A 71,880-nucleotide genomic window follows, 5' to 3' on the forward strand; every position below is an offset into this window, starting at 1 on the left:
ACAGCTCAATTTCACAGGCTCAGCCAGAGAAAGAGAAAAGAACAAAGTCTGCTACACTGGGTCAGGCACACACATATCCACAAGAGAGTGAGAAAAAATAAAGCTGTTCCACTATACACACACACACACACACACACACACATACAAATAAAGAGGATAAGAGTGATAGAGACAGACGACTGGACGGGAAGACACAGGGAGAGAGAGGAAGACAGGCAGCCATGCCACTGGCCGGTAATTAGATGGAGCAGCAGAGACGGATGCAGGGACAGACGGAGAGATGCAAGGTTCTGATGTGGTCTGGCTGCCCACAGCCCTAATGAAGTAATGATGTGCTGGAATGATGGTGGCTGCTGCTCAAGCCACTACATGTTGCAGGGTCTACGCAATCCAACCACATCCCTGTCCAGAACTTGGGGATCTTTCCAATTCATCCACTTCCCTGTTCGATCGTAGGGATCTTTTCCAGTGCAACTGCATCCATGTCCAGACCCTTAGGATTTGTCCAAACCAACCACTTTCCTGTTCAGATTGTGGGGATCTTTCAATTAAACCCAATCCTGTGTATCTTTCTAGTTTGACTGCATCCCAGTCCAGATCCTTGAGATCTTTCTAGTCCGTCTGCATCGCAGTTCAAATGCTGGTGGATCTTTCCATTCCATCTGCATCCATGTCTAGATGCTGGTGGATCTTTCCAGTCCATCTGTATCCCTGTCCAGATGCTGGTGGATCTTTCCAAACCTGCCACATCCCTGTCCAGATCCTCTGGATGTTTCCTAGCCAATTGCATTCCAGTCCAGATGCAGGTGGATCTTTCCCGTCCATCTGCATCCAGGTCCAGATGCTGGTGGATCTTTCCAAACCTGCCACATCCCTGTCCAGATCCGCTGGATGTTTCCTACCCAATTGCATTCCAGTGCAGATAATTGTGGATCTTTACAGTCCAACCTTCCATGTCCAGATGCTGGTGGTTCTGTCCAGTCCAACCGCATTCCTTTCTAAATGCTGGTGGATCTTTCCCTGTTCATATTGTGGGGATTTTTCCAATCAAACTACATCCCTATCCCATTGCATCCCTGTCCAGATCTTCAGGATGTTTCAGAGCCTGTCGCATTCCAGTTCAGATGCTTGTGGACCTTTTCCTGTCCACATCCTCTGGATCTTTCCAGTTGAGATACTGGCCAGATACTTTCCAGTCCAACCACATCCCTGTCAAGACCACACTGATGTCCATTTTTAACTTAAAATATTTGTGTGAATGTAATAAGATCCAACAATTTATGTATAGATTTGATCGGGTCTGTGGCTTGTTTTTCCCCCAACTTTATTCATGTACTTTTGTTACCTTTAACAGTTTTTAATCTGTCATGCTGGAGTCGCCTGTATAATTGGGGTGAAGGGGTGAAGTAAAACAGTACGGTTTGGTTCGAATTAGGAAAACACCTAACCAACTGGTAACTGAGTGCTAAATTGAATCGTGTGTTTGAGCAAAAAAAAATGACAAAAATGTACTGGACTCTCGCCAGCCAGGACTGGAATTGGACACCCCGGAACTAACAGCACTTTTAGACTTTTTACAGGTACGTTTCTTCCCAAAGAAACTCAAGACACATTGCTGCTGTTACAACATCAAAGGGTGTAATCAACACACACCTGCAGTCCTTCATTTGTCAAGACCCGACGTTTCTGTAGGGGCCGACTGGAGTAATGCTTCTCAGCAAAGTTCTGGCCCTCTGCAGCTGTAAAACTCATTGCTTCTTGTCAAGTGACAGCCAAACTCTGATGAACACAACAACAGGGTGCGTCATGACCCAGCTCTTTTCCACTATATTGATAGGGTATTATAAAGAGATGTAATTACAACGCGCCTCTCTCTCCTCTCCACTTCCTCTCTCTTGCTCTCTCTGCAGTGCAGCACTCACTGACAGCCTTGCCTATCAGTGCACTCAGATCTATGAGGCATGGAAAGTGCTAGCGTGATGCTAGCCCTGCCATACTCACTTAAAACATTATGAGTGTCCCACACTCCCTGCCCCTCCTTAACCCCATCCCTTTCCTTCCTGCAGAGTAGCTTCTTACTTAGCCCACTGTCACCAGCCATACCACACCTCAATCTGACAGATAAATGGCTCACAGTGATCCAACAGGTACACTATGCTGCCAGAAAAAAAAAATTATATGGCGCCACCAATTGCACTGTTCAGGCCAAATGGAATGGAAAGTTCTTACAACAAGCAATCTTCCATAGGTAAGCTTGCCCAAGGCTTACCTGAAGTATTCCATTGGATGAGCCCCCAGGAGGCTTCTCGAGTCCGTCTCTGACCCCGCGACCTCGACGGATTCGACTGGATGCAGAACTAATTGAAGTCATTTTCTCATATCAGCCTTGTTCAGTCGGTCCACGACTCTGCCTATTTACGGCCTGACCGTTCTGGATTCAGCACATTCTAAATATAATGCTGCAATTCGCAGGGAGGGCCGTGAAGGTTGCGTCTCGGGGAAAACGGAACAAAATTGCATATTCAAAGAAAATAATGAGATCTTGGGCTATATTTGTTATAAGCGCCAGTGGGCATTTTTAAGAATAGGACGAGTTAATTATGACACGGATAGGTGATGAGTATCGGGCTTTGAGAAAATTGTTGATTCGGTCCCACGCTGGGCTGGATTAAACCCTTTAGACTGAGAAAAAAATAAATAATGAAAAAGCATCGGTGAGTTTAGCAACACAAGCAGTCGTCGATAGATTTGTTTGTCACGCAGCCACTGTTGGGTGTTACTGGTTTGTCCATGTGTATATGATTTGAGAAAGTATGGTATGGCTCCAAAATGAACAGTTGGCGACAAGCAAAGTTAAGTTTGTATTGATGAAGTAATTTGATTAGTCTGCAGTATTGACTTCTTTGACATCAGCGGCATAAATGTTTAATATGGATACAAACATTGCCTGTTCTTAAATGCTTAAACGAGCCTTACTATACCTCCCCCATTAACAGATTAAAAGCTTTACAACGTCTCTCCTACTCTCCCTCTTTGGCCCCATCTCTCTCTCTCTCTCTCTCTCTCTCTCTCTCTCTTTCTGCCTTGCTAAGTGAGCAAGAACAGAGAGTAGTTCCTTCGGGGGAACACACAGGAAGTAGCATCTTAAAAACTAAACCTCTCCGGAGAGACGATGGAAACGAGAGAGAGAGAAAGGGAGAAAGAGGGGAAGAGACAGGATGAGGATGGGGGACGTACTTCTGTTTTATATGGCCTCTTTATTAAACGATAAAGCCAGCGAGCCTGCCTGCTGGTAAAAGGAAGACAGCTCACAATTATAGAGAGATTGAAGAACATGGGAGAGGGGGGAAGAAATGGAATTAAGAAAGCAAAAGGAGAGGGAAGGGGAAGGACAAGGAGAAGGAGAAGGAAACACAGAGAGAGAGAGAGAGAGAGAGAGAGAGAGAGAGATAAATAGGGAGGGAGAGAAGAGGTGAAAAAGTGGGGGGTGATGGACTCACAATGGCAAATGCAGGTTAACATGAGACTAGCGCATTTTGCAAGTGTGTAAAAGTCCCTCCCGAATGCATTACCATCCTAAGAGGTTGGTGGCTCTCTGGAAGGGAAAAGCAAAAGGCAGCGGCGCCATCAGTTCGACTCCACTGACTCTGCATGGTCCTGTGCTGGGGGAGGTGGAAGGGAACTTGCTCAGCAAGAGAGGATAGGGCCTGTAATCTCATCAGCAGTGTTGTGATTGAACACGGTGGGACAGAGAGCAATCTGATTAATAAATAAATGGGCTCTGTGTGGCTCCCATATGTCAGAGAAAGAGACTCCACTGGCATGACTGCTGCCCTTATCAGAGCTGATGCTTTGATTGGGTGCGATGCAATTAGAACGCTGACAAACCCTGGGGAATGCACAAAGAGTGCACTCATGCCACACAAGCACTCTCTCATACATACACACACACACTATGTGTAACAGATACTCTACAGTCGCAGCCTTGGCGTTAAACGTGTTCAGGGTGTACATGCTTACACATCAGAAACTAGAGGATATAAAAGCCACATAGACAAACTTTGCTTTAAAAAAATTACATAATAATAAGACACTCAGAGACCCACCATGTCAGACTGATTGTTTCTTCTTTTATTTCAGATGGAACATTATTATGGTACACAGCAACAGTGATATCACCCTTTATTTATTTATTTTTTTAATACACCTGATAGGAAACAGAACACGGACCAGAACCTGAATACCAAGAGAAGTGTGAGGAGAGTGGAGGCTGAGAGGAGTGAAGGAGCTCCAGAGTTCATAAAGGGTCCTCAAGGACAGTGTTCTGGACAGACGTAACTCTTTCACATAGATCTTTGACCAGCACTCTCTACTCAGCCTGTCCAAAAATGTTAATGATTAATTGTGCATTAGCATCTATTTCCAGCCAGCAGCACTGCCAAGATGAAGAGTCACGTATATGAATCAGCTCTCCCATTTGAGAATGAGGAACCTTTTTAATTGCACTCGTGACAATCAAGTCGTGCCAAACCTAACGATGAATAGAAGCCAGTGTTGCCAGTGTCGCCACACTGACGATGTGAGTTTGTATTTTGGTCAGAATTAGGAAGTTGGTCTCCTGTTGAACTTTATGAAAAGACCATGAAAACCATCTCACCTGATCTTAGAGCAACATGAAAGAGCAACTTCATCCAAGAACAGTAAAGGTGTGTGGAGGATGGAAAGTGGGTACAGGAGGGATGTGGACCAAGCTGAGAGTAGATACAGTAGGAGTGTAGTTGGTAATATGTGGCTACAACAGGGTTATGGGATAGGTCAAAATGAGTAAAGTAAAGATGTGGGTTGGTAAAGTGGAGACAGTGTTGGTATGGGTTTAGAGTAGATACAGAAGGGTTGAAGATTAACTAGAAAGAGGGTGGGTGTGGATGTTTTGGGTGGGGTTTAGAAGTGGTACAGATACGGGGAAAATTTGGGGTAGCAAAATAGCAGCACTATTTTGACTTGAGTACTGCAGGGCTTGGCTAGGATTGGGAACCAGGAGGGGGTTGCACTTCATAGAAGTAGTACCAACAAGGGTTTGGGCTTGAAACTGTGGTACAGAACCGGGTTGGGACTTGATTGAAAATTGAAACAGGAAAGGTTCAGGTGTGAGACAGTGGGTACAGGAGGGATTTGGGCTTGACAGAGTGGGTTCAATAGGGGTTTGGCCTTGACTAGGAGTGGGTACAGGAGGGAATTGAGCTTGACTAAGATTGACTACTGGAGGTCTTGACTAGGATTGGGTACTGGAGGTCTTGGCTGAGATTGGGTACTGGATGTCTTGGCTGAGATTAGATATGGGAGGTCTTGACTGAGATTGGGTACTGGAGGTCTTGGCTAAGATTGCGTATTGGAGGTCTTGGCTGAGATTAGGTACTGGAGGTCTTGGCTGAGATTGGGACCAGGAGGGGTTTGGGCTTGACAGAAGCAGTACTAACAAGGTTTTGGGCTTAAAACACAGTTCTAGAGTAAGGGGGTGGGGTGGGTACTGGAGGGGGTAAGGCTTGGCTGAGAGTGGGACCAGGAGGAGTTTAGACTTAAAAATGGCAATGCATACAGTAGGATTGCCTGAGAATGGCTACAGCAGGGGTGGGAGATGAGATTGGTACAATATGGGTTTGGGTGGAGAGTGGGTTGATCAGGTGTATGGGTAGTATGTTGGTTCGGTGGAGTATATGAGGTATGTGGTTAGTGAAGGGTGGTTTAGAGGCACATCTAACACAGTGTGGAGAGACATGCGTGGGTCAAGGTAGCCTGACCTTTCCCACTCCCTCACTCATAGACACAGGAGCCATCTCTTGGAAAATGAGCATCTTTTGTGTGCTATTGTTCTGCATTTGATTCTGTTTCTTTTTTTTTTTTTTTTTGGTCCATCCTATTGATAGAAACATCCTCAGAGTCACATCACAAAATGACCACGGCAACTGACGACGCATTGTGAAATGACCGTGCGTTGCACTTGTACAGCTGTCCTTCGTCTGCAGATGTGTGCACAGTCAACATTGGAGCATGAGCAGAGTGGTCCAGTGTCAACACACACGCACACACAGAAATGCAAACAAGAAAAGAGACATAAAATAAACTGAGAGAAATGAAAGTAGTAGAGGTTACTGATAACAAAGCAATGCGAAAGTTCACGTAGACTCCAGCTAACGAAAAAAAAGAAAAGAAGAAGACGACAGTCCAATGCCGTGAGGCCTCAAGTAGTAAAAAATAAAGCTTTTTATCATTAATAAATAAAGAACGTAGTCTAAGTGCACTCAACTAAACGGGGCTTAAACATGGCCTTTGAGTTTTGGCTTCTTTTGGAGAGTTCTTCATTAGAAAAACATTAGCGGGTGTTAATTATGATAATGTAATTTGGGTGAGGGGGGGTGGAGTGTGGGGTGGAACAGAGAGCCACACAGTCCACTGAGCACACGGCACAGGACTAACTACCGCTGGAGGACATAGAGAAAGCGAGAGAGGGAGAAAGAGAGAGAGAGAAAGAGAGGGAGAGGGTTTTTGGAGACAAAGGAAGCAGAAAGGGAAAACTTCAGTCTAAGGGTGATACAGAAGAGTTGGTCTAAGAGAGACAAAACAAAAGAGATGAGAGTGAGCCAACCTCTAAAATCCATAGACAGCACCTCAAAGAGGTGTATGTGTGTGCAGGAGTTTGTCAGTGTGTCAGAGAGAAGGGCAAACCTCTGGGCTCATAGTAGTATTAGTGATGTAGTCAGCCGGTCCTGATTTATTTTGCAGGCTGAAGGCTCCACTCGTGAAGCTCATTTCAGTGCTGCTGATGCACAGTCTATCTCTCTCTCCCTCACTGACTTTTTCTTCCCGAATCTTTCGCATGCAATCTCTTTCTCTCTCTCAGAACTCCTAATCCTCTCCCAAGCCTTCTGCCTCCTCTCTCCCTCTCTCTCTCTCTCTCTCTCTCTCTCCCCCTCTCTGATGCAAACTCAAGCTCCTTGTGCTCCTGTCTCCGAGTCCCCCCCTTTGCCTCGTTGTTTTTTTATCTCTCCTCTGTTCTCTTGCTCCAGTCTGCATCTGTCTGTCTGTCTGTCTCTCTCTTTCTCCGTTGGCACTGAACCCGCAGAGGCCCTGTGCATACACACACCCGCAGATGGATGCCCAAGCTTAGGGACATGGAGCTAATATTAAATAAAGCTCAGGGTGGGTCCAGACACTGTTGTAATGCCATCCACGCAAATAAACACACACGCACAGGCGGTGCAATACACTGGGAGAAGGCAGAGAAGACATATAGTTGCTTCTCTTAGTCTCTCACTCCCCACACGTTTCTCGCTTTTTCTCTTTCCTGCTTTTTTCGTAGATGTCCTTATTCAATGCACAGCTTATTTGTTTATTCATCCAAAACACATTCTTGTCCCATGATACCACTCTCCTTTCACCGCCCCCTTGCTTGTTCGGATGACAAAGCAAGGCCCGAGAAACAATTAAAAAATAACAACAGTCATCATAGTGGCTGACCAGCACTTTCCGATAGGTGTGTCAATCTGTGCTGCCCTGAACACGCCTTTTCTTAAATTTGTGCTTAACAGAGTGGGTGCAGGAGTAGTTTTGGCTTAATGGAGTGGGTGCAGGACAGGTTTGGGCTTAACAGAGTGGGTAAAGGAGTAGTTTGGGCTTAACAGAGTGGGTAAAGGAGTAGTTTGGGCTTAACCGAGTGGGTACAGGACAGGTTTGGGCTTAACAGAGTGGGTAAAGGAGTAGTTTGGGCTTAACAGAGTGGGTGCAGGACATGTTTGGGCTTAACAGAGTGGGTAAAGGAGTAGTTTGGGCTTAACCGAGTGGGTACAGGACAGGTTTGGGCTTAACAGAGTGGGTAAAGGAGTAGTTTGGGCTTAACAGAGTGGGTACAGGACAGGTTTGGGCTTAACAGAGTGGATAAAGGAGTAGTTTGGGCTTAACAGAGTGGGTGCAGGACAGGTTTGGGCTTAACAGAGTGGGTAAAGGAGTAGTTTGGGCTTAACAGAGTGGGTACAGGACAGGTTTGGGCTTAACAGAGTGGGTAAAGGAGTAGTTTGGGCTTAACAGAGTGGGTGCAGGACAGGTTTGGGCTTAACAGAGTGGGTGCAGGAGTAGTTTGGGCTTAACAGAGTGGGTACAGGACAGGTTTGGGCTTAACAGAGTGGGTACAGGAGTAGTTTGGGCTTAACAGAGTGGGTACAGGACAGGTTTGGGCTTAACAGAGTGGATAAAGGAGTAGTTTGGGCTTAACAGAGTGGGTGCAGGACAGGTTTGGGCTTAACAGAGTGGGTGCAGGAGTAGTTTGGGCTTAACAGAGTGGGTGCAGGACAGGTTTGGGCTTAACAGAGTGGGTGCAGGAGTAGTTTGGGCTTAACAGAGTGGGTGCAGGACAGGTTTGGGCTTAACAGAGTGGGTGCAGGAGTAGTTTGGGCTTAACAGAGTGGGTACAGGACAGGTTTGGGCTTAACAGAGTGGGTGCAGGAGTAGTTTGGGCTTAACAGAGTGGGTGCAGGAGTAGTTTGGGTTTGACAAAGAGTGGGTACAGAACAGGACAGGAGCTCGACTGAGATTGGGTACAAGAGAAGTTTAGGCTTGACAAGAGTGGGACCATGAGGGTTTTGGCCTTCCCTCTAAGTGGGATCAGAAGGGGGTACAGGACTGGGTACATATCTGTTGGATGCTGGATAAAAGTAGAAAAAGCAAAGTCGCCTTTCCCAGACTCTCACTCCCAACACTTCTCTATCTTATTCCCTTTCCAGCTTTCTTCCGAGATGTCCGGCATTAGGTTTATTAAATGCACAGCTTGTTTATTTATTATTATCTTTGTGTAAGCCACAGATCCTCTTGTCCCACAGTGCTGCTGTCCTTCCTCTTCCACCCCCTCGCTGGTTCGGATGACAAAGCGGGGCCCGAGAAACAATTAAAAAATAACAACAGTCATCATAGTGGCTGACCGGCGCTTTCCGATGGACGCGTCAATCTCCGCTGCCCTGAACGCGCCTCTTCTTAATTAAGGGCCGTCGACGGGACGGGGCAACAAGCGGAACGGCCGGCTCAATCAGAGTCCCGCCCGTGCCGCTCCCCAGCCACATAATAGATCCATTCGGGCGGCTCATTGTTGAGGCGTGTACGCAGTGTAATGCTAGGCGCGTCTTCTCAATGGAAGATGGGCAGGAGCACAGAAAGAGAGAGAGAGAGCGAGAGAGCAGTGTATGACCTCTTTACCTTGCATTAGATTTTTCTGAGCCTGTAGAGTAGAGGATGGTAGAAGAGGGAGCGAGGAGGGTTGGCGGGGGGGTTAATAACCCTCCTACGTTAAACCCCCTCTGGAAGGAAGCAAAGATGCTTTTGCTTCCTCAGACATACAAGAGAAGGAATGAAGAAGAGGAGGAGGAGGAGGAGGAGGGTGGAGGGGAGTTAGAGAGAGAAGGCAAAAAACATTAGTGTCAGCAATAGATTTATAAGACATAGGAAAACTGAAAGAGCATGAGATGTTCAACTGTATGTTTGCGCTGGAGGGGCTCTCCTCTCTCTCTTTCTACACCTCCCTTGTTCCATTTCTTCACCCCATCAGAAGCAATTCACCCCCCCCCCCAAACCCTTCGCCAGAACGCGCAACAAGATAAACAGTTTGCGTTGTAAGCCATTATCTCGGCGAAAGCGAAAAAAGCGAAGGCATGAAGCACGGAGCGACAGGCAGCTGGCAAATAACTTCCCTCTCTCTCTATCTCTCCCTCTCTTTCTCTCCTTCTGCAGCTCGCTCTCCCTTTCCCACCCGCAGGTTCCAAAAAACCCAGACTGGACCCCCCTCCCCAAACACCTGCTGTGCGCTCACTTCTTCATTGACTTATTTATTTATTTATTTATTTACGGCGAACGTGTTTATTTATTTATTTCGACTTTATTACTCATATTGTTCGGGGGTGGTGATGGTGGTGATGGTGGTGCGGTGTTTTCTTTTTTTTCTTTTTTTTTTTTTGTTGTTATTTATGCCCCTGGTTAGAGTCCACAGCCTGTGCTGACTCTAAAAATTAAAGCACATCGCAGATAGAGCAATAAAGGAAAAGCGCTTGCATCTGCACCGAGGGAGGGTCATGGTGTATGTGTGTGTGTGTGTGTGTGTGTGTGTGTGTGTGTATGTGCACACTAAAAACCTGACTTGAGACAAAGGGGTGTGAGAGAGAGATGAAAGACGCAGAAATCTATACTCTACTAGTTTCCCTCTGATGTTGACAAAGCGCAAACATCCTGCATACACACACACACACACATACGCACGCTTACACACACTCATAAAAGCTTCAGCAACAAGAAAATGCAAAATAAGTCCAAAGAAGGAAAGAAAAGAACAAGCTGTGCACTCATAGATATGTCATTTGAGGAAAGCAATGTTGCAAATCCTGCTGAACTGACTGACGGCTGGCCGGCATCAGCAGCGCGTTTGAAGCGGAGATGAATGACACAATAGATACATTATACTACTGATTCACTGATTCACTCATTTACAGTCCGACTCTATTCAGTCTATTGATTCAAATGAATCAGATTCACAGAGAAATTCCAGAGCGGCGACTGTACATGGCACCTCTTAGCGAGGAGAAGAAGGAACCGAGTGGAAGAAAAAGGACAGGCGGAGGGAGGGGGGGCTTCTTGTCCCCCTCTTTTCTTCTCTTTTTCTTCTCTTTCTTGTCTCTTCTTCTCGTCTCGTCTCGCTCTTCTCTCCTTCCTTGCGTTCTCTCCATCCCTCGGTATATAGTCTTTATATATAGAGTCTGGGTGTGAGTGAGTATTTGAGGAGAGGAGACATGTGTGTGTAGATATATGTAAGTGTAGGTTGTTTATGTGTGTGTTTATATGAGTGTGTGTGTTTGGAGGTGAGAGAGTGTATTTGTGTCTTTGTGTGTGTTTGTGTGTGTGTGTGTGTGTGTGAGAGAGAGAGAGTGTGTCTACCCCCGGCTGAGGGTAGTTAGTAGCAGCAGTAACAGCATTAGCATTAGTATTGGTGCTGGGGCTGGGGTGCTGGAGGCCCGGCTGTGAACTCTGCCCGTCTCTGAGCCGCCCAGGTTAGTGACCGTGGCCTTGTCTGAAAACGGAGGGATGACGTTGAACTCCTCAGCTGCTTCCATCTCTTCTTCTTCCTCCTCCTCCTCGTCCTGCTTTTCCTCCTCACTCTCCTCCACCTGGCGGACAGAGAGAAAGATGGTGAGAGAGAGAATGAATTAATGAAATGACTAAATATCCTCATAGAAAACTAGAGAGCGCGAGAGCTAGACAGTGTGCATGTGCGAGAGAGAGCACTGAGGTGAGCAAACAGTACGGGGGTGGCATGAAGGATGACATGAAGTGAGCAGAACCTGCGCAAAAAGACAGAGAAAGAGCGCCAAGGGAGGCAGAGTGACATAGAGAGAGAGGGAGAGAGCAAGAGAGAGAGAGAGAGTGAACTTGCTTTCGTGGAAGATATGGAGAGAGGGCCAGACAGAGTGAGCAAGACGGTGAGTGTGTGACAGAGACAAGGATTAGGAAATAGCGATAACAGGAGAGAGAGAGAGAGAGAGAGAGAGAGAGAGAGAGAGAGCAAGAGGGAGAGAGAGAGAGAGAGAGAGAGAGACAGATGGGCATGAATAAATTAATACTAATGAAGTCTGATTGATGCACTGCCTCCTGCAAACACCTTTGGCTAATCCTTTCACAGGGAGAGAGAGAAAGAGATGGGGAGAGAGGGAGCGAGAGAGAGAGAGTGAGAGAGAGAGAGCGAGCAACAGAAAGAGGTAGAGGCTGGAAAGAATAGGAGAGAAAGATAGATTGAGCGAGAGAGATCAAGAAAGACAGAGGGGCGTTTGGTGAGGAGAGAGAGATTTGGCTGGAAAAGAGCGCGAGAGTGAGGTAGAAGTGACAGCAGAAACAGAATTGAATCCTTTTTGTCTGGAGGCCCAGATTATCTCTAAGCTTCTGTGCTCTGTGTACACACACACACACACACTCTTACTCACAACCACACACGGTCCAGAGTGCAAATGCACTCTCGTACACATCTACACACAAACACACTCTCACACACACACTGATCAAAGAAGTAGAAACTGAACAGTGATAAACAGTGTGTCAGGACGCCTATGGATATATAGGGATCATTTGATGTCCTTCTGTGTGTGCAGTGCAGGGCCATGCGTCATACTGAAATCCGAACAAAGTCACCAGTTAGTTCAACAGAGATTCTCCAATAGGAATGAAAGTACCTATCTTGAAAACAGAGTTGGCCTCATAAGTGTTGCACTTCCCTCAAACTTGAGTTTTGCTACAGAAAAACTGTATCAGTTCCCAAACCGAAGGTACTGAAGACTGTATGAAATTGTCTTCAGTACCTTTGTTGAGATGTACAAGGTAGGTGTTTCTAATAAAGTGGCCAGTTAGTGGACATCTAAGGTATCTGTTTCTAATAAGGTGCAGAATGGATATAAAGACAAGATAGGTGTTTCTAATAAAATGGCCAGTTAGAATGGACAAGAAAGGTGTTTCTATTAAAGTGGCCAGTTAAGGGTCCATTGAGTAGAAAGACAAGGTAGGTATTTCTAATAAAGTGGACATTAAGTGGAAAGTGGCCAGTTATCAGAAATTCAAAGTAGGTCTTTAAAAAAAAATGGCTAGTTAGCAGAAAATATGGGTTTCTAATAAAGTGTCCAATAAGTGGAAAGAAAAGGTGGGTATTCCTAATAAAGTGGCCAATTAGCAGATGTACAAGGTAGGTGTTTCTAATAAAGTGGCCAGTAAGTGGAAAGACAAGGTAAGGATTTCTAATAAAGTGTCCAGTGAGTGGAAGTACAAGGCAGGTGTTTATAATAAAGTGGCCAGTTAGCAGATGTACAAGGTAGGGGTTTCCAATAAAGTGGGCAGTTAGTGGATGTACAAGGTAAGTGTTTCTAATAAAGTGGCCACTGGGTGAAAGTACGATGTAGAATGTTTTTTATTAGTAAACACTGGGCTTACACGTAGTTCAACTCCTGTAAACCAGTTCTCTTTGAAAATGAGGATAGAATGATGATACAGTACAGTAATTCTGCCCTGTATTAATTATGATTGCAAATGTGTTTGTATAACATAAAAATGAATAAATTCAGTGAAAACTGCTCACTTTTCATCCACCTTGCATAATGGTCTAGCTGTGGATAGTATTAAAATGCAGGTCCAGGAGTTGTGACATGCTCATGACTAGATGTTCCAGCCACTGCTGGCATATGAGTCAGTCTGTGGATTCATATATGCGGACAGCCACTAGTAAAAAACACATAAGCAAAGAATCCTATAGTGAAACAGACACAGATTAAGAGTCTAATCCAATAACATCACCACTGAGTTTCATCACGTCGATGAAACTTTGGCAATGGGCCATTATTTAAAAACAAACTAATCCCTTATTCCGAGCCACAATATAATCTGGGAACACAGCAAAGAGCGCACCGGATCAATACTGATTTAATTTTGTACAAGAGTCATTAGCTTGAGGGATGGAGGGTTTTGTAATTGTTTTTAACTGAACTCGAGGTGGCAGAACAGATCTTCTGAATGTGGATGTGTCCCTGCAATACATTCTGACTGCAAATTCAGATTGTTGGTGTCTAATGTTAGGACTCTTCATCATTTTGCAGTAAAAAACATTTGTGGTCAGAAATGTACATACTCTATGACAGAATTAGACCTTGACTGTTCTTCGTATGTGGCAGAATGAGTTACAACACAGTTTTAATAGAAAAAAAAATTATTTGGTGCCAATATTTTCATGAGGGGGGGAGGTCTAAACACAAGAGTCAAAATCATGCATACAAGGTCAAACCTATACACCCACTTAGATTATTAATTCTGTGGTGCTGAAAGTTCCAGATGTCTTTTAACTTGCCAAGATCAAGGCCTTTTAACCTTCTGCCAGTGATCATGATTGACTACAGCTGGTAGCTTCTCTGTGCTTACATAAAAGTGTTTGTTTGACAGCACTCATTGAACTGACCAGTGAGACATTGAACTGACAGTACAATGAGAAAGATCTGAGAAGGATTATCACAGATTTACACAAGTCAGGAATGTCTATTTTTTAAATATGTATTTTTAAACAACTGCATTCAAGATTGTTGGTTTAAATATCTACAGTAGGCTACAACTTATTAGGAGGTGTAGCGTCTTTGCCATAGACTGGAAAAAGGCCAAATTGGTTTAGATGGTCAGAAAGAATTAAAGGTAAGGCATTTAACCTCAACAACACTGTACCGACTGGTAAGCATGGTGGTAGCATCATGCTCTGGGGCTGTTTTGCTGCCAGTGGAACTAGTACACCACACTACAAGTGGATGGAATAATGAAGAAGGAGGACTACCTCAGAATTCTTCAGTATAACCTTAAACCATCAGCCAGACTGTGGAAACTTGGGCGCCACTGAGAGTTCCAACAAGACTAAAGCAAATCCAAGGTGTCATATCAAATGTGTTTGTGGAATGGGGAAAGCAGGCTAACATTAAGCCTTTGGAATAGCTGTCATAAAAGTCCTGACCTCAAACCTTTAAAAAATATGTGGACAGGGCTTCAAAATTCAGGTTTATTCTGTATATATATATAAGGTGTAATGTATGTATAAGTTTGCCCCTGTGTTGACTGAATGGTTTGTTTTTTATTTTTAGACATTTTTATTCAGATTTACTGATTCAGATTTCTTTGCAACGGTGGTGATAGGAACCAGGGGTCACAACAACATAAATATAGCCATTTCATTTCATTTACAATCCAAAACTGACCCTACACTGAACCTATGAACTTATGAATTTCATAAGCAACTTTGATGAAGGTAAATAGTTTTAAATGAGATATTTTATTTAGGGCCTATTTATTCTATAATGCCCTGCATGTTTCAGTGTATTAATGTTTTTATTGTATTTAAAACTACACTAAAACATTTTTAGAGGCAGCAAATTCTTCTGAGGTCTGATTCCGTTCACCACCTCTGTGACTTTTCAGAGTTTCTCTAAAACTGAGCATTTTGAACCAAACCACTCTGACTGACTTTATTTACATCTTAACCTTATAATTATACATAAATGGGAACAGGAATGGTGTTGGGAATCGCTGTAATGCTCCCTCAATGAAGACAACGCACCCGAGATAATGTTAACTAGTCCCTCACTAGGTTTCATTATAAGCTGTGTTAGCATTTAGTGAAGTATTCATTTAAATCAATCCAGTAAACTAATGAAGCTACTCCCGGGGCACCCTCCGCTACACGGTACACTCAGTTAAACCCAGTTCAGTATGCAAATATCGCTCATCACCCTGCAGGCTGCGAGAGCAATGAGCTGTGACTTCATCTCGGCCACGGTCCTGATCAGCAGTGTGTTCAGCATTGTGCCCCATTCTAAAGCTAACTTGCTACTTTCACAACAGCTGGCCTGGAGTGTGGTGTGTTAGGTAAAGCTATGGTGCAGGGGTACTCTCTATCTGCTGAATCTGTGACATATGACTGTTTAACAGAAATATACTTAATGAAAGTACAGAAAAAAAACACACAGTAGAAACAACTAAGCATGAGATTCACCACCTTCTGTTATAAGTGGTTCAGGTGTTTTTATGTTCTATTACTAATTACAGGAAAATTATTGCCCATGGAAATCGATCATGTGCTACAAATGCAGCATCTATAGCATCTATAGCAAGTTTGACTGGCATCGTGTTAAGTTGTGTTTTCAGAAGTTTAGATCAATAGTGTGTTTGTAGTTTGAGTAGTGTGTTCAGTAGTTAGGTTGGGTAGTGTTTGTTTAGTTTAATAGTATGTTAGTATGTTGGAGAGTGTGTTCAGTAGTTTTTTTTTAAAACCATTAGTATGTTGAGTAGTGTGTTCAGTATTTTAGTTTGCAGTATGTTGAATTGTATGTTCAGTAGTTTGGTTGGCAGTGTGTTGAGTAATGTGTTCAGTAGTTTGGTTGGCAGCATGTTGGAGAGTGTGTTCCGTAGTTTATTTTGAAGCCATTAATATGTTGAGTAGTATGTTGAATAATGTGTTCAGTAGTTTGGTTGGAAGTTAGGTTGAGTGGTGTTTGCAGTCATTCAGTTTAATAGTATGTTAGAGAATGTGTTCAGTAGTTTATTTTAAAAACACTAGTATTCAATGGTTCAGTAGTGTGTTCAGTATTTTAGTTTGCAGTATGTTAAGTAGTATGTTCAGTTGTTTGGTTGGCAGTATGTTGAGTAGTATGTTCAGACATTTTGTTTAATTGTGTGTTTGTAATTTAAGAAGTGTGTTCAGTACTTTGGTTGGCAGCATGTTGGAGAGTTTCTGTAGTAGTTTATTTTAAAATCGTTAGTATGTTGAGTAGTATCTTGAGTAGTGTGTTCAGTAGTTTCGTTTGCAGTATGTTAAGCAGTATGCTTACTAGTTTGGTTGGCAGTATGTTAAGTAGTATGTTCAGTAGTGTGTTCACTAGTTTGGTTGGAAGTATGTTGAGTAGTGTTTGCAGACATTTAGTTTGATAGTATGTTAGTATGTTGGAGAGTTTGTTCAGTAGTTTATTTTAAAACCATTAGTTTGTTGAGTTGTGTGTTCAGAAATTTAATGGTTCAATGGTGTGTTTGTTTAAAAAGTGTGTTAAGTAGTTTGGTAGGCAGTATGTTGAGTAATGAGTTCAGTAGTCCAATTTGCAATATGTTAAGCAATATGTTCAGTAGTTTAGTACAATAGTGTGTTAGTATGTTGGGGTGTGTTCAGTAATTTGTAATTAATAGTGTGTTCAGCGTTTTGGTTTGCAGTATATGTTGGGTATTTTTTGAAAACTCACCGAGTTGAGGTCTGATAGCAGGTTAACGTGGAGTTCGTCATGTTGAAGGTGAGGGGAGGGGCGAGGCGGGGGGAGGGGCGTGCCCTCCACAGGCCGGGGGTTAGAGCTGCCCATGTTATCAATGGCATTACCTGTGATGAAGAGAGGAACACACACTGTGATAGTGAAACAGCTGTGACATTTTGTTAATACCAGCTTTACTTAACATGCTGAAATTCTTTGATCCACGCATGTGGCTCACATTTACATGCACAGGAATGTTAGGATTAAAATACAAAAATATTTAAGCACCTGGCTGTGTTTATCATATTCTGAGTAAGCTCTTATTCCCCTATTTAAATTGCGTTTAAGTGCAAGAACTATTGCTGATAATAATCTGCAAGCATGTAAACATCTTGTTCAACACAAACGTGGAATGCTTTGTGCATTTGCATGATTCGGCTTATTGCTAGATTTCCCTTCAGTCAGCATCTGTAAATTCCTTCACTGCCACCATTTCTCACAGATCCTGCCTGCATATTCTCTTTTTGTCTGCTGATGTTCAGTGGGGAAAAGAAAAGTAAAGAAAAGCTGAATGAACACACCAGTACAACAGAATTTACCCTCTTCATTTAAGTGAACTTTCACTCATGCTAGTAATGAGGGTAGTGAGAACACATCCCTGGAGCGGTGGGCAGCCACCTCAGCACCCAGGGAGAAATTGGGGGTTGGGTGTCTTGTTCGAGAGCACCTCAGCTGTGAATACTAAGGAAGGAGAAAGCTCTGTTTCTTCACTCCCCCTTCACCCACATTCTGCCAGTCTGTGGGATTAAACCGACGACCTTCCAGTCTCAACCTAATTTTATTATTGTCTATTTCTGTTCCCAAAGTTGACTGGCTTGATTTTACTGTCACAAATAGATTCACTTATAGAATCACCACAATCAAGAAAATCTCATATATATATATTTCTTCAAACTAACACAAACCAACTACTTTCTTAAAAATATGAAATTCTTGATACTGTTAGTGTATATATGTCATAGGATCTTTTAGTGTATATCTTGTGTAAACACTATATGGACAAATGTTCTTAATCACTGAATTCAGGTGTTTCATTCAGTCAGGTGTATAAAAATAAGCACCTATGATGAAGTCTACCTGTGGTTCTGCAACAAGCCAGTTCATGACATTTACCATCAACTGTGAGTGGTATTATTGAAAAAGAAGCATTTAGGAACCACAGCAACTCAGCCACAAAGTGGCAGACCCTGTAAAGTTACAGAGTGGGGTCACTAAGTGCTGAGGAGCATAGTGCAGAAAAAGTTGCAAGAGCTCTGCTGCCTCAATAATTGCAGAGTTAGAGCTGGAAACCTGCTCTTAGAGATACAAAAGTGGGACCAACTCCATATTAATTCCAATGGATTTACAATGGGATGTCATAACAGCTCCTGTAGGTATAGTATGTAGGTGTCCCAATACTTTTGCCCATATACTGTATGTATAGTATCATGCAATTATTAAAAAATGTTAAATATTAAATATTGTTGCAGCCATGTTAAAATTGTGTACCTTAAAAATTTTAACTTGCAGGAGAAGGAAAAAGCTACTTAACTTTCAATGTTTTATATTCTAAGTCATATAAGTCATTTTAGAGCATTTCTATTGGTGTACTTATGATGACATGGTAACACAATATTAAAAAACAACTTCAAAATTCATATGTCAAAAAATAAAAAAGCAAAAATGGACTTCCAAGGTTTTTGTGCAATAGCTCAATACAGAAGTATATGGGCCGTCTGTTGAATGTGTAATGTGTGTTCTGAAAGTTTCCATTAAGATTTAACATTTCATTCCATACATGAAAATAAATTGCTGCGATGCTTCGACTTTCACAACCTACACTAAAGTACGTTAATGGAATACTCTGGCATTTTTCAGCCTAATCTCTATCTGCCACATCTGCCTTGTAGCGTCGATTACCCTAATGGACCTTATGCCACAGATGTGGCAGATAGTGATTAAACTGAAACGGGCTGGGGCATTAATTTAAATGAAAATATTAGTTGATAAATTACTGACAAATGCATATATCTTTGCACATCCCCAAATAGGCAGTGTGTGGGTGCACTCACGCAGGCAGGCGTTGCTGTTGAACATGTGGAGAATACGCAGACACTCCTGCCACTGGTTGCCACTGCCTTCACAGTTGCACCACTGAGACACCTCCGTACTGCTGTTACTCACATAGTTTGGCGTCATGATCGTACCTGTGGAAAGAGAGTGGGAGAGAAGTGGAAATGAGACAGAGAGAAATTATTGAATAAATATAAAGACATATAAAGAAATTACAAACAGGATTTTTTTTTAAAGAAGCAAAAAAAAGGCTAGATAGAGAAATTTCATGCTAATCAGACTCGCCACCATCTGGGAGAGTCTCCAGCTAGCTCTATGCACTCCGCCCTCAGCTCTAATTATGTTAACACATGCAATCGCATCATCTCTGGTTTACATGACACATCTCTGGCACCGTTTTGTCTGGCTAATTTCATTTAAGTGCCTGCTTGTCCTGCTAGTTCAGGTCGATGTCACACTGGGGACTTAACCTATACCCGTTTGGGGCATTTTCCTAACTGTTACACCTAAAGTGTCCCATGTAGCCCCAAATGGAAACATTATCAGATATGACTCAACCTTTCTGAGATAAACAAAACACGTCCATTTCAATGCAAGGACGTGTTTTTTTTTACATAGACAATTTTTTTTTTATTGTTCAATTACAATTGAACAACTTCAATTGTTCTTTGCACTGTAGACCAATAGAAATGATCCAAAGTCACTTGGAAAAAAACCTTTTTAAAAGACTTTAAATGAAAGTCCTGTAAAGTTGTGGTTTTGGAGAGTCTATCTGCAATGTCAGACTCAAATGAAAAGTATATATATATTTGCTAAAGAAAGGAAAAAGCTTATTAGGAGACAACTTAATGCAAGTCAGTGCTGCAATTACGTCAAAGAATGAAATGATTTGTAAACATCTCAAATATGACATAAAACAAAAAACTTTGTCACACTCTTATTGTGGTCATCTGAGCGTTTTAAAGTTCTTACTGTTTAAAAACAGCTAAAAGTAACTTTTACCAATAAAATTGAATTAATTTAGGCAATAAGCTAAATGCGACAACCAATCAGCAAGTTTCATTCTGAGGTAAAATAACAGGGTGTTAAATAAGAATAGATTTTACTTGTCTGCATGAAAAGCCAGACGTAAACACCCGCAAGACACAGTTATGGGATTATAATCGGACCACTCAAACCACATTCAGAGGTGGTCAGAGGCGGATCTTGTACACATTTAATTCCAGTGTAAAAGGAATGCGTTTTCTGTGATTGGATTCTGTCAGGCAAGCGGAAATACATCTGTCTAAAAAAATGTTAATACAAGTATTAAATACAGTGGATCCTGGCTCCTCTTTCTCTCTCTTTCTTGCTCTCTCTACCTCCGTCGCTGGGTGTGTGTGTGTGCATGTGCATGTGTGCGCATGCTAGTGCTACATAGCGGTAGATGAGAGCAGAATTACAGACTTTATTCCCTTGTGGCTCAAACAGTCACATCACATTTTCTGATAGCGCCGTTATGGGAATGTGAGAACCATCTTTGTGTAAACAGAATCCGCAGGGAATAAATCCAGACACTATATACATGTTAATACCAGGTGTAAACAGGTCCTATATGTCCCCTTCTAAAGAGTGCACTCAGCTACTTTAGGTTGCACCCATTGCTGACACATATGTGCAAATGCACACACACAGCTTGTCTAGTCACCGTAGAGAAGTACGACCAACAGATTAAAACTCTCTGGAGCAGATGAACATGAACCTATTGGCACCATGCCATACACCATGGTGTAAAGCCCACCCACCCCCCCCCCCTCTATCCAATACTTTTGAGATGAGTTGGGGATGGGGTGGGGTGGTAACCAACATACATCCAACATACTGTCCTCACTAACACTCTTTGTGCTGAATGCAATGAGATCCTGTCAGCAATCTAGTAAAAAGCCTCTCCTGGACAAATGCAGGACAAATTCTTAGAAATAATTTATAAAACTTGATAAATGGAGCAATAAAAATGATCCAAAATATTTTAATGTACACAAATGTAAGGAACAGTCCTCTCTTTGGCATGTTCTCTCATTTCACAGGTAACAACAGTAGGATTAGGTAGAACACATTTACGCTGCATGCTTTGAAGTGTGTTAAAATAAAACTGCTGTATCTGAAGCGCAGCAGAGCCTGTGATCAGTGTGTGTAAATTGGCATGAACCCCAGGCAGCAGTCATCAGGTGGTCCATCCTGCAGGTTTTTCCCCCCTCCCATCATTCCTAGCATGTGTGTGTGTGTGTGTGTATGCATTCTCTCACCGATCAGTCCGGCGTAGGCCTTCAGGCACACAGCACCGCTCTCGCGCAGACAGCCTGAGGGCGAGTGAGAGGAGGGCTGGCAGTTCTGTTGGAAATCAGCCAGTCTCGACCTGGAGAGAAAGAGAGGGAGAGAGAGATGAGGTATATGACAGAAACATATACACATGAGAAATGTGAACAGGCCGTCTAATCTCACATACAGAGCTGATCTCTGCGTTTGACAGGTTTGTGTGTGTGTGTGTCTGTGTGTGTGTGTGTGTCTGTGAATGTATCCATCTACAGTGTGTGTATGTCTGAGTTCATTTCTTGTATTTGTGTTTATGTGTGGGTGTTTCCCAAGAAGCCTCGCAGGGTGACGTGGATCCAAAAATACATACTTTATGCATGCATTATTTAGATAAGGTCAATACTTCAATACTTTAAGTTTGAAAAGTTATACATTTTCTATAGCAACTGTTACTAGGTTAGACAGGTTGTTAGGTTAGACAACATGACCAGCCAGTCTTCCTACAGTAGTTTACACTTTCACATTCCTGTTCACTGTTCACTACTCAAGCGAAAAGGAGTTTGTGAACATGACATATAACAGTGCATCCAATCAGAACTGAGGTCATTTACATACATGCTACATGTCCAAGAGTATCCGGACAGCTGCTTATTCATTTCTTCTAAAAGCAAAGGCATTAATAGCCTGTATCTGCAGCAACTGTCCTCTACTCATGTGCGTGAGAAGACGTTACATTAGATTCTAGTTGAAACATTGCTGTGAGGATTTAATTGCATTCAGCCACCAGAGCATTCGTGAGGTCAGGTACCCTATGATTGGGATGATTAGGTCTTCCATTAATAGGGCAATCAATGACATTAATAGGAAGTATGCCCCTAGTATATGCAGCAACAGTCTCTAGTCCTGTGAATAAAGAAGGCCTTACATTAGATTCTAGTTGAAACATTGCTGTGAGGATTTGATTGCATTCAGCCACAAGAGCTTTCCAAGTTCTGTCTTTCCAATTCACCCTTAAGGTATTGTTTTTGAGTGAATGTGCCTGAATTGATGGACAAGTTTCATGTATCGTTTTATTTTTACATTTTAACTTTTAAATGTACAATTTAATGTATTTTAAAATTTAGATTTTTTTAAGTTTGAAAAAAACAATTTTTGCTAGGTTGGACAAGCTTTACAGAGCAGTGGCAAAAATCCCAGTCAGTCTAATTGGTCAAAACACCAGCATTCATGAAGTTATTCATTTTAATGTATATTTGTTTAATTAAACTAGAAGTCAGCACTACATCAATAAACCATGAACAAGCATTAGCAGCAATAAACAAATATTTAGACATCTTGAGCTGCACTGCCATTTCTCATTAGGTTGAATTAGATTTTTTGCTACAGGCCTTGATGCTTGTCCAACTGATCAACAGTTCTTACACAAACTGCATTAGTGGCAGAGCATGGATTTGCCAGCTGAGTAAGCAGCAATATCAGGGGTTCAGTAAAATTGTAGTTGTTGTGATACCATGGGCACCCTCGCTACAAGCCTGAGTGTGACTGCCCCGCCTATGCCTGTGCCCCCACCGTCCTTTGTGTGTTTGGCTACCCAGGTTGCTGGCCAAATACAGATCAGTAATAGCAATGGCAAGCTTAGTAGACAGATTTAAGGTCTGGTATGGCATTTAAACTCTGGGCAATATGCACGCCAACATGCAGTCTAACTGTGAAATGTTTGTACAGCATTTCCATTTTGGCTTGAAACTGACCCAACTGTGTCTACTGTGGCTGTGGTCCAGCATGCACATTTGGATCATTTTAACATGGCATTTTAACATGCGGAAACATTATCAAGAAAGCTGAGTACTATACTAGCTTTTGGTTTTTTTTTTACATTTGGAAGGTTGAGTTTTAGTTTTTTTGGTGAGTCTAGTGGCATAATGCACGAGAGAGGCGGCAAAAGAGAAAAGGTCATGTACAGCCCCATTCACACCCCGGACACTACTGTGTTACTTTTACCCGCACTGTTCAGGCTTTGTGTTCCTTACACATGCAGCTTTTAAATAGTAAAGTTTATGGCACACAGGACGGTACTGTATATACTCCACATAAATGGCCAATAGCTCATTAATGTCTAAATCATGTATAAAAAATACACTGCCCACATAGCAGATGTTTCTGGGGCAAATATGGCCCAGTTTAGACACTTAAAACAAATGTATATACTTTATATGTACAGGGGTAGATTCTAGAGGTGTAAGAAAATATTGATATATCGAAGCAACACATACATTAAATACATTATGTTTTGCAGTACTGCAAATTTTATTATAAGCTTATATTTTCATTTGAATATATTAGAATGATGTCATCACTGTCATTATACAGTGGTATGAAATGAGATGAAATTAGTTAATGTGCACCAGAATTAGGCCATGTCTCTCTTATTGTCTCTCTCCTTATATATTTTTTCTCCTTCACAAAAATGGAAAACTTGACCAGAAAATATGCGTCATGTTGTGTCACTTTTGCACAATAGTGGCGGCATTTCCAAGCAGTCAGATTTTTTCAACTTCTCTAAAGAATCATTTAAAAATATATATGTGAAACATAACTAAAAGCTCAAGTTTAGACGTTTCATTTTGCAAACTTCCACTTTCCCCCTTTAGACGTCACTGTATTTCCGTCTAATAATGTATCAGTGTTTGTACAAACATTAGGCCTCCTCGATTACCTGGATGTTACACTAGGTACCGTGCAGCTAAATTGCTTGGTCAATTTACAGGGATTTCAACTCCGACTTGCATTTACATTTATAATCCCCTTCTCATTTAATTATGGCTAAACACCCAGGTTAAAGTGCTTGTGTGAAAGGGGCTTGTGCATGCTGGTCCCATGTTGCAGGACAGTCTTTTTTATATATATATATAAAAGAGAGAAATTAAGGATCTGATGGACCTTCTTGCTGAGGATGTAACATCCTGTTCACATATACTGTATACAGTACTGTGGAAAAGGTTTTGACACCTGTGACATTAGAACTAAAAAGCCCATTATTTGGGCAGGAAGTGTTTATTTAGTAAAACATTAACATATATGGCATTCATAAAAAGTAGTGATTTTACTGTATTCATTAAAACATCCCGAAAGCTCACCTCATGGGAGTCTAGTATAATTCATAGTTCAACATCCTGGTTTGGTAAATCAGTACTTAATGGTGTTAAATCAGGTGAACAGGTGATGCAATAGAACACATCCACGCACTGGCAGGGGGCATCCAGGAGAACTCTGTAACCAAGCTATGGCTGAGATAATTGCTTTTAAATAGTGAGCTTAGGTGCCTAAAACTCTGCTTCTGAGTTCTGTATGTTTCTATGAGTTTATGAGTGTGTGTGTAATATTTGTGCATTCATGCATACCTGCAGAGGTCATCTCGTAGGCAGTAGATCTCCAGGTGAAGGCAGTTGGGCTGTGTGTCCCTCTCCTCGTAGGAGCAGGACGGCACAATGGTTTTCCTCCGCCTCTCTCCGCACAGCGGGTCGGTGCAGGAGCAGAAGAGCAGGCTGAAGCTGTACTCCTCTGGCACCCGCTCCAGAAACCGCCGCAGCGCCCTGTGACACTTCTGGCGGTTACACCTCTCCGAGCCCACCGCGCGCTTAGTGCACGCCAGGACGTACTCGGAGCGCAGAGCACCGCACTTCTCATAAAGGCCGCAATCCTGAGCCGCCTTCAGACATCGGTTCTGTCCATCCAGAGAAAATGAGGAGACTGAGGAAAGGAGGGAGGCATGAAGGTGTGAGGAGAGGTGTGAAAAATAGAGTGATGGAGTCAGCAAGGTGACAGACACTACGTCAGACACCTTTTTAGCTCAACAACACAAAACACAGAGAGCATGAACAGTGAAATATGAAATATATTACTGGCCTTTGATTTGGGGGAGTTTTCAAGTGAAGTGCAGTAAACAGGAGTTTATAAAACTCCCTCTACGTGTATTCAATCAGAACAGAGGTCATTTTCATATATTGTATACATCCAAAGCATCTAGACACCTGCTTGTCCAATGTTTCTTCTGAAATCAAGGGTACACACACTTGTAAGAAGGTCATACACTAGATTTTGCATCTGGCTTTCTGATTGCATTCAGCCACAAGAACATTAGTGAGTTCAGGTACTGATGCTGGATGATTAGTTCTGGATCACATGAGCCACTCTAGCTCATCCTAAAGGTACTGGGTGGAGCTCATTTATTCCCAAATATGCAGTTTCACTGCTTCATAGCCCAATGCTGCAGGGCCTAATATCCCTCAACTTAACCCTTGACATTAGGCTCATGTGCTGCTGCTCCATACTGTGTCCGACAAAATGTACGCTGGTTACGCTGAAATACTGCACTAAAATAGACCACTGAAGTTGTGATGTCATTCTGTAGTTGGTCTCATCCCTATATTAGGAACTCTGGATCTGAGCTCTGTGATAATAATGAATGAGAACATTAAAAATCATGCCCTGTGCTTCCAAACTTGATCATCATTTACATTCTTCTCTCGAATGAAACTGAATCTTCTAAATGAATGAGTCAAAATACAAAATGCTACATGTGAGCTAACACTGCTGTGCACTGAACTAAAATCCCAAGACTAGAAACCTCAAGAATATACTCAAAACGAACCAGCTAGCTTTGTCCAGTGCAATAGCTGGATTTCTTTTTTAAGATTTCTTAATATTAAAGTTTAATAATACACTTACTTGGTGGTGTAAGTTAAATGCACAAGAGAGCTCTTAATAGAGCACTAAAATCTATTACATTTATGAACGCTTTTACTGCATTTACACCACTTATTGTGTCTTGTTCTTGTTCTTCTCCACAGGTTTTGCATTTTTAGTGACATCTACATTGAGGTCCAGGAATTTTGTGTTGTTTGTAAAGTGTTTATATTAGGTTTTGTGTGGCTAAATTTCTGGCAATGTCGAGTTCAACGTATCTTGGATTCGGGGTCTATTGGCACTAGTTTTGGATAATCCAATAAAATGACTAAGCACTTTTGTAAGTTGCTCTGGATAAGAGCTTCTGCTAAATACCACAAAATGTAAATGTAAATGAATGGTGGACAGGTAAGTGCTTTTTAATGACCATGCACAGTTTGAAATCAAAGATGTCCCAAAAAGTGCTTTAAAAACCTCATGAATTGACACAAAATGTTTTTTTTTTTGAGTGAGTGCGAGCAACCCGTATTAAACTAGGGTTGTTAAATACACAATCATTTGCATCTAAAGCAGTCATTGTCAATGAAATGATCACTGATAACTGCCTTAATGCACTGTGTCTCTGTGAAACCGGGGCTAAACCTAATGAATACATAGCTTTAAATGAATCCACTCCCCCAGGCTTAAGCTATTACAGTAACCCACGTGGGATTGGCAGAGGAGGCATACAGGAGGCGTACAGGAGGATACAATTTATGACTCAAATATACACATTACCCAAAATGCAAGTTATGAAGCTAGCTGCCTAATAATGTATGAAGTGGTTCTAAACCATGATATCCGCCTGCTGGCCCGCTATATTAGCTAGCCTAGCATAATTACCTCAACAGCTAATGCATTTATTGATAACCTTTCAGACCAAACCACCAACTCCTTTCCATTTTAACCTGAAGAACCTGAGCATGAATGTGACCAGACATGGTGGCACACATAATTAGAATATTTCTTAATTACATGGCAGCACAAACACACCTTAATTAAAGCCAAATCATTCCATATTTCATTCCTAATAGAAAATAACAAATCTTAGATTCCTCCTCAGTACAGTGTCCCAACTAACTGGTAGCCACAAAGAAACCAACTTTGTTATTCCTTCTGATTTTAGAAGCAATGAATTTCTAATGATATAAATTTTTTAATGAAAAAACTGAAACCATTCGACTATAAAATCAAAGTCAGTCCCAACCCACAGCTGGATTCATACATGAATGCTCCGTCAGTTCCAAGGTGCACCTAGAGTACTTCAACCCAATCATTAGAAATGACTCAGTTTAATTAGCTCATCAAAGTCATCATCATGTATACCAGATCCTGTACAAACACAGCTACTTAAACACATCCTGCCTAATGTCGATGAACCAGTGCTTGCTATAGTCAACTCATCCCTCAGCAGTGCACAAGTACCTAAAACTCTAAAATGAGTGGTCATTACATCAATTATCAAAACCCTTGACTCTCCCAAAATCTTGACTCTCATGAGCAATGCTAATTAGAAGCCCATAACAAATCTCCCTTTCATTGTCAAGATCTTATAGAAAGTAGTGTCACAGCATCTCCAAAACAATAGCATTCATCAAGTTTTTAATCACAGCACTGAACAGCCTTAACAAGAATAACCAACAACTTACTTCTTTAACCTGACATGGGCTGTATCACTGTTCTTGCCTTTGATACCATAGATCATGGGGTACTGTTTGACAGGCTGGAACGTCCTGTACGAATTAAAGGATCTGCCCTCTCTTATTTTTAAACAAATACTATAACTATCAGACTATAGTGAAATATGGTGTTCCACAAGGCTCAGTGCTAGGCCCTTTACTAGTCACTGTTTAAATGCTGCCGCTGGGTAAAAGAAACAAGGATATATGTGTCCATTCAACCAATACAGTATGGCCTATTTAAAAAATAACCACTTTATAATTATAAATGAAAACTATATATATTTATATCGTTCTGTAAAGCTGATTAGATGAAAAACACGAAAGAAATAAAACAGTTGTAGTACCTGCCACAATTGAGGCCAGTTTGGAGGTTTCCGAATTTCTCACAAGCTCCAGTTCAATGTCCTCATAAGGGGACGTCTCAATGTCATCGTACCCTGCAACACACACACACACACACACACACACACACACACGCGTACACATACATCGTCTTATCAGTCCAGATACACACTCAGCTTTCTATCTGAGCCAAACAAGCAGAATATTCCAGACTAATTAAGCCTGCAGAACTGCACCATTAACTTATCATTACAGCTAATTAAGAGAGCCGCTCTGTTTAATCAAATTACAGGGATTATATGATGGCTCTATGATTGTGCTTCATACATAATAAGTAATATGGCACAGTTTGCACCCAGATCCTGATGGGGAGAATGCATGTGTGGTTGTGACTTGAGTTTATGTGGTTGGTTGCAGCATAAAGTGTACAGATTAGTGATTTAGCATGTACAGATACACAAATGTATGACGCTCAGAGATCCCACATGCCATAGCCCCACACAGAGTCCCACACAGACTGCATACACACACACACACAGCAAATGCCTCATGTTCTCTCTTTCACATTAACCAAATGCTCTGCATCATTTTTTGTTATCTTCCTCTTGCATTCAGAAAAACACAATGTAAATAAATAAAGCAGCGTTCTGGCACGGCGAATATCACACTGCAATTACGCAGCCGCTTGCTGTGGCTCAGATATGATTTGCAATTGAAACACAGGCCTTTACACTTGACATTTCTATATGAAAGTGTCTGAAAAGCACTCCCTCTTCTATGGAACTCGTGCGATCTCTCTGGTCGCACATGTCTTGCTGCTCAGAGCCAGTGAATGGACTTCATGCATCAGTTAAGTCACGTACAACTGGCAAATGATGACGGGCAGTTACCAGTTTGAAAAGATCTGAATGTACAGATTTCCAAACGCCAACACACTTTCTGTCACTTGCACACAAAGCAATGCATACACAGGGGAATATTCATGTTTAGATATCATAACTGAATAATAAAATGAATATTTTTGTGAAAGATGGACATGAACAGACAAACAGATATCATAAGGCAGGTGATATTAATTAACTAATGTTACTAATGTTATGGCTGCATGTTAAGGTCGCAGTTAAGATTTCCGTCTCATGACTCTTTCATGAACATTGTTTGTGGAAGCCATCTGATAAGTGTCAGTTCAATGTTTGAATTGTCAGAGAATTGATAAAGCTTGGAAAGTTGATTTAATTCAATTTGATTACAGTTCCTCAATACAGTTGGTGACACGCCTCAGGCCTGATTTGCCAATCAAAGTCTGAGGTAAAATAAATCTTACATACACATAAAAATCTATGCAAATCTAAAATGTAAGATTTAGCACCTTTTCTTGTCATTGCTTTGTTTTGGTGTCATCACTATTACACTATTATTCTAAATACAGTAAAAGAAAAAAACTCCATGAAAGTATATAAAACTTATTTACCTTATTTGTATTCAACCACAGCTCTGTTCATTATTCTGAGCATGTCTAGCATGTCTTAATGTATCATTTAAGAGCTCCCTAGCTTCCTACTAATTATTGGAGTCCTGTGAAGATGTACAGGACTTGCATATTATAATCATTTTATGCGAGTTCTGTATGAGCAACCAAATGGGACTTATATGGATGAACACATTGTTTTCACTGCACTTAACACATACGTTTTAAATGTTTTTGTTTAGTTTATTGTATCAAACAAATTTATATTCATTTTATAAATTCATTTTAATATAAAAACATATATAGATCAATGGATCAATGTATTTCATTTCACCTGTCAGTGGTGTTATTGTTATGGATATTAACACCTTTCTTAACTTTAATATATATTGATGTAAACCATTTCTATATGTGTTTATCTATTTATGAAAAATAAAAAACAATCAATTAAATATCAATGAATGAAAATAAAAAAAGACAAATATATATATATATATATATATATATATATATATATATATATATATATAAAATAAATAGTATCAAATGAGTATCAATTTTATCCATTAAAAATTTTCTTTTTCTGTTTATATACCTGACTGTGTATAAATGTTTTTGTTTTTTTTACTCAAGTATGTTTTTACTTTTAACTGACCCCCACACTTTCACTAAAGTACAGGTCCTCTGTATATTTTCCAACCCTGAAAAACACACTCAGGCTTCTCCTTACCTTGTGGGAATCGAACAGTCCAGTAGACTCTGAGGCAGGCAAGCTCTCGACGTGAGCCACGCTGGCATTTGCAGTCCTGCAGGTTGTGGTAGTGCAGCAGAGCATTCTGGGCATCACTGCAGGCCTGCCGGGTGTCAGGGGCCAGCGGGGCCACTGCCTCCTCGTCCACACAGTAATCAAGCTGCCTGTACAGCTTCTCACACTTGGGCTCAGATATACATTCCTGCATGGCGTCTTCGCAGTCCAGCGTCCCCGGAAACAGAGGAACCACCGAGGACAGCAAACCTAGAGGAATGGTCAGGGGTCGGGGACAACACCAGTGGAGAGATCTGTTTTACAAAAGGTTTTTTGTTCTATCACATCCGACTGCTAGAATAGAGCACTACATAATTACCAGCATATTGTTAGTGGGCAGCCACAGTAAAGCATGAACGTTCCGAAAATCAATTGTGATACAGTGTGTAAACATTAAAGGCCAATGTCTGCCTAAAAAGACAAGAAATGCGATTTACATTTACACTTTTATTCACGGCAGGTGTATTTCATTTGAATAATGGAATTTACATATTTTTCCCTTTACCCCAAATATAGTCAAGCAGCCGAGACATGTTTGGTGTCTGATGTTTGTTTCTGTAGTTTTGCACTGCTGCTTTGTGGCTAATGTAGATAACAAGCTTATATCCTACCTATAAACATCACACAAACTGCATGTCTACTTCCCTAAAATCAGGTCATGTTGTTCAGTAATGTCTGATAGACTTGTTTATGTGGTTCCTGACAGTGTTTATCACACGCTGTTATCTTTATTAATGGATAAAAGCACCACAAATACCTAAACAAGTAGAAGCATCCAACTAAATGCAACATTATGTAGCCTGTAATAGGGAGAATGGCGTCTCTATCATTGCTACTTAGGGCCGGAACGCCGCTAATGCACTTTAGAACTTGCACAAGATCTCTCACCGGAGACAGCCTCAGTCTATGTGTTTCTTTCACTTCAGATGGCAGTAACTTCAGTCTCTCAGCTTGCCCAGAAATGCATGTGTACAGCTGTCCATAAGGCTTATCTCACAGCATGATTTGTTTAGCCTAACACTGCTTTAAGGCCTGATTTTTGTACTTTTTGCTCATTTTGAAGACAACAGGACACCAAATATGTCCTGGCCTTTTCTCCGATGTCCTGTACAGAATACACTCCAAGGATTGTTTTTGAGGAATAGGGGGAAACTGTACATGACAAATATTGCTGTAAGCCCCTCCACACATGCATTTTTAATCAGGACTTTAATGGTACTTACATTGAAAAGGGTGAGTCAAGACAAAATCCCGGTAAGACTGACGTGGCAGTTTGATCTGGTTGTTACCAGAAGGGGCTTGTGTGAAGCAGATATATATTTGTGGAAACATTGAGTAATGTCTTGGCTTCTGTTGTTCCAACAATGGAGCTTTCAGAAAGTGGAAAACATCCTGGAAGTGCATTTTGTGGCCTACTGCTTGCGCACTTATAAAGTTACTGCAAAGGGTTCCTTGCACAATGCCATAGAAGAACCACTTTTGGTCCTTTGAGAACCTTTTTTATAAGAGAAATGAGAGTGTAAAGATCCTTTTAGAGGTTTAGCAAAGCTTCAGTCGAGTTCCTCATACATCTCTATTACAAACATGATTCTTTAAGGAATCAAAAATGGGACTTTTATGCCATCTCCCAAGGAACTTTGCAGCTTTGACCTGTCTGACCTCCTTTTAAACTCATTGCCTTAACTGAATACTTTTACCACTAATGTTCAAGCTTTGCACCATTCATATAATGCAGCCCTTAAACAGGATTTTACTGGGATGTGCAAATTTATAAGTGCTATTAAACGTCCTGTTAAACAGGAAGTGACATCCTCAGCATGAACGGCCAAGAGCTCCTTCACTTCTGAGTCATGAACAGAATACATTCTCAAGTCTGTTCGTTCTTGTCTAACCTAAAACCTGACTAACAATTAAGCTCACAAACGTTCTGCCTAGGACTACACCATGTGGACATTAAACCTGATGTGAAACAAACCTGTTTTAATGACTACATTAAATTAAAATAAAACAGTGATAATAATTTAACTTCTCTTTTAAACAAAGAGCCAAACGCCCTATTCAGTACTGTACAAACGAAAAATATTGAAATACTGATTATACTGCTACATCCATCACAAATGACAATAAACACTCCCTGGTGCTGTGGGTGAGATAAATTTACCCATTTGTTACAGGACCTGAAAAGGTCTTTTTCTTTAAGAAAGCAGTGCCTTAATATACCAGGTGGCTGTTCTGGGGTTGCTAGGTAGTTGCTAGGTGTGTTACTAGCATTTCTATGTGGTTGCTATGGTGTCGCTTGATGGTTGCTATGGAATCTCAGGTAGTTGCTAGCAGGTTACCAAGTCGTTGCTGTGGGACCCCATGTGGTTGATTGGGTGTTACTAGTAGGTTTGTATTATCCTGACATAAAAAGCTGTGGAAACTGTACTGTACACATATATACTGTATCAGTTCTGTGATATTTTATAGTACACTGTTAAAACAGGGTTCTTCAATGGGTATAGCAGTAGAGCAGTGGTTCTGTATAGACCCATTACAATCCAAAAAACATCTAGATGCTTAAATGATTCTGTGCCTGTCTAAATTATTATTATTATTGTAAAAACCTTCTGTAGTTCTTCACTTCCTTTTAAAAGTGGCTCTTCGTAGCACCAAAAAGGGTTTTACTTTCTTTACAAACACTGTCCCTTTCCCTGTTTCCCAGCCTTATATGGCTGTATAGCTCTCTTAACCTGTAAGAGAAATGGATTTATGAAATAACTGAAGTTCAGAAGAAGGAACATGCCTGAAGCTCCTCCTGTTTTCAATATAACATCCCACAAATTTCCATTACAGCCTTCCATGTGCCATAATGACATTTCTGCCCCTTACCACCAACTCCTTGTTCCTCAGCGCCATCTCTCAATCCGACCTACCTCTGTTCATCAAAGAGAGTGTGTCCTTTTAGCTTAAAGCTGAAGCCATCCAGAACTACAGCCCATTCTCTCTTAGAGAGATTTCTCTCTGTTCCGGGTCTGAACTGAGCAAAGCACAAGGTAATGTAAGAGTAGGTGTTATTATAATGATTGTTCTATAAAGAACCATCTACAAGAGGGCCATTTTGCCAGTTTATCCTTTCACATGGTACTCTGAGTTGCTATGGGTTCTATATAGAACCTCTGCCTTCAGTAAAGAACCTTTGAAGAACTATCTACAAGAGGGTTTCCCTGTGTTTGAAGTGCAATTTTATCATGTGTATCCATTCACATGGTTCTTTTATTTGCTATGGTTCTAAATAGAACCACTTCCTTTAGTAAAGAACCTTTTAAGAAGGATCTCATGGAGGTAAATTGCTGGGTCAACTTTACCAGGATTTTGAGCCCAGCTTGTGTTCTCACTGAATCCCTTCCCAAGTAAAAGTGTGGAAAAAGCTTTAGTTTTTGATGTCCAGTTTGAAGATTTCAGGGACTGTCATGGTAAATGTGAATAAGTGCATCTCATGCTAGGTGTGGAGTTGACTCCTAACGACATCCACAGTCACCTCAGCAGGAGTGCAGGGGGGGTGTATCGGTGGGGGCGAGAGGAGTAGACACAGTGTGGGGGATGGGATCAGCACACATTTGGGGTTATGGGTCAAAATCCACAGGGTCAAATGTTCGGGGTTATTAATCACATTTTTATGTATACACCAAGTAACAAGACAGTGACAAACACTTTCAGCGACAGCTATTTAAAACAGCATGTGAGGAGTGCTCAGTCTGCTGTCGCCTAAATGACCGATGGGAAGAATTTCTGACCGTGGAAAGAAAAAGCCATCAATCCTCAAAAGAAGTCAGTTTCAGAAACAGTCCTTCACGCCACAGCTCTCAAAACCCAGAGGTCACAGCTGTGTGCTGCTGTCATCGCTTCTTTCCTTCTGGTTTTTATTAGGTTTCATAAACTTTTAAAATAAAAAAGGGAAAATAACTTGCCGACCCCGGCTTGAACCCTATTCCTGCTTGGGTATAATAACTACCTCTCTCTCTTTCCATCCCCCATCTCTGTCCCTTACTCCATCCCTCTCTCTCTCTCGCCCTCCGGAGCAGCAGGGTGTCCTAATTGCCGCTAGGCCTCATTTTAAAGCATGTGCTGATTGAGCGCCGGCGGCTGCAGGCTGTAGACTAAACTGCCATGGAGGCACTGGGCCTGGGCTTCAGAATAAAATAAATAAATAAATAACACAACACAGCAGCGTCCAGCTCCAGCTCCGGCTCTGGCAGGAGGAGGAACAGACTGCAGCGGCCAAAGCAAAATGACCAGACAAATGGAATTAGGCTATTCATTGGCATTTGTTAAGCCGGCATTGCAATCACTCTTGTGGATTCTCCACGCTGGATGTTTTACAACAGTTAAAAGGCACATTTTCACAATAGGATTTTTAAAGGGAAAGTGTGGTAAAGAATCAAATGATACAATTTCTTCATATTTTAAATGCTGTTTGCTGCTGGAGCTACAAGGCCAATGTAGTTGTTATTATTTATGAAAATGGATAGAAGTACAGAAAACTTTCAGTTCATTTAATTAAAGAGCAGCTATAACATTAGCACCACCTCCATAATACTAAGTAGGTCCCCCTTGTGTCACCACAACCGATCTGACCATTTAAAACAATAGACTCCAAAATACCTCTGGTACGTCCTACAGCAACGACGTCAGCAGCAGATCTATTAAGTCATTCATGAACATTAGTGAGCCTTGGGCACCCATGGCCCTGTAGCTGGTTCACAGCTCGAACTTTTTTGGAGAACTGTTGGTAGGTACTGACCATACTGATGCATACTGGGAACACCCCACAAGACCTGTCTAATGTTTTGGAGTTGCTCTGATCCAGTCATCCTAGCCATCTAGCCAAATTTGGACCTTGTTAAAATGGCTGAGATTCTTACGCTTTGCTATTTTTCTGCTTTGAACACATCACCTTCAAGGACTGACTGTTCACTTGCTGTGTAATATATCTAACTTCTTGACAGACGCCACAGTAAAGGAAGATCAATGTTTTCCACTTTGTCTGTCAGTGATGCTTATGTTATGGCTGATCGGTGCATGGCTCTTAACAAGAGATGCTTCCTTATGGAATGATTCGTCTACGGCTTAACTCAAATGGCTATCTAAAGCAAGAAATTGTACTCAAGTGAAATGTACTATATCAATATAAGGTACTATATCAAAATCTCAATCAAGTAAAAGGGGAAAGCGTGAAGCCAAAACTACACTTTACACAGTGAAAGACAAGACATATCTATACAAGAACTAAATATGCTCATATATAACCTACACTGATGTGGTGACTAATAGGCAGCGCTAGGCCTTGCTCAAAGACGAGCTAGGTCTGGGCAGTATCACTTTATGCTGATTTTATAAAATAAAAAAACAACACTACATTCAAATGCACAGGAACGAAGTGACTGGTGGAAAATTTGTTTTTTCTTGGAATGGACCTGAGAATACATACTCCTCTATTCAGTTTTAATAAAACGCCCACTTCAGTACAAATATTCCAAAAAAAGCTCTTCAGTAAATTTACAAAGTACTTCCATCCCTGCATGTCATCCACTGTCAGTGTGTGTATGTGTGTGTTACATTAGGGCTAGATTTTTCTTTATGGGAAAGTACTTTATTGTCCAATTCATTTCTTTTTTTCTTTTTTTTTTACATTCTTTGCACATATACGACTAATGTAAAATTAAATAATGTATTTCAGCCAATTTATTACCAACAAAATTCCATGATGATTATTGTGGAATTAGATTTTTACACTGACTTCCAATAAAAGGTAAGAAGGTTTTGTCCTTCTCCTGTTAATTAATTATTAATTACTTATTTTAAGTTTACTCATAATTAAATTATGTAGCAGCATTTTCAGCAACAAGAAATTAATTAGTTACAAAAACCGGAAAAATCCGTTTGACAACTTTTTTTCCAAGTAAACTTAATATGTATATTTTACATTTTTTTTATATTGCCCATAGTGTTGTGCCAACTAAATAAAATTAAATAGTTACAATTTCAGAAACCACATAAGCAAGTAAAGTAGAGAGCACTAAACCACTTGACACAGTTCAAGATGAGTGTGTGATGGCATGCATTTCATTTGCTAAACCATTGGGGTGTACAGTTAGCTTCTATTACTTCTTAGTTTCATTACAGCGCAGCTTCAGGACAAAAATAAAAATGCAAACGTCAGACACCAAATACAACTAGGATGATTCTCTACATTTGAGGTAGAGTGAAAAATGTGTACGTTTGATTTTTCACCAAACTGTCTTTTCAAAGGGCTATTCTTAGCGCTCCAGAAAGATATAGTTAAAGAAATGACCTGTAAATCTGCCTCTTTTTGCCTTTTTAGACGGGGATAGAGCTTTAGCCTTTACAAGCTGTATCACAATTGATTTTGGCAGCATTCAGACTTTGATGTGATTACAGACTGACAGAGTGCTGGAAATTTTATAGGAGTTCTCTACCAATCGTTGAACGTAAGTGGTGAAATCAAAAGGCTTTTATAAGTCAGAAGCCGAATTGTTCCTTTAAAGCCCCCCCATAGACAAAAAAAAGGCAGATTTCTATCCCACCAAGGCTTCCCTTGTAAAATAAACGCTAAACAATGCACTGACATACGGTCGCAAATGACATGCGGTCGCCTAATGAGAGCAAAAGGAGTTAACGCTGCCTTTACCCACAGCCTGACTGCATTTATCCACTGCCTATGGTACTGCTCTAAAGATAGTGTGGACAGAGAGCGAGAGATTAGAGCACAGGCCGAAAAAAGAAAGCAGAGAGAGAGAGAGAGAGAGAGAGAGAGAGAGAAAATGAGGAGTGAGAAGAGAGTGAGGGATTGAGAGTTAAAAAAAAAATAAAGACAGAGAGAGTGTGTGAGAGGGAGAGAGAGAGAGAGAGAGAGAAAATAAACGCAGAATGACAGACAGCAGAAGCTGCACACAAGGAAACGGTCTCAGTATGGAGGCCGATTGCAATCAGACACATGCTGGCCTAGGTATTATGATGTGTGTGTAAGTGTGTGTGTGTCTGTATCTGCCTGCTGAAATCACATTCAATACACAAAAATGATGCCACACACATACACACACACACACCCTGGGAAACATGCCTTAAATCACACAGCACACACACATACACAGAAAGAGCCAGCAGCAGCCATTATGAAAAATTGCACAGCAATACAAGAAAATAAAGGCAGTGTGTTTGTGCAGACCACACTGTGTATGTGTGCGGTTGCACTTATGGTCAGTGGGAGCAAACTGGCCACAGCTGTCAATACAAACAGGTCCAACAGGGTTAAATAATCAATACGTCCGGTCTGAACCACAAAAGCAACTCAATCTGACACCTTCATCAATCCCAAACACACAAAATAATGAATCTGAGTCATGATAATCTCACAAAGGTCGTTGGTGGGGTATATATTATTAGGTTATATATCGTCACGGTCATGCAAAAATCTCTCTCTTTCTTATGTCCTAAATGGCAACTTCATAGAATGGAGGTCAATGCAAAAAGATTTGATAGCATTTCTATTGGTCCATTCATTGTGGAATTTTGACTGAACAACATCCAGATTCAAATTACGTCAAAAAAAGTCAAACATAGAAGGTTTTTGTGTGAGTTTTTCATGTTTTTCATGTTTATATGACACATTCTGCTGATTCTGATATAAACATTTACCAAATATAGAATTTTTGACTAAATCTACCAGGAACAGTATTTCAGAAAAATTAAACATTAGCATCTGTAGGAATTCAAATGCAATAAATTGAGTAAACTGCAAATGTTTACCTGAAAAAGAATGAGGTTACAAAGAAACTACCTGTAACCTTGGTAACACCCCAGTATGATTTTTAATCAGGGTTTGAACTTTTATTTTGAAATGCTGTATCATGATAAAAGTAACAAAGTATTCTGGTACTCTGGTATCAATTTTTAGCTGTTTATTTTCTCTAAATTTGCTGCAGGTGTAAGCGTCCATTACTTCATAGCTCCAGTGCAAAACTAAATAAACTGAAGACACTTCAGACACTGAGCATGACTGCATTTGAGGTGAGGGTAAAATGTGTAAATTAAATAGTTGACTGAACTATTGCTTTAACAGTGAATCCCCCTTCTTTTTGTCTGGAATAAATCTATTTGTTATCAGTTTGTGCTTTTTTACTTTGAAGTATGAAGTATAATTTGTACACACTGTATCAAAATTACAGAATCACAGTGTACTAATTATTTTCAGCAGTCTTATTTCAGTGATGCTAATTGGCGGAAATGATAATAGCTAATAACAATACTACATTACCTTCATTTTGCTAACTAAAGAAGCAAACTTCAGACACTAAACATGTCTCGGTTGACACAACACATTTGGTGTAACAGTGAACAACTGTGTTAATTAGATTCTTGCACACCGTATCATGTTGGCCATGTAGGTCCATAGCAAAAAGTAAAAACTAAGCAAACCTTAGGCACTAAGTATGTCTTGAGTGACTGTCTACATAACCTATTTAAAAATAAATGACCTGTCAATACAATGTGACAAAATAAGATTTTTACACACTGTACCACAGTTATAGTTCTCATGATGTTGATTGATGGGATATAAGCTTCCAGTGCCAGTTAGCTACATCAGCCTCGTATCTCCAGTGCAAAAAGGAAAAACCTTGCAAACGTTGGCCACTACATTTGGAATATTTTACTAAACTAAAATCATTTAATGATGGTAACTAATGGAGAATAATCTAACAATACCAATTAGCTACATTAGCCTCGTAGTTCTAACTAAAGAAGGCGACTTTCAGACACCAAAAACGTCCGGTTGCTTGACTACATTTGTGGGGAGAGGAGAAAAATGTGTATGCTTGATTTTTCACTGAACTATTACTTTAATTTCTGGACTCAGGACCTGCAGTCAGCGAGCTTGTCCAGATGACCCTGAATTTCAAGCATGAATTCGCCATGAAAACAAATCATCACCTTCAATTCTCTTGAAGGTATGAAGCATTGCATAGAATAAAAACGTCATTTGAGGGGTGACGTCTGCCGTTCGTTCTTTAAGGCAGAGATTCTAAGGGGTATTTTTTGCGAAATGTGGGTCAGAGCGGCGTCCTATTCACTATTGGTGACACGTCCCATCAGAGCGTGGCGGCTGTATTAAAGCGAGCGGGCAGGATAGGCCCGTTTGATTGACAGGGCAGAGAAAGCGGAGCACAATCCGAAAGATTCGCAGAGGAAGGTTCAGCGCCAGGCAAGACACTGACTCTGCACACACTCCAAGCACACACAAACACTTTGCTGATTTACTGTGCTTAGCTAACGCCATCCGTTTAATGATAATTAGCTTGCAACATTATGCTAAAATCAGGCCTGGGTGAGAGGGGAGGCTGGTTTACTGCCTCTCGCTCTCGCTCTCTCTCTCACCCTCTCACACACACACATACGCAGTCTCTCTCGGATTCTGTCGCTTGGCTTGAGTCTTCCAGCCGAGGCGCAAGCCCAACACCATCTGCCATTCCCATGTTTGCGTTCCAAATCCTCGTTATCAACAAAAAACACACATGACCCTAAAGGCCCCTGAAACGTCCCCGTACTCCCCCATATGTCAAGATCAGATCACTGGCAATAGCGTCTACCTTTGTTAACACCTCTAAGGCTCCCAGCCCCAACCTCAGTGGATTCAGATGGGAGTGTATGTGCTTTCTTCTTCTAGCCCCCATTCTTTTAACTCTCTTTGATCCATTGAAAAGCTTGTGTCATTAGCTTGTCTCTGGACACGTCCTTGTAACCACCCAAGGCCGTTCCCGAATGCCAGCTTTACAGAAGCAGCCAATTAGTGGATGCAGCCACAAAGCTGCAAGCGACGTACAAAACTGCGTACCTGCAGAGTAAGGATCCCACCGCTTTCAATCTTCACACACACTTTCATGTAGCAGTGACCTAAGTAATACAGCCACTATGTTCAGTGAAAAGTATTGGAACCCTCAAACAGGAATTGCGCAGGTCAGTGTTTCTCGGTGGGTTGCGACCCAAAGCTGTTCATTTCAAAAACCTTTGTCCGTTCGTAAGATAAAAATAAAGTAAAGACTTTTAACGCCCCCTAAAACCGATCAGGTAAAGTTCAGGTCAGTATTTCACAAATGATGGCGACCCAAAGTTTTTCACTTACTAATCCCAAGTAAAAAAATACGATTTCATTTCTTATGTCCAGAGGAGAGTTTCCAAATCGAAATCGGCCCGTAACACAAATCAAGTACTGTTCAGGTCTGTGTTTCTCAAATTATGGGTCGCAACCCAAAGCTTTTCACTTACTAATCTACAGTTTCTAAAATAAAAATTATAGTTTTATTTTTGATGTCCAGAGAAGAGTCTCAATCAAGTCCAAATCAAGATCTGCCCCTAAAACTGGTCAAGTACTGTTCAAGTGAGTGTTTTTTTAAATAGTAGGTTACGTCCCAAAGCTGTTTACTTACTAGTCTTATATATGTTTCTACAATAAAAATTACGGTTTAATTTCTTGATGCCCAGAAGAGAGTCTCCGCATCAAGATTGGCCTGTAACACAGATAAATTTTATTTTCATCTAATACCTAAGTGTGTGTAAATGTATAGATTGTGGTTCTTGATTTAAAGGCTGCAAGAAGTCTGTCTGATGAGCTGCTGGGCCACAAGTGTGATATTCCTCTCCATCCAAAGGTCAGACTTTTGTTTCAACTTTAGAAGTGTAAAGTTTATATCTTTTTTTATACCATTTTTATGAAGCTATGTCCAGAGAGTTTCTAAATCATGACTGGCTCCTAAAACAGGTCAAGTACTGCTCAGTTCAGTTTTTTTAATTATATTAAATAAATAAAAGGCTGTTTTTAAAAATATGCTTACAATGTGCTTTCAATTTAAAAGAAGATGGTTCCTGAATAGGTTGGCCTTCCGTCCAAATTAGGTTAGCTTAATAAAACACATACACAAGCTCTGCTCAATTCAGTGTTTTTCAAATGGTAAGTTGCTATCCAAAGATATAAACTTCTCAAATCTTTGTACGTTTCTAATAGAGACAAATAACACACTCAGGACCCAGCAGCTTTGCATCTTCATCATTTTTATGAAACTATGTCCAGAGAATCATGATCAGCCCATAAAACAGATCAAGTACTGTTAGGTCAGTGTTTCTCAAATGGTGGGTCGCGACCCAAAGATGTCACTTGCACATATACTTTTTTTGATGGGGGCAAATACCACACTCATGACCTAGCATCTTATCAGACAGCTCGTTTTTCAGTGGACTTTAGACCATGAAACAACGATTTGTTTGGTCACAACCCAAAATTGTATGAATACACACTTTAACATGCAAGATAAATATAAAAATGTGACTATTTTGTGATTGAATAAAAGGACATGGACTTGTGTTTTCTTGCACACTTAATTTAGCTGAGCATTTTCTAATGATGATAAGTGGGGGGTGATGGCAGGACAAGGCAATATTAATGGTTGATATTGTTTTGCCCTGCCCTCTGGTGCATTGTGACAATCAAAAAGTCACAAGACGCTTAAGAGGTGGGTGCTGGATTATACAATTTATATCTTTAAAAATTAAAAGGTGCTACAAAGGGTACAAAGAGTGAAGCCATAGAATATGTATGGGCAACAGGGGCTGGAGTGCAGCACAGTTTGCACAGATTTTCCTTCTCCAACAGACCTACTAAACCTGGCGATTAACAGGTGAGTTAAGCAGGAAAAGCACAAAACTGTGCAGGAATACTGGCCTCCAGGACTGGAATTGCCCACCCCTGCCATGGTAGAACCACTTTTTGTTCCATAAAAAACAATATATGTAAAATATATGGCGTCTGAAGAACCTTTAAATTGGTACATCAAGTAAAAAGGATCTGCACACTCACACATTGCTGTTGCATACATGAATATTGATGGAGATAAAGTAATTATTCCATGGCATCTCTAAACACATTTTTATTATATGAGTGTATCATAAGGGATATCAAAACTCAGTGGTTCTGAACTGGCTTGAAATGAATCATGAGTGTGTCTTTCTTTTCTATAAAAGGCTATTTTTTAAAAAAAAAGCTTACAATGTGCTTTCAATTTAAAAGAAGATGGTTCCTGCTCGTATCCTATGTCTGACAATGGCCATCAGAGGACAAAAGCTTAACAGGAATAGGTTGGCCTTCCGTCCAAATTAAATTAGCTTAATAAAACACACACACATACACACACATACACACAGCAGCAGTTAGGTAACTTTTCCCAGAACAAAAGCATGACTTTAACTCCATTATAATAACTACATTATTTTCATTCCTAACAGATAAACCACAGTGTGTTTTGTGGGCTGAGATATAAGTGGGTTAATCTGCTGAATTGCTTTTGGGCTGTGACTTAATGATAAAGGACAAATGTGGGTGCTGAGAAAAATCCAGCTGAGAACCACTGGTTTAGACAGTCTGTGATTTTGGCAGGATTGCTTCCACAGCTGTCAACATCTGGCGCCTGGAGTCAGGCCTCAGGGTGTCAGTGAAGCGGCCTGGCTGGCACACATACGCGCGCACACACACACACACCTGTCTACGATAAGACCCGTCAGCCTGAGATTTCTGAAAGCCGTCAAGACTTAACATGTAAATCAGACAGCTTGCTTCGAGCGGCCTTCGGACCAAAAAACAGCAGGTGTGTGTTGTCTGAATTAAGCAGGAGTTAGTGACTCTGCATCCAGGCTTTGATGTCCACCACACACACCCCAGTCCTCTTAAGTTGGTGTCCATCATCGGGTTTGGTTGGACCGTTTGAACTCCCAGACCGAGAAGCGTCTCCCTTCTCCTCAGCTTTATGGGCTTTACTGTTCTCATACACTGATACTCCCTCTCTGAACACACTGCTGTGTTTACCTGAGTCAGGAGCATCCAGCATTCCTACCTGAATAAAATACACCAGCACAGCTCTGCCTTTCAGTTTCCTCAAACTGGCGAAGACGGTGTGATGTTTTATTAATGTGGAAATGACAGCCGTGATGAAATCAAGCAAATTCAATGCTGCTCTTTTTCAGGGCTGTGTCCACAACCACCAAGACCGACCAGAACAACCAGCCTAAATAAACCACTGATCTAATTCTGTAACTTTTCATTTTACAGATTCTGGACATGAGAGACAGAGAGATAGACAGAGTGAGAGAGAGAGAGAGAGAGAGAGAGAGAGAGAGAGAGAGAGAGAGAGAGAGAGAGAGCAAGACTGATATAGAGAAACACTGAAGGAGAGAGAGAGAGAGAGACTAAGAGTGTGTGAGAGAGAGAGAGCGCAAGACTGATATAGAGAAACACTGAAGGAGAGAGAGAGAAAGAGAGAGAGAGAGAGAGAGAGAGAAGAAGAAAGACAGAGCGAGAGAGACTGAAATAGAGAGATAGAGAGATACTCTAAAAGACAGAAAAAGGCTCAGAAAGAGAGAGAGATGGGGAGGGGGGGTTCTGAGAGATTGAGAGAGACCGAAAAAGAGAGGCTGAAAGACAGAGAGACTAAGGGCGAGACTCAGAAAGAGAGAGAGAGAGAGAGAGAGAGAGAGAGAGAGAGAGAGAGAGAGAGAGAGAGACCAGCGAGACTCAGAGAGAGACTTCTACACGAATTGGACACACAAGCACACGTGCGCAAGACCGCGCGCGCGCGCACACACACACACACACACAGGTACACCCACGCACGCTCACTCATCATTAACGCAGCTCATAAATAAAGCTGGCGATGAGAGGCGCGCGCTGCAGCGTGTCTGGAATCGTCGGAGCGGCGAGCGACACCGCGCACGACAACACACGCGCACACAGACGCAAACCCGCACAGACACACCAAACCACGCACGCACACATCACTATAGGGACGATGACGGGCCTGACCGTTTGATCGCCCTCCTCCCCCCCCCCTTTTTTTTTTTTTCAAAGTTACTCACAGTACTGAAGCGCGCGAGTCTGTTTAACTGCAGCTGAACTGTATTCATGTGTACATTTGCTCTTAAACAGCTGCTGCACAATAAGACCGTTCACTGCCACTGTGATGTGTGCACGAGGCTCAATCACTTGGCTAGTTACTGTATTATTATTACTATTATTATTATTAATATAATGTTATTAATACTATTTAGATAACGCATATCTGTATGTGTCTGTGTGTGAGAGAGAGAGATAGAGAGAGAGACTAGAAGACTAAGATGGAGAGAGACACTAAGAGGGAGACAGAGAAAGATGTATACAGAGAAAAGCTGAGAAGAAGGCTGAGAGAGAGGACGAGTGTGACAGAGGTCTCCTAACACACTGCAATAGGAGTGGTGAGGAGGATCCCATTTCTGCAGCCTGCCAGTGTGGACCAGCCATTAACTCACACTTCTACCTGCTGCAGCTTTAAACTGCTCCCAGTGTTAAACACACTCCGGAGATGACAGACAGACAGACAGACAGGCAGACAGGCAGACAGACAGGCAGACAGACAGACAGACAGACAGACAGACAGACAGACAGACAGCTTCTAATCATCGCACCAGCACCAGATTAGTGTACAAGCTGCGTTTGCCTAAGACCCTCCAGTGACCAGCCTTCAGAGAGACTCCAAACATCAGACCATCAGACATGTAGCACCAAAACAATGATTAATAAAAAAACAACAACAACACCAGCACGCGCCGAAATCTGCCCTGTAAAAGTGCCCTGGTCATGTGCTCTCTGCTGGCTGTGCTCCTTACCTAAAGGAGCCCTGCATTGTGCTCTAGTCTCGCGACCCGCATGGTTCTCATGGTGGTCTTCTGCACTAATTTGCTCTCACACAGCTCACGCACAGGTTCTTACCCCTGATGAAGACCAGGTTCAGAAGTATTCCTAGAGAGATCATGGTCGAGACCGTCACCCCCCGGAGCTCGAGGCACCCGGGGCTTGGATGCTGAAGGCGCGAGCGGAGTTGGAGACTTCTGGACAGCGATCGAGTCCCTCGCACGGATGCCCCTCAGTCCACTACATGCATCCACACTGGGCCACAGACTGCTGGACGCGCTGGAAGGGTCCGGGATTCCCCCCCAGTTTTCTCTCTTTCCACACGCACACACACACACACACACACTCGCACGTGCGGACCCAAATCCTTAGAGAACCCGATTTCAAACTTGCACGAGCGTCATCCGGTGTAGTTAAACGAGACAAACAAGGCAAAAAGAAAAAAAAGTCTTCAAATAAAAACAGCGGTTTAATAATTAAAAATGAGCGCGTGTGAATAAAGGTAGGTTACTGAGCAGCTGCGCGTCCCCTCGCGCAACTCTCGCGGCCCGGATGAGTTGTGCGTGCCTGCTCCTGCCGCTGTGCTCCACTATAACGTGGGCAAAACGAGCGCTTTTCATTTTTTCCACACTCGTTTTCGAGACAAACCACGCCCCCTGTGCTGGGACTGGCTCCAACCTCCCGCCCCCTGCTTTAACATTGGCTGAGACGTAGTATTAGTCACAATACTTTTGCCTTTCTGGAGCGCCTTGCCTGGAAACAAGCCACACCCCCGGACACTACGATTGGCTAGAAGGTCCATGCACAGCAGAAGTCTGCCTGTCTGGAATACTACGCCCAGCGCAGGGGGCGGGGCTTTGCCGGAATACAGGTTGAATTACACGCACGGCTGCCGCTTCCTGATTGGCTGAGCTGCGTTTAGACTCAGCCAATAGCAAAACATTGAAGGGAAACCTTTAACAACAGTCTGGAGGGTAATCTGAAAATAATCAAATAAATTCACATTTAAAGTCTAAATTTGTTTAAAACGCCTTCAGATGCTGAGTTTAATGTCCAGTTTAGTGATCTTATGATCTTTTGGTCATCGCTTTGCTTTTATTCATATTATTACACCTTACTTTTTTAAATTCAATAGTAAAAAATAATAAAATAAAATAAAATCAATCATTTAAACTATTTTACATTTTGTATATAAAAAACATTACTTTCCAAAATTATTGAAATATTATTATTTACATTCAGTGTTCAAGATTAAATGCCAATTTTGAAACATTTGGTAAAATTCTGAATGTTAATATTATTCTTTTTTAATTCTCAATGGGCATTATTTATCAATTCACCCATATGTTCTTGTTTGGGATTTGTTCAATTTATGATAACAATGGGATCCATCATCATAGAGCAGAGCTGTGAACAATTTGGTGAATCCAACACATCACAAATCCCACATAGACCTCTCTCAAGAACAAATGTAAGAAACTTCTCAGGAAGATATTAGTGAATGAGGTTCAATGTTCTCAGTCATTGTAAAAATGTAATCTTTATTTACAGCTTCCTACTGACTATTTGAAACCTGTATTGCACATGAGCAATATATTAGAACTGTTGCATTTGTCAGCAAGCCATTTGGTTTTATATTATTGGATTCAGTGTTTTCAAACTTTTGAATGATGTGCACTATATATGAAACAATGAACAGTAGTCAAAAAATCAAAAATTGTGTTTGTCAGATATTTAGTTAATTACCATGTTTTATTGTGTTTACCTTAGCATGTATTACACATTTCTCCTGATTGTTGAAAGCCATGTCAACATATAGTCAAGTCAAGTGGCCTACATACAGAGTACACAGTGAAACAACGTTCCTCCAGGACCATGGTGCAACATAGACACAGTGCATACAGAACACAAGTGCAACACAATACAAGTGCAGACAGACAACACAACACAATATAGACAGAGAATAATAAATAATTCGGGGTAGTGTGCAAATTATGCAATGTGTAATACATATTGAGTCCAGTGAGGTAGTAAAGTTATTAGTGCAAAATGCTTTGTGCAAAAATGCTTCCCATATTATCTGGGGTAAATGGTTGGAGAGAGAGAGAGAGTGAGAGAGAGAGAGAGAGAGTGTGTGTGCATGTAACAGAAAAGACATCAGTTCAGAAGTTGAGTTGAGTTGAGTGGAGAAGTCTGATGGCTTGGGGGAAGAAGCTATTGCAGGGTCTGGTCATTTTGGACCGGATGCTGCGGTACCTTCTTCCTGATGGCAGGAGGGAGAACAGTCTGTGTGGAGTCATCCACAATGCTGGTTGCTCTGCGGATGCAGCGGGCAGTGTAAATGTCCATGACGGAGGGAAGAGAGACTCCGATGATCCTCTCAGCTGTCCTCACAATGCGTTGGAGGGTCTTGCGGTCAGAGGCTGTGCAGGTCCCAAACCAGGCAGTGATGCAGCTGCTCAGGATAAACACACATATACAGACACAGTTTGCAGATTTGTGTAGGTGGGTGGAGCAAGGTGATGTCAGTGCGACGTGAGAGTGCTGAGGACTCACCAAGGGAAAAAGAGGTGCTCGGATAAAGGAGTGAAGGCCCAAAGTATAAGGTGCATCATCTTTTCCTGTAGTATTTCACTCTGTTACTCTACAGCCTTTAGTTTTTCCACCATTGGAATTGAGTTGAGTGGGAATCTATTGGAAGATCCCTTAGACCAATCAGAATTAGGACATATTTTGTTTCAGAGTCTCTCACCCCTCCAACATAAACTTTTGTTCTTGCCTGAATACCAGTGAGTGAGCCAGATAGCATCTTGAAAACCCATTGTAACCACAGAAAAATAAGTGGAAAGCTTGGCCGTTTGTGAAATAGCAGTTCAAAAACTGGGCTTTGGAGAGCAGTCCATTAATAGAGATGTTTCTTCTCTCTCTCTCTCTCTCTCTCTCTCTCTCTCTCTCTCTCTCTCTCTCTCTCTCTCTCTCTCTCGTGACTGGAGGTCTGAGCTGCTGAGTAGAGTATGCAGGTCAATAAAGTTCCAGCTACACTGTTTTTGGCTAGTCTAACTAACAAATGCTGCCTAAATGACTGATCACCTCTTATTACCATAGTTCTACACTTAGCAATCGCTAACAGAATTTACATGATAGACCTGTTTGTCCCTTCATTAGGTAACAGTCACCACCACAGTTAACATGATGACAGTCACTCCCCGTTGAACTTAGTCATTTGATTTCCCCCACAGATTCAAGGTCCTCGAAACTCTGCCAGAAAATAAAAGCATGCCAGCAGCTGTAGGGTTGTTCAGCCATGGCTACACCACAGTCAATCACGATATACAGTCCAACATGCCCACACAGTCTTGGTCAGACAGAAAAGCTGACCTTTTTCTTCTAAGTCCTTTTTAAGTCTTTTTAAAGGTTTTTTTAACTAGCTGGCTTTGGTTAAGTAATCAACAGAACAGGCGAGGGAGCGTGTTATTTGCTTGCAGACATGAGCAGAAGGCTCACCTTTTGTGGTAAGGACAAAGCAATATAACTGTCGAAGTATCAAGTTCAGCCAGATCAAGCCAGAGATGAGGAGTCTGGCGACTGGTCACGCTGAACATGACGTCTGTTTACGGATAAAGTCCCACCTTTTAACAAATAGAGCCGATCAGCTTGGAGAAGGGTCGATGTGCTAGTCGAGAACCCCCCCCCCCCCCCTTTGATGTAGCGTTCTGCACAAGCACAATAGCTAGAACACTGTTCTCTTTGTTTTTGGTGCATTATTGACCCAGATCAGATTTTATCAGTGATTAAAATATTTTAAAACAGTTATTTGACCCTCAGGTTTGAGTATTCTGGTCTCTCCCATTAATTAATGTAATTATTGCGGTGCTTCAGTAAGTGATGGGATCCCCGAATGTATATAAACAGCCCGGTTAACGAACAACAGAAACATGTACCCAGGTTATGGCGTTAAGGAATCTAAGTTGAATTATGAGAACATGAAAAGCATCTCAGTGATGTGCCTGGTGCCTTCTCTCATTCACTACTGTAGAACTTATAGAATCTAGACAACATTGATTAAAAAATTACTTCAGCATCCTAAAACAACTAATCAGGTTTTACCCATGGCAGTAATATAAGTAGAAAGTTCTATTAAAATATGGTTAAAGCTTATGAGAAAGCCAAAGTCGCGATGACAGAAAAAGACTAAAGTGTTTTGTATGGCGCCTTCACTCATTTACTTCTACAAAAACCCAGATAGGGATGTAATCTGAACAACATTGGGGACTCTAAGTTGAGCTGACAGAAGAGGAAAAGCGGATAACTTAAAAAGAATGCATTTCTCCAATCCACAAAGCAAAACAAACCTGTCAAATCTGTGCACAGTCAAAATAAATTTTTCTAACAGCTTCAACCCAGCAATGCTTTTAGCTTTCCAGAACAGCAAATCAGCGCTGACCCAAAGGAGCAATAAGCAGAAGTTTCCATTAAAACGTGATTGAATGCTATGAGGAAGCAATATTGTTCTGTGGTCCTTCAGTAAGCGATGAGAACTGAAGGCTCACTGGATTTGGAGGACTCCAGGGAGTTCCCCCTTTTCTGCAAAGGTGCAGAAAATTTCCTTCTTGGACTTGATTCTGTGTCATGCTACATGGTCAGCCACGTGACCAGTGGACTATGTGTCCAATGAGACAACACAAGCATGAGAATGTTTCTTATTGCTTTCTTAAAAAACAAAAACGCAGCAGGACCATGTGGGCCCACAACTGTTTTTTGGGGTTTTTTTGTTTGGAGAAAGAGAGCAGTTATGATGAGGGTTCACAGCGTATTTGGTTTCCACTTGTGGAAGGATGGACTATGGACTGATCACAGTTGAAATATCACAGTCCAAAGATTTGTTGACATTGTGAAACTAGACTGAGCTGGCCTTACTATGGGCCAAATGTCTGCACCATTAAATCATTGAGATTTAAGCAAAAGTAATTCAATGTGGTTTGGTTCGAAATACCACGTTTTAGAAAAACTTACCAAGTCAGAATTGCTCACAGAATTTGCGATTAGAAACAGACGTCCAATGTGTTTAATGCTACATCACAGAAAGCTATTACTTGAAAAGGTTTTAACTATCCTGCCTGGTGCCTGAGATGGTCTCCATTAGTTTTGTAGAAGTAAGTTTGGCCTACAAATTCATCCATCCAATAAATTCATTCATGCCAGAGAAGAAGGCCACATAGGGTGTTGTCAGGTTAAAATTTTAAGGCATGTATTTTACCATTATAAATATTATATACATGAGTAAGTTCACTGGTTCAAGTTTTTAGAGTGTAAATAAACTGGCTAAATTCATTACCACCACTGTAAAGAGCATTTCTCTGCTAAGAACCATATCACATCAAAACACTATGAATAACTTTGTTGATGTCTCAACCCATTATTATTATGTGGCCATACATATATAAATGCACATAAAGGACTGGGCATATATTAGAAAGAAAAATATATTATATGTATTTTTAGATATATTAAAATCATAGTTGAGACACATACATATGTGTCATAAATATACATATATTTTTGATAACTAGGTAAATACATACCATACCAAGTAAATATGAATTATAATACATATATGTAATATATTTATGATACATATTGTCACAAAAAAATTAAAAGTTCCATTATTACCACTTTGTTACATTGTGTCAAAATTTAATGATCAATATACCAATCAAAAGGCTCCAAAATTACTTGAAATAAAATCTTTTCACATTAACTTTATTTTGATCTTTCTTACAGTGTTTTTTTCATTTGTTTGTTTTTTGTTTTGATTTTCCTGTACATTTGCTGTTATGGCGATACAAGATTGTTGCATGACAGCGACAATGTTTTATCATATATTGTTAAATATATTGTGCCCCATATTTGAAAAGTTTGGCATAAGTGTCACATACATATTTTTTTACAATGTGAAACTAAATTATGCTGTCCTTTTGAAAACTCTATTTGTCTGTAACAGAAGCTACATGGCTCATTCATGTGGTTGTTCTTTGTTTAGAGTGCCGTTGCGTTAACACATTAACACAGATATACATTACACCGATTGCACAGAAGGCAGCAGTCTGGTCATCTCTGTATGAGAGTGTGTGAGTGTGTGTGTGTGTGTGGGGGGGGGGGGGTAAACACTGGTGGGATGTTGCAGCCTCCACTCATTCACTAGTGCCATTCAACTAATCAAGGCAAGTGCCATTGTAAGCCTCTCCTCTGAGGCTTCTGCTCTGGAGCTATTTCTGTGAGTGTCTCCATCTGGCTTGGCATTTTGGGCACTGGAGACACACACAAGCGCCCCCCTCCTCCCCCAACCCATCTGATTATACTCTCATCCATCCATCTAGATTTATCCATCTATTCTTATTGTCTTTTTCCCATTTCATTTGTACACGCTAGCAATTGACCTATCCATGCTCTTCCCATAAATGTGTTCCTTTGTAGAGACTGTTTAGAGTTTCGACAAGCTTTACAGAACACTGGCAAAAAATCTCATTCAATCTAATGAGAAATTGCCTTTCACTCTCCCGCTGCATAAGCTGGAGTTTCCAGTTTAAAAGACATGTGTAAAGCTGTACTAGGTTGTTTTAACAAGACTTCTAGCTATTTCTTATAATATATATATATATATATATATATATATATATATATACAAATATATATAGGCAGGGTCGGAAACCACAACAACAAATTAGTCAGCATACTAACTTCTATCCTTCTATATATAACACAGATACATGGCTTGGACTTGGAAAGTTATGGTCTCCACTGTACTGAAAAATGAAATAGCTAGCTTTAGCATGCTTAAGATTTGCTAATGTAGTCTATGTCTAATGCAGTATTAGTGTGTTGTAAGCAATGTGTGTGTTTTGTCAGTGTTTCTGGTGGTTGTTAAAATATTGCAGCAAGTTTACCAGGCTGGTAGCTTCAACACAGATGAAACACTGGCACTCCAGATATTACAGTTTTTATATTTATATTTACATTCAAGGCATTTAGCAGACGCTCTTATCCAGAGCAACTTACAAAAGGGCTACACTGTTTACTTAGCCAGTTTGTATCGGCTAGAATCCAAAAGATTTCTTTAAGATTAGATCATACTAAACACAAAAGACAGTATGGAGACCATAAAACTCTATGACAGTGGGCAGTGGTGGCTCAGTGGTTAGAGCATTGGGCTATCAATAGCAAGGTTGTGGGTTTGATTCCAGGGCTCAGCAAGCTGCCACTGTTAGGCCCTTTACCCTCTCTGCTCCCCGGGTGCTGGAGTTGGCTGCCCACCGTTCTGGGTGTGTGTGTGTACTCACTGCCTCTAGTTCACTTGTGTGTGTGTGTGTGTGTGTGTGTGTGTGTGTGTGTGTGTGTGTTCACTACCACAGATGGGTTAAATGCAGAGGACACATTTCGCTGAGGGAGACCAGCCAGAAGGGAGTCACTTTATAATAATTCCTGACAGGCCCAAGGGTTGACCCCATCAGGCAGAAAATGCCAGTTTGATCCCCAATGATGTGGGCAAGAGTCACAGAGGGAATACATAACAAGATTGACAGTTAGCATCCATTACCACTTATGTGTCTTAATGATGCATTAGCAAGACAAGTGTTTGGTAGTCTTGTGGATAATACACTGAAGCCTATACCCTCTGAGCACTGGTAGCATTGTGTGATAGCAGCAGTCCTTGATAGTGGGTGGGAATGATTCAGTTGAAGACTAATAATAAGTAATTAACTTCTTAAATAATGGTTTTGAATAGTCAAAGAGTCAAAATCTAAATAACAAAATCATGAACAGTAATATAGTTAACAGATACACAGTCCTTTTCAACAGTATTATGGCTGTAAATGAACCACCTGTTTTAACAGTATTATCCCATTATTCTCTGTATAGCGTCCCACCTGTAATAATAATGCACTGAAATGCAGGAGCAATGTGGTATGAAGCTGGTGTGGCAGTAGCTAGTGGCAATTCCTTGTGTTCAAGTTCTTTATTTATATTCATCCTCACAATTACTTGATTAATTTAACACTAGTCAGAGTTCTCTCAGTTTTGGCTTACCCTCAGTCAGCAAAGAGGAGGCGTTAAAACACTGAGTTAAATTCCCAGTGTTAAATTAACTCTGAAAGTGTTGAATTACCACAGAACACCTTCAAGTCCTGATTAACTCCCAGAGAGTTAAGTGATTAGCTTCACCCTTCACATGCCGTGTAGCCCTGGAGGGGCACGATTAATAGGTCTGCAGCATCAAACGACTGCGGGGAAAAGGGCTCTACCTACTGTAAATCCTGTGTTATGCTAGTTACTGTAAGGTGTATGTTGCTGTAGTGTGTGCTGCATGTGTTTATATGCCACTGAGCACAAACTCTAAGAGGTTGTTGTTGTTGTTAGGTTGTTGTAGGAGTTCCTCTTCAATTCTACATCAATTCTTTACTTGACTATTCTGATTACTTTGAGTGATTGTTGGTTATATGTATTTGGGGGCAGTGGGGCAGTAGTGAAGCAGTGTTGCATAAGTCATTAATTACATAGAGCTGGCTTTGTGATACAAATATATACAGTGGCCCCCTGAGAGCTTTCCCCTCCACCCCTCAAAATCTTAAAGTATAAGATATTGCATTTAGCTATAGGTCACAGGTCTTTGATGATGCACATGCAGCTTGGGTAGCCTCCAGAGCCAAGCACGGCCAATAGAATGGAAGACTCTTGAGCAGCCACACATGAACATGCTCAATACCAAATGACAGCTAGAGGGGTATAAAGCCCCCAGCGTTGGCCTTTGGAGCAGTGGAATAGCTGAACTTTATTCTTTCAGAATGAGATGAGTTATTAGAACTAATCAACCAGCATCAGTGTCTGACCGCACTCATACCTGAATGCAATTCATTTACCCAAAAATGATGAAAAGGTGCAGCAAATGGTTTTTGAGTGATGCCACAGAAGAACCATTTTTGCAAGAGAGAAGGTAGTGTGAGGAACCTTTAAGCAGGTAAAGAACCTTTACATTCACTTCTTGAAACCATATAAGGTTTTCACACATACATATCTTTTAGAAGAATGTCTCTTTATTGAATCACTGTAGAGACATCATTTTTAAAGAGTCATCAAATTAAAAAAAAATCATACCAGTTCTCAGAGAGAAACGTTTCCTAGAACATCGTAATGTCTAGCAGCTTTAATTCTCCCAGCCTGTGTGCTCTCTCTGGACTCCACAATCATCTTAATACTGCACTTCATCAAGCGCACAAGGCCAGTCCTCGACCAGGCCTCTCTCATCTACTGCAATATTCCAGTTACATCTTTTGGAGAAGATCCAAAATCGAGCCACTGGGAGACAGCATCTCGGCAAGTGTTTCACTTCTGGCTCGCAAAAGAATAGCACAACGTCCCTGTGTGTTTTAAAAGCGTTTCTACAGACAGGCCGTCCACCGCGATGCCATCAATTATTCTCTGAAAAGCAGCAAAGTAGCAAAGGCCTAATACAAGCAGCCACCATTCAAATCCAGGGCAGGCCGAACAAGAAAAGAACTGCCTAATAAGCAACATTTGGTTCATTTTACTAACTTTTTTGGACACTTCTACTTTCTGTTCATTACTTTTCAGCTGACTTAGACACACACCACTTTAAGGCTACCATAAATAAAGAGCTCCAGACAGAAGATTTTAAATCAAAGATCAGAAGAACTGTCTCGACTGTGAAGACAGAAGAACGGCAGCGCAGCTTCCCCTAACGGACCGTACAGATGTCTCACAGTCGGTTTATTGATGCTGTCATTGTCTCCACAAACACTGAATAATAATTAAAAAGCAAAAAAAGGAACAACTAAATTAATTAATGCCATCCCACCTCCCTTCCCACTTTCACAAACAGCAGTCCTACTTTTATTCCAACCTCTCTTATAGTACTCATAGAATTCCTTATCATTTTCATCTAGCCATGCCTCACCCCAACACTTTCTTTACATCTTTGTTTTAACAGCTCCCTTACTTTCCCCACCTCTGTCTCTTCCTTCCTCTCTCACTATGTGTGTATGCCTCTCTCTTTCTCAGTCCATCATTGTTTTATGATGGCTCTGACCTTTTTCAGAAGCACTCCACTATCAGCCTCTTATCTTGCTTTCGTAGCGCAGCGAAGCGGTCATTCATGAGGTCACTTCATAGAAGTGGACATTAGAGATAATGTACTTCCAGTGACTCAGGTGTCTACACACACACACACACACACATACACACACCGTTTGTTTTAGTGCCTTGTCAGGACACGAGGCCACACATATGTCCCATAACATATATACATATATATAATTTCTATTTCTGCTGCTTTACCATATAAAATTAGTTTGTGTATGTGTGTGTGTGTGTGTATGTGTGTGTGTATGTGTATGTGTGTACCTAATTTATTTTATATATATGTATCTATCTGTAATAGTACTTTTTTTTTTTTAAGTATTATCTTTACCTCAGCTATCACAAATATTTATTTGTTGTTCAATCCTGTTCAGTTTTTCTTGCATTTCCTGCAATGAGGGAACATTTCTGTCATGATCATTTACAAAAACAAGCACACACACACACAAGCTCGCACACACAGTCGGATCTGCGTCAGCACAATCATCTAGCTTTCAGTGCATGCCATAGAGACGTGGACGTCCGTAGCAGATGAAAACGTCCGTAGGTGGAAAGATTGTTTTTCTCTTTTTTTTGCCATGACAAGAGCGGGAGCGAGAGAGAGAGAGAGTTTTTTTTCTCCTGCTATCACGAATGCACACACACACACACAATTTCTCAATCCCACTTGTGCTGTATGCTTGTTAGTTCCACTCGAAATGGCAAATGACAAACAATCAGAGGCAGTGGAGCAGTGGCTTACCAGCCCACAGAACCAGCACAAACAAAACAAACAAGGCAATTACTGCAATTCACACTACAGCACACACACATGTTAAACACACACACACTGTTCCCTGTTAGACAGACAGACACACGCACACACACACTCATACACACTCACTCCGTTCTGTGCTAGACAGAAAGATTTTCTTCCTTTCAGTCTTTCATTTTCTCTGTATTTTGTTTTTCTTGAATGACATTAATTCTGAAAGATTGCCGCTTATGAATCACTACAAATGCACAGCATTAGCAGAGCTGCAAAATCCAGCCTGCTAAGTTGACAACAGGCCTGTATATCGTTGCTGTCATGCAAAAACCTTGCACCTCCAAAACGGCAAAAAAGCTTAACTTTAACTTGAAAAGATTTTATTCCATTTTTAAGGAGCATTTCTATTGGTCCATTTATCATGAAATGTGCACACAATGTAAAGACGCACTGTCAGGTTTATTATTACGTAAAAAGTGAAAAATGACAAAAATGAAGATCAAAAATTTTAGTTTTGAGTTATAATGTATAAGAGTGGTTCTTCAATCAGACTCTGCAGGTTATAAAATAAGGTCAGAAAAACGTTATTACAAAACAAATAACTTTTATTAATTAAATAAACTTATTATGAAATATGTTATTTATTGCAGCAACCATTTTTTTCATGTTTTAAACATTGATATTTTGCTACTTCAGCCTTGTCTTCAACCTAGACTTTAAAACTTCTCTGCTCCAAAAAAATGCTCTTTTTTTTTAAATCTGGCCCAGACCCAGAATGTAATATTTACATTTATATATATCCCACTTGTGCATCTTCTTGGACAAAATATGACCATCCTCTACATCATAACCACAACAGCCTGTTCTCTAATGACTTTTTTTTAAAGCGCTTATGTCGTAACCATGGAAACAAATACAGGGGAGCACATGTTAGCCATAAGAGAAGAGAGACATTTTGAAGTCTGGAAAAGTGAGTAATTTAATCATGTATTCCATCATTACCACTTTGACTTTTCATTGCCACAACATGTCATTATCAACACGTAACTTCTTGTGATGGTAACGGCACCAGGTGATGATGCCAGGTTTTACTTTCAGTAACTTAAGTTCACTGTTGAAATTTCAGTCAGTATGGCCAAAATACTATAAAATATATTGTAAAAAATAAACCCTTTGGAATGACCTGAATGTCTGCACTATGCCACTTGCCAAATTAATACAAATATTGTAATTATACATAAACTTAGTCCTATACTTTAGAACATGTAAACATAGATAATTTTATTAAAAGTTTATACTGCAACAAATTATTTCTAATTTAATTTTTTAAAAGTTAAAGTAAAAAAAAAAACAATCTCTCAATATGTACTTTTTCATATACAGGCATATATAGTGTTTGGAAGTTTACAACAGTAAGGCAAAACTTTTTAATATGTATGAATAACATCATCCATAATCTCTCTGATTTGTAAGTATTGGTGGTAAAGAGTCCACATTTTTTTTTGGTTATGTGTTTTTGTTTGATCGGTCGCCCTGTGTGGCTTTGATAACCTGAGGCTGAAAGGGGAAGTTGGCAGATGTGGTTAGTTTACTGTTTCTGGGACTGCTCGCTTTGCCCACGAGTCAAACACACACACACACACTCGTTTACTTATGCAAGAACATCAAACCCATATTTTGTTCCGTACACAGCTCTATTGCTCATTAAAGAATTATTCTACACTAAATGACTAAATTACCTGTGAAAAGTTAATTCAGTGTAAACAATGCTGTGGTCTAGGACAACAGCAACTGTGTTTTGATTTAAGACATATTTCATGATATGAAGTGAGTGGCTAACAACAGAGAGAGGGAGAGATAGAGAAAGGGAGAGAGCGAGAGAAAGAGAGAGAGAGGGAGGGCTGAGGAAAAACAAACAACCCCCTTTGAGAAAGTTTCTAGTACCAATATTGACCAGCACGCTTCAGAAAACACGGACAGCCGACTTGGCCTCAGTGACAACCGCACAAAGCTCCATCGACACATCTTATCAGCAAGGCTGAATTAGCAACGTCTGTTCACCTGATTGCTAATGTTCATAACAACCAGCGGCCCTGCAGAGACACAACAGACTGCTGCCCACACACACATACAGGTGTATACAGTGTTTGGTAGTTTACCATACAAATACTAAAAACAAAGTTTAAAAATAATAATAAAAAAAACATCCAGTTATAATTTTAGTAATTTTATACATTCCAAAAATGTAAAAGACAAAAAAGTGATTTCTAGGATATAAGAAGGATAATAGAACATGAAATCACTGTTTGAAAGCATGGAATCACTGTTCAAAAGTTTTGAATGATGTTCAAAGGTCTGGAATCACTCCTTAAAAGCATGGAATCAGTGTCTGAAAGCAGGGATTTACTGTTCAAAAGTGGGGATCTCCATTTAGAAGCATGGGGAAACTACTTAAAACCATGGAATCACTGTTCAAAAACATGGAACCAATATTCGGAAGCATGGATTTATTGTTCAAAAGTAAGGAATTGCCATTCAGAAGCACTGTACTATTCAAAAGCTTACAATCACTGTTCAAAAGCATGAAAGCACCTTCCAAAAGTTTGGAATCATCATTCAAAAAAGTTTGGAATCAATGTTTTTAATAAAATGCATGATTTCTTATTCCCCAAATACCTGAAATATTCAGTAACATTATGTTCAGTTATGTTCAAAGGTCTGGAATGGAGTGAGTCCTTGTGTGTGTGTGGCTACAGAAGACAGAGACAAGTCTTATTTTCCCCATTTCTCCACCACACATTTACCATCACCATGTTAATTTAAATCAACTTTATATTGGTTGAGAAACTAATATAACAAAAATATTAATCTGACAAATGATTCCAAACAAGCCCTAATTTTAACCTCAGCAATGCACATCTAAACCTAAACTTAATTTCAGTCTCCAAAGCTGATCTTCTTGTTCTTTTAGTTTTTCCAAAGGTTCAACTTGTGTTGAACAGCTTGTTTGGAAGCTTGTTAGGAAGTGAGGACAAATGTCCTCATCTGAACTCATTTTTATGTCTTATTCTTGTACTTCTATCTTGTACTACTATCTATGTCCTTACAAGGATAGTAGTACAAGAATACATACACACGCACACACACACAGACAACTTAATTGTTCAATAAAAAATGTAATACAAATAAAAGGTAAGTAAATTTACTTTCCATTCAGAAATCAAATTTCAACTGAAAATCAATGCAAGCTAAACAACACGAAGAGAGGGAACAGACATTCATTTATTGGTGCAGTATTTCCTGACTTCCAGTCAGTAAAGTACATCTTTCATCATAAGCTTTATCTACATTACGGGATCGCTTGTTTCACAATCTCTTCTAACAAATCAGACTGTTTTAATATCTAGATTGGCTGAGTCACATTCTAAGCCACTGTATAATATCCAATGTACACACATGTTTATATGTCCACAGTCTGTAAACACCTGTAAATCCTCTGAAATAAAGGGTACTAACGGGGAGTTTGTCACCTTTTACTGCAGTAACGGGCTCCCACTCTTTATACCAAATGTTAGAACATTGCTATGAAGACTTGATTGCATTCAGCCACAAGAGCATTACAAAGGTCAGGTAGTGATGTTCGATAATTAGTTCATAAACACCCCTCCAGCTCAAACCAAATGTACTGGATGGAGCTCCAACTCTCTAGAGAATACAGTCCTACATTCCCACACCCTAATACTGTATCTGCATTCTCAAAGTATCTGCATTCACTAATTTGAAGGGTATCCCATTTTTATTAAATAGTTTGTGGCCGTATATAACAATATATCGCTAAATTATTTATTAATGCACAAACAATTGTGATGTTCATGGAATAATCTTTGACCTTGCTCAGCAACCACAACTAATGGTTAAGAAACTACATTGTGTGGAGGACTAATTGTTTACTGTGGTTATTTTATCACTAACTTAGAAAATCAATATGCAAGGCCATGTGTTGCAGTGATTTTACTCTGTTATGCCCAGCATCTCCAACTCTCCTTGATCCTAATAAAACCCAGTGGTAAACTGTGACTATTTCATATATGCTGCTGGCAATAACATTTTTCAGTGTTGCTCGAGGCTGTCTGTGATTGGTCACTTGTGGTCACTTTCAGGTCAAGAGAGGAATGCAGCATGTTCACTACATGGCTCTGAGCTAATGTAGGCTGTTTAAATATTTGATTGTGGATTAAAAATGTACAAAAAAAAGTACAATATGGTATTTGTGCTCTGATCAGAAATGCCTATTGAGCTTAATAGTTTCAAACATACTTTATCACTACATCTTCATTTGTAAAACCGTCATAGGTTTTGGGCACCCCAGAAAACTGTCTACAAAACAGTCTCTGTTGGAACTTTTCTTGGTTTTGTTTTGGTTTTGGTACAACTTACCATTGATTACTGTCCTGAGGTACTTCCAATTGCTAATCCTTTCTACTGGTATACCATCGATCACTGTTGGATGAACATCTTCAGTGGTCTCTCATCAAATATTGATCATTTTTGTCTTATCAATATTGAGCTTTGAAACTCAACCCTCACTCCACTGCACAAGCTTGTCCACAACCGGACCATGCTTATTCTCATTATGTTAAAGAAGACTGGGAATTTCTGAGTCATCCTCATGCTTTAAAATGTATCGTTGGTGTATAAAAACCAGAAAGAGATAAAACACAACCTCCTGAGAAATCCTAGCGGAAAGCAAGACTATCAGAAAATGAACCATTTAATCTGATTCTCTAGGTTCTATTTGTTTGGATATCAGCGATCCACCCTATCAAACCAAGATCCAATGAGTCATTTTCCACAAACCTTTCAGACAATAAATGTGGTCGGATGGTATTAAACGATGAGGAAAAATCAATAATAACAACTTTGCATATTTTATTTGACCTTCTAAATGCCCCTATAAACTATAAAGTAAAGTCATCATCTACCTGCTGTTCAGCCATATAGGCAAACTGTAAGTATTTCTCTGTATTTGCACTTATCTCTTTCTTAACCATTTTCTCAAATGAAAACCAGGTATACATTATAAAATAACAGACCACTGAAAAAATCATTCCAAAAATTCCATTCATCCTTTGCACAGTAATGCAATACATAACCACCTACACTTTTAAGGGTCCTTTAAGGTCGCTCTTTAAGCGATGCTGTAGAACAACCACTTTTGGTTCCATTAACAATCATGTTAAACAGAAATGTGTGAGTGTAAAGAACCTTTTTACCTGCCTGTACTGAACTGTTGCGGTTTGCTGCAGATGTGGAAGCCCTCGGCTTTTGGTGTCACACTTGTGTTTCATGTGACTTTTTTGATTTAACGTCTGCATGGCTAAAAACCTTCTCTTACAAGAAGAGCTCCTTGTTTGTAGGTGTTCCTGCATAGTGAAATGTTCTTTGCTGCTGAGTGTTTGTAGTCAAGGAATGTTGGCAGAATGTTCTGCTCCTTTCCTGTTTCTTAATCCTCTCTCTACAATCACACTCCTCAAATCTCAAATAAAACTGATTAAATTCATTCGCCCACTCTCTATTACTTTTCCCCTCTCCTATTTTAGTACGTTTACATTTTTAAAATCATTTTCAATGCTAGGGAATGTTGCTTTGCTTTCACTTTGTTGCTTTTTTATATTGTCTCCCTGCTTTCTGTCTGTCCTTCATATTTATCCATATACTCGTTTACATAGATCTGTCTGTGCGTCTCTATTTCTCTTAAATGCTAAAATTTTCTGATTAATAAGAGCCTTCGGCTCTTTTGTAATCCACAGTTTTTCATTAGGGCATGTTTTGATTGTCTTCACAGGTATTGTGGCTTCTTCATCTTTACCAAAAGAGACGCAGACTCTAACAACTTCTGCAAGTTCATTAAATGAATGAAACGACCCTGAAGTGACTGAATTGAATTTTTCCATTTCAAACTCTGATCTGTCTAACAGCAAGTTAGACAGCAAGTTAATATATATATATATATTTGTTACATCTGTCTGTGTTGGCTGATCTGTATACTTGAGTAGTGTAATCTTTATGTGTTAAAAATATAGTGTAATCTAAATGGCAAGTTCACTATGACTTTGAAAACAGAAGACAAGAGAAAAACAGAGGTTTGTGCCTACCTCTGCAGTCTTTTACACAATCTTCCCTGTTTGACTCTCTTCCTTGGCTTGTGAACAAAGCTGCCTGCTTTTTATCCTATGAATGTAGTGTCTCCTCACATTGTGGAAATCCAGTCCCAACAACTGACCAGTATTCATTGACTTTAGCCATAGCAGAAACTCTCAGCTATGCTGAATCCATGTCGATTACTCTATTATTTATGACTCAGAAGTGCCCTTGTCAAGTCAAACACTGGCAAAAATCAAGGAGAAAATATGCAAATTCATTGTTTTACCACAGTATGTTTTATACTCCTGGATGAAGGCATTTAAAATATGACACATACAAACAGATAACAGCCAATAGACACACAGTAACCCACTGGGCTCCCCTTATATCATTATCTATGCAAGGAACAAAAACAATTAGCCTGTAGCTTATTTTAAAGTAAGGCTATGCTAATCTACTACTCTATACACTCATTTCCAAGCAGCACTTACATTGCTCCGACCACTCACAACATGAGTTACTACTCACTGCTTGAGTTACTTTAATGATTCTTCTGTCTGTTCCAAATTTTGTTGGTGCTTACTTGAACAACTTGGCCTTCTGTTCAGCCCATAAAGTCCTAACCAATAGGAAAGCTCACTTGGTTGAATCTACCTTGGTACAATGGAGAACTGATTTGATCATTTATGGTGATCATATGTCCTCTTTGTCCCTGACATGTCCCCTTGTTGGGATAAAAAAGACATCTGACTGGGATTTTTGAACAGCAAAAATGTTAATATGGCAATAGAAACGTCACTGTTGTAAACAGAGCAGCATCTTACAAGGTTACTCATATTACAGAGGCAGTGGGCCAGTGTAGTATATGACTCTTGCCCAAGGCCTTACCCAAACCCCAGTCTCCCACATGGTATGGTAGATTAGGTAGTGGTGTTATCCGTTGTGCCACACCAACCACCAATAGGCAGGGATGGGGCGTTATTTTCTGTTGTGGACACTCTGCTACGGAGCTGCAGGACACTAAACTGAATTGGTGACAATGACTGAGAATAAGAAACCTGTAAATCCTGTAAATTTAACTGTAAACCCAACCCACAGACAGCACTGATAGGTCTACTGAGCAAAAGGGGAGATCAATCAGGATGCGCTCTGTGTTACTCTCTTTCTCACTACACCTGTCATTCACTTGCTCACTTCCAAAAAAGCCAGATTTCCAGGATATTGCATGTAATTTGCAGGCATCAGGGAGCCCCCATCAACAACATGCGGGAGAAGTGGAATGTATGCTACAACTTAGGTCTACTTGAAGTCCCCAGCCACAACATCTCAACCACTGTGGATACCTTTGTGTCCTCAGTGTCCTGTTTTTTAAAAAACAACATATGGTTACCCCTGATGCTTTTCCTGTTGGTTTCTCCTTTGGTTCTTTTGTTTCCAATTCACAAAGAAGTAAGACTATTAGTACTGTGTCAAGAGTTTAAATACAAGAATGATGATACTATTGAATAAAAGTAATAACAACAACAAATCTAAAAAATGATGGCAAAAAAGTCCCTGGGATTTCCCACTGGAAACATCTCAGTTAATACATGTGGCTGATTGCTTTAATTTACTCAGGTAGCATTGGTTTAGTGTACTGTATCAGTACTGCTTAGTCCCACAACACTTACACCTACACACATATATATATACACACACACACACACACACACACACACACACACACACACACACTACACCTGCCTTCCAGCAAAGGGCCAGCGTAATTTATCTGCATTACAAACAGTCTCTGGAGCGTTGGCACCATAGAGTGTTTTTGTTCCAAATCGGACTTATTGCCTAATGCTAATGACTGTATTTTCAATCAGTGCACATCATAATTTAGATGCAGCTCAGGCTGACGCAGGTCTGAAACACAGAAGGGAGAGCAAAGAGAGATAGAGAGAAAGAGAGAGAGCGCGAGAGAGAGAGAGAGAGAGAGAGAGAGAGAAAGAGAGGGAGAGAGAGAGAGAGAGAGAGAGAGAGAGAGAGGGAGATGTCTCTGGTGGTTCCAGATGCAGGAAGCCCCAAAGCTACGTATAAGCAGACTGGCACACTCTGCTAGCTGGACACTTACTTTTTATTGTAGAACAGAGCAAAAAAGCAAATACTTTGCTCACCATTTCTGTGCGCTGACAATTAAATTGCTGGGGTTTCTCTTCCCCTGCAGATAACACTTTAGTAGCTCATGAAACAATTAGTGAATAACTGCATGGGATTGCATATAAGCATGCTTGTGTGAGAATAACTGAAAGCCTGGTTTAATGAGTTACCAGTAAAGTATGAGAGGAACCTGAACCTGTATCACAGCTTTAGTCTTTTGATGAAATTTATGTCGCAATTTTAATTTAAAACAGCAGCTCCACTAACTGTAAAAGGGAGAATGGCATCTCTGTCATTGCCACTCCAGGCTGGAATGCTGCTACTGCACTACGCAACTTTGGTGAAGCTGTCTCTCGCAGGAACTGCATAACTCTGTGTAGCCCATATGTAGGGCTGTACAATATATCGTTTCAGCATTGTCATCGCATTGTGGGCATGCGATAGTCACATTGCAGGACGAGCAATGTCATTGTATGGCAAATTTAATTCATGTTACTTTTTTTCCTTGCTGTTTGCTACAAAAGGAAAATGTTCACACTTTTTATTATATCTGCCTCATATAATTTATTTTACTTCAATCTTGGATATACAGAGCATTATACATGCATTCGTAAAACTGACTTCTGGTGAAAATTCCTGTTTTATATCTATCGAAGAAAAGAAAAGTATGGCAAAAGTATGGCAGTTTTTCCAATGTCGTGCAGCCATTGTCATATTTGGGTAAAATCCTGTAATATTACTCTACCCTATTGGTGTAAAAGTGAGTTATACTCAACAACTGTAGAGGGAACCCAGGAGCACCAAATAATGCTGCTTTCAGATGTAGTCTGTCATACATGACAAATTCAATTAATATTGCAATAGTAACAATCCTACAGTTATATACAAAGGTTTATGCACCATTGGTCATTTTTTAAAATAAAGTAGTAGTCAACTTAGCCTTTTTAGCTAATAAAACATAAAACACAATATGACCAAAACAAAAACTTCAATGTGGCTTGTGCACAGGTTTGTGCACCTCAGCACCCTTGTTAGGAATCACAGCTTGCAAACTTGCAAAGTTGCAGTAGCAAGTTCTTGTAGTTGATTGTTTTCCCCCACAAGCCTTCTCCTGCCTTGAGGGCATTAATTACCTTTCATTTCCACATCTTTAGACTGTTGCCTGAAGGAACCCATGGTTGATGAGTGTTAGCACAAGGTTTAAAGACTTTATTTTTTTTAAGAATTAATAATAATGTGAAAATTCGATTCAGCTCACAGTTCCTACTTGCATTTGGTGACATGCCTCAGGCTTGATTTGCTAATCAAAACCTGGGTCCTTGAGAAAATGCTTAAGGTGCCCAAACATTTGTATAACTTGATCTTAAATTTGGGTTGTGGAAGACAGAGCAACTGTGCATTAGGATTTCCTTACAATTGTGTTTTATGTTTGAGTAGCTACAGAGGCTCTGTTCCCTACTTCTCAATTATATAACAATGACAGAATGTGTCATTTGACCAGGGGGCAAGCTTTCACATGCAGCTGTACTGTACAGGTGGATAACGCTCACTGAAATAACTAACGTTTCACTGACAAATTCACAACTAAGGTGAACAATCAATTCTTTCTGAATGATAAACCCCTGTCATTTACTTAACCCTGCCCCAAAATACCAATTTTCCAGTTGTGGCCATGACAAACAGCTCTACTGAGTTACGCTGAAATATTGAAACTGTTTAATGCCACTGTTTAATAAACAGCAAAGCTTATTTTTATGTATTTGTCATTACAGCCATTATAATGTCCCAAATCTCTTATAGTACTTTCACTTTCACTTAAAAAAAATAAATAAAGGAGCTTCGAATGGTTCTTTGAGCAATGCCATAGCACCATTATTAAAGAACAGGACTTGTGTACTTTGTCCACACTTGATAACTACTTTACTTTACTTTACTTATCTTGCTGTTCTAGTAAAGAAAAACTAAAGAAGCAACCTTCATATGATAATCATATCTTGGCTGATACACTACATTTGGGTACAGGGGGAAAAAATATTTTTTTTGCCACACTATTGCTTTATTGGTATTTCTTGCTTCTTGGCTCCTCTAGAGACGGGAAGCGTATATATGTTTTTCTTGACAAGCTGAGAGATACAAAACCTGCATCTGCAACACTAAAATGGTAGATTAATATTGCAGGATTTTACACTAATAGAATGCAGTATTATACAGTTCTTGTAAGTTCTGTAGTTCAGTAGCAGCCTTCCAGCCCAGAGTGCCAATAACAGACACCCTTCTACCTATCACAGTCAGTAGAGAATCAACATGACTTTGCTACATGAAATGCTACACAAAGTTGCTTTAACCTCAGTGCTTCAGTGAAAACCCAAAGAAACAATCCTCAGACGCTAATCATGTCTTGGCTGATTCACCATATCTGGATGCAAATTTGATTTTTTGCCAAACTATCGCTTTCAGCTGCATTTCAGATTGCCCCCAATGAGGGGAAAATATGATTCACGATTCACCTCTGCTCTGCCATTACCAACCATCCGGAGGCGATGAGCCACAGATTCAGGGTCAAGCTCAGGCGACCTTCACACAGCAGCTCAGCGCCGCAACTCTGAAAGTGCAGCGAGTGCATCGGAAGTTGTGTAGGAAAGCGCAGCAAAGTTGGCTACGAGTGACACGGCTGAAGATATGAGCTTTGACGTGGGACAGATTGTCGGCCCCTGCGGAGGGACCCCGGGGGCGTGAGGGGGGCAGAGATCATCCTCTTCCTAGGCTGAGGTGGAGCGTGTATGTGTGTCCATGTGTATGTGTGCAGTTCAGGGCTCACAGATGTGCGTGTCTGCCGACCCCACGGCAACGGAACTCCTGTCACTATGCAGCTGACTCCTCATAGCAACAGGCCTGGCGCAGGGCTGATTTCAATACGGAGATGGGAAAGGTCATAAATTAATCAGCCAAAGACAGACAGGAGGTGCTGAATGAACAATAAGCTTTCTAATATTCAGCACTATTTGGCCACGGCTTAATTATCCCTCCTGATTGCCTAATTATTGACGCTTCCATGCTGTTTCCCCATCACGCTAATGTTTCTATTACCCTCGCGTGCTATGCTATGTATATATCCTACCTGTGCAAGCCCGGTTTTACACAGCTAATAGAGTCCAGGGAGTCGATAGCCGAAGTCGTTCGAGGGTGATATGATGCACGGCCCCATAGCCAAGGTCACTATATCAACTCCATGCTTTAATACGCTTATCAGCAGGCCCGCTGTCTGCGTGTGATTGAGTGTTATGTGTTTGGCTAGTGACCCTCTCTGCATTAAGAGGTGTTGATGTGCATACAGTCTCTCATAAACAAACAGCACCTACACTCAACACGTCCTATCACTCAACACAGTCATGGATGAGGAGACTCGGAATGGAAGAGTTGGGGAGAGGGAGAGAGAGAAAGTGAGGTGTGGAGGGGCCATGTGAGAGCACTAGAGCTGTTATGATTACTATATATATATATATATATACATACACATTTTACCTTCTCAGTGAATCGTCAATGATTAGTTGGCAATTTGCATGATGATGTTAATACAAATTTGAAAAAAAAAAACCCTGCTGGTCTGTTACAGTAGGAAATACACTCATTTATATGCCGTTTTGGCACACAGTGTTTTATATATATTTTAATACATTTTTTATTTATTTTTCTCTCCAGATTAGATCAGATTAAGACTATGCATAGTTTGTTATTGTTCAGTTGACTCTGATATTTTATAAAAACTCTAATCCAACTGATAGTGACAGACCTACAGAGTACCACTTTAAAGAAGTACTTTAATCTGATGGAAGAACACACATGCTGGCAAACTATAAACTGCTCCATCTGTCCTTAGCCTAAAGAAATGGGAATCATTTAACTGGTAGAGAGAGTGTTCAGTGTGGTGCTCACTCTACCATTCATCAATGGTCTTTGTGCTAAGTTGCTTTTGGGAAAGCCAGCTAGTCCAAAATGCTAACGATGCTAACAGTAAATGAAAAGGAATAGAGGATGAGAAGTTATGTTATGTCACGCTGCTGTAAGGACCACCAGAGGTGTTTCTTAGCAAGTCAGCAAACTAAGCGAAATGCTGAAAGAAAAAGAAAGGGAAAATCAGACAGCACCAAAATGAGCTCTACGTTTTAAAGATACCAAATAATGTTCTCTGATGTTATTTTGTTGATGTTCTTTCCGGAGGGCTCAGGGAAAGAAAACTAGTCTGATTTGCAGCACCAGACCCTACATATTTTAGCATAGTTTTAACACTGTAACAAGAAAATATGATCACTTATGAAAACGCTTTTGCTGTTTTTAACACAACATGGCATTGACCAACTATTGCAAATATTAAAATATTAATACCATTACACATCCTTACAAATGGGCCTGACATGTGTCCTGACAAATTAGCAAGATATCAACTTCACCTTACCTAAAACCAGCAGGTACATGAACATCTTGCTAATTTGTTGCTAGCTTCCAAACATTGTGAGCCACATTAGCATATGTCCAGGTTAACGCATTGACACGTTGGCTCATTAGCATATTTCACTGTTCACGGTAGTATATTTCCATGTTAGCACATTAGCGTGTTTCCAGCCATCCATCATCTTTTCTGCTTTAATCACTGGGTGCACCTTAGCATGTTTTCATGTTAACAAATGTTTCTACACTAGCATATGTTTCTATTTTGGCATGTTTCCATGTATAGTTCCATGTTTGTACATTTGCAGGGCTGACAAACTATCCCTTTAAAACGTTAAAGACAGAGAAATAGAGTGAGATTCCAACTAAAGGCAGCTTGAGGATGGTTATGGGAACTGAAATGAAGCTAGCAGCCTAAGTGGCCTCCTTTCTTTCCATGCTCTCTTGTGTGAAAAGGCCTGTGTTGCCGCCGCTGTGCTTAAAAGCATTTTAAATATCTCTCCTGCAAGAATGAGGGACTCACAATGGCGTTTTGAGCCGAGGGGCACAGCGCTGTGCGTCGCTACAGCAATACACTGAATACACTTCACTGGAGACATCTACAGCAGCCCTGCAATTTTGCAGTTAAATGTTCTTTAATGAAGTTCACTTGTTTTATTCCACCCATCCCCACCCCGCCTTACCTCACCTCACCTGCCTCCCCCCAACAATGTCTCAATCAGGGAGAGAAGAGCATATGCTACAGAATGTGCTCATTTAAAGACGCAGTCAGATTCTTGGAGCCGTTTCATTGAAACGAACTTTAGAGTATAAACACATTTACTCTTGCAGACAGCTCATTTTAGATTCCCCCAGAGCAGTAGAGAGCTACTGTCTTACTCAATCAGCCGCCGCTGAATCCACTGTGTACCAATAATTATAACACAGCACAATGCTCATGTTGGGCTCCCTCTTACAGTGTTCATTTGAACCCAGTTGGATTTAAACGAACATGTTAATCCAACACGGTAGGTGTTAATCCAAACACTGTAGGTGTTAATCCAACGCTACGGATTTTCGCTGTGCAAATATATCCAGTGAAATTTCACCAGTACAGAAGATCCTGTGTGTACTTAACCTATCTGAAGTGTTTATAACATTTAATGAAGCTTTTAAAGGGCTCACTTCCACATAGAGGTTCACTTATGTACAATCCTTATTCATTTTTAATACGTTTTCCAAGCTCTCTTAGCCCTGCACTTTATACTCTCTTACCATACCCATACCCCCATGCTTATCGTTTACACTCCACTATAATATTCTTAAATGTCTGTGATATTGTGTGCATATATTCTTATTCCATAACCCTGTATATTAAACAATAGAAAATACAATGTCATTGCCATGCAATTTTTTGTCATGTCAATGTCATGTCATTTTTTATATGTTACATTTTACATTTATAATGACCAGACAGTCATTAAGTAGTTTCACTGCTAGCTGCACCATGTACATGCACTGTGCATGTGACCAATAAACCGCTATTTGATTTGGAATATAACACACAATTTCTGTTACTGGGTCCATAAGGCTGATGTATCCAAATGATCTATTTTCTGACTGGCAGTCTGAGCTGAAACCCTCTGTATAACTTCAATGGATGTATGGGTGGGGCCAAACTGCAGTAGGTTAAATAAGGAAGTCTTTGTTTTTTTGGGAGATCACAAATAAAATACATTTCAAATGGACTGTTTTGCACCTTGATTTTCATACATCGCCCATATTGACATGGCAGTGAATGGTAGGTCAAATCGTTACATCAACATTCAATTCTTCTAATTCAAAGAGAAAAATGCAGTTTCCAATGATATGGCCCCTTTAAGATATTATAATGGCCTATTAAACATATTCTAATGATGTCACCATTTTATTTCTTTTCAGAGGTCAAATCCCAAGTGTAGAATTAACAACTACAGTGTTCATTCATGTCCCGGTAGATACATATACAACCACTGTAGGCATACATTCAACACTGGGGATTTGCCTGTGAAGGCAAACAATGCAATTACATCCATTTCTTCAGGCTATTGGCAACTATGCAGAGCCAACCAGCAGTCAGCCTCTTTTTTCAGCTTCCCAGTCAAACGGCAAGCTCTCCACTTTGTTGTTCTCAAATCGTAGCGTGTACCTTTAATGATTCACACCTAATTACTTGTTCCATAAGACACACGTTCTTATTTGAAACTGGGACTGTAGCTCACAGTGTGTGTAGCGCTACTCTCTTGCTATTCCACTAATCATTAATGTGTTGACCTCCACTGCAATCAGGCTGATCAAGCGTGTCGTACTACACTGAATCACACACAGCACTTTGATGCAAAGCAGCCCGTTGCTACACTCCACAGTTGGTGTTCTCCACATGCACTTTTTTCGTGAATAAAACATTTAAAGCATGTCTCTTTTAAATGTTTTAGAAAATGAATGAAAAATACATCTGTTAATGAATGGAGGTCCTTGAAGTGCAAATGGTGGAGGTGTGAAGGGGAAGTGCTCCAAAGACAGACCGCTGATTCGTTCAAAAGAAAGTGCTAGCACCTTCTTAAACTGTATAAATTACAGTGCAGAAAATAGAAAGAAGGGCACACTTTGTACCCAAAGCTCTCTGACCGGAACATCACCGTGTCCGAATTGCCCTATATACCAACCTATGTGCCCCATCCTACACCTCTTTCTCAATTTTTTGCGCAGTGTTGGATTTTGAACTTGCATACAACACATTTCACATTTCAAGGGCATGATAAAGTGGATCTCAAGAGACCAGTTAAGTATTGAACTGAAGCTAAAATCTGGACTAGTACATGTAGCTAGCACTTAAAGGGGCATTTCAAACTAAAGCTAACATTTAATATGTTATATGTTGTGTTATACAGTATTCTGTAGCACTGAAGCAGCGACAGAAATGTTATATCGCCAGCATGCAACATTGCATTGCCCTCCCCGTGGTAGACTAGGGTTCGATTTCCACTCTAAGTAAGCACACCATGCTACATTAATAAGAGTCATTGCCCAAGACTCCTTAAGGCTAATTTGTACTCTCTTTACTAACAAAACTGAATATGTCCATTTCAAATATTGTAACAGATACTGACTACAGACTGAGGTATACATCCAGTAGAGGACAGTTCAGAGCTAAAAGTTTCTGACAACAGCAAGCATGACGATGGTGGAGGAGGTCGTTCTTTTTCATAGT

General features: G+C 40.5%; 1 protein-coding gene across 1 annotated transcript; it reads right to left on the reverse strand.

Moving 5' to 3' along the window:
• Window positions 1-4,133: 4,133 nt before the first annotated feature.
• gfra3 (GDNF family receptor alpha 3) lies at window positions 4,134-45,595 on the reverse strand. The gene is made up of 8 exons (XM_072668215.1): window positions 45,098-45,595; window positions 30,178-30,462; window positions 27,982-28,074; window positions 24,632-24,980; window positions 21,224-21,333; window positions 18,938-19,072; window positions 16,824-16,954; window positions 4,134-11,195 (listed from the first exon to the last, which is right to left on the reverse strand). The coding sequence occupies exons 1-8, from the start codon at window positions 45,138-45,140 to the stop codon at window positions 10,962-10,964; spliced, it is 1,380 nt and encodes a 459-aa protein (XP_072524316.1). The 5' UTR covers window positions 45,141-45,595; the 3' UTR covers window positions 4,134-10,961.
• Window positions 45,596-71,880: the final 26,285 nt, after the last annotated feature.

Source organism: Salminus brasiliensis, chromosome 2, assembly GCF_030463535.1.
Source record: "Salminus brasiliensis chromosome 2, fSalBra1.hap2, whole genome shotgun sequence".
Lineage (NCBI taxonomy): Eukaryota > Metazoa > Chordata > Actinopteri > Characiformes > Bryconidae > Salminus > Salminus brasiliensis.

Excerpts from the sequence above, each read along its gene's own strand:
- gfra3 (XM_072668215.1), bottom strand. The coding sequence starts at position 45,140 with ATGATCTCTCTAGGAATACTTCTGAACCTGGTCTTCATCAGGG. Across the intron at positions 19,073-21,223 it reads GGCCTACGCCGGACTGATCG|GTACGATCATGACGCCAAAC; the intron begins GTGAGAGAATGC and ends CTCTTTCCACAG. Across the intron at positions 11,196-16,823 it reads TGCTATCAGACCTCAACTCG|GTGGAGGAGAGTGAGGAGGA; the intron begins GTGAGTTTTCAA and ends TCTGTCCGCCAG.